Below are 72,089 nucleotides of genomic sequence, written 5' to 3'. Positions count from 1 at the left end.
GAAGCTCATCCTTCTCTTGGTGTAGTTCATTCTTCTCATCCTTCGCCTGAATTAATGTCAAACGAGTTTGACAGAGCGTTGGAATGGTGTCTTGCTGCTCGAATGACTTTCGAGAGCGCAGTTCTTTCCAAACTTCCGGATGAAGTCTTTACGAAGTCACTTGGTGATGTAAGTCTTTCTTCATTATTCTCTCGATTCTGAAAAATTACTTTTTCTGCTCCTCGCTAACTCGGAAGTTGTTTGCAGGAGTCTTGCTGGTAACTTCCACAACCAAGTGGAAGCAATTACTAGACTCAGTAGGCTGAGCAATGAAGTTTCTAGGCTTCGGGAAATCTCTGAAGCTAAAGATGTTGAGATTGCTCGCCTTCGGAATCTAGCTTGGGAGGTGGCAGGAGGAAAAAATTCGATGATTGGTCGTCTTCGGTCGGACTTGGATGATGCCAGGGAGAAGATCCGGCGACTGGAGCGAGCAGTTGGAAAGTCAGGAGCCAAAGGATCTAAAACATTACCTGAAAGGCAAGCTGTCGTTCCTTTGCCCGAATCCCTTCCAACTGATGTTCGCAGAGCCTGCGTCTTCAAGTATTTACACAGTAAGCCCTTTGTTGAAATGCTAAATGCTTATAACTTGCAGGCGTACCGGGATGGTGAGAACGAAGTATGGGAATCAATATTAAGGAAGGATCCTCATTTTGATACGACTCCCTACAAGGTCTTGTTTGCCATCCTGAAGTATTTACCGACCTGGGTCTTCCTCCTCCCGACTGGACCAAGGATAAGATTGATCCTCCACCTTTCGATCTAGATATTATGCAATATCTGGATGATTCTCCTATTTATTCTCCGCTAGAAGAAGTCAATTATGACGAGCTTGTACTGAATGCGAATTTGGTCGAGGACCATTCTTCTCCTGGACAAGCTGGACAAAGAGTATGAAATTGCGGAGGATTTTATGCATACCGAAATATTTTTGTAATCGTCATTTCTTCTCTTCTTTTCCTTGTATCCCCACCAATGGTTGACTCATATGTTTGTTCTAGCAAAGTCGCGTCGATCTTGTATAACTTGTTAACAGTCACCTGTAATGACTTTCTTCTTTGATCAAAGATTGTATCCAGCTCTTGTAATTGTTTTGATACTGGCCTCTTTGGATCTTTTGAAGAAATAAGAAATTACTTTATCTTGAACTTTGCTAGCCACTTGAATCGCCGTTGTATTAGGTCTTAGTTGTCTGAAACAATGCCTTTACTTAAGGATTTCGGAGAAATACAATAAGTCCGAGAAGGAACTCACTCGGGTTTTAAACCGATGCCTTTACTTAAGGATTTCCGGAGAAATACAATAAGTCTGAGAAGGAACTCACTCGGGTTTTAAACCGATGCCTTTACTTAAGGATTTCCGGAGAAATACAATAAGTCTGAGAAGGAACTCACTCGGGTTTTAAACCGATGCCTTTACTTAAGGATTTCCGAAGAAATACAATAAGTCTGAGAAGGAACTCACTCGGGTTTTAAACCGATGCCTTTACTTAAGGATTTCCGGAGAAATACAATAAGTCTGAGAAGGAACTCACTCGGGTTTTAAACCGATGCCTTTACTTAAGGATAATTCAAAAATTCAATAAGTCTCGAAGGAACTCACTCGGGTTTCAAACCGGCGCCTTGCAAAAGGAACTCACTCGGATTTTCATCCGATGCCCCGACTTAAGAAAGTTCAAAAAATTTCCATAAGTGTTGAAGTGTTGAAGGACCCATACGAATTTTCATCCGATGCCTTATAGTTGGATCTTGAACTTGAATGTGGTGTATGATGCCCCCCAATCAAAAGATAGTTTGTTGAAAGCCAAAAATTGCATTCATTGAGTTGAAAATGATTACATCTCGAACAAAATTGAAATCATCCTCAAGGATAAAACTTTTTGAGATGCCTAGCATTCCACGAACGATCCAACTCTTTCTGGGAATCGATGTTCTTCAGCCTGTAAGCTCCTGAACCGACCGGTTTCACAACCATATAAGGTCCTTCCCGGGGAAGGGTCCAACTTTCTCTGGTGACGCGGGTCGGAAGCTAGGGTATTTCTCAACACCAGATCTCCGGCTAAGTACCGACGATTCTTCACTCGAGTATTATAATGAGACGCTATCCTTCTTTGATAATGTTGAGTTCGTGCTATTGCCTTTGCCCGAACTTCATCCAACAAATCAAGACTATGAAGCAGTCCTTGTTCATTTGCTTTTTCCTCGAACTCACGATCCCGTAACGTCCCCGCCATTATCTCCACAGGTGCCAATGCTTCGGATCCATATGCCAACCTGAATGGAGTTTCTCCTGTGGGTGTTCGAACCGTAGTTCTATAAGCCCACAAGACATTATGTAGTTCTTCGACCCAAGAAGCTTTGTCGACTTCGAGTCTTCTCTTTATTCCTTCCAGTAGCGTTCGGTTAGTAACCTCTACCTGGCCATTGCTTTGGGGGTATGCCACCGAGGACATACGATGCTCGATCATATATGTTCCACTGTAATTGCTCAAATTGTGGACAATCGAACCGAGTACCATGGTCATGACAATAATCTTTGGAATCCCAAAGCGATATATGATTGATTCAAGCACAAATTTCTCCACTTTTTCTCTCGTAATTGTCGCCAGCATCGGCTTCTACCCATTTTGTGAAGTAATCAATTGCTACTATCGGATATTCCCGTCCGCCTCGATGCTTTGGTGAATTTGCCCATGATATCAATTCCCCACATTGCAAAGGGAATGGAATTTAGAATTGAAGTCATAGTTTCCGCCGGGCGCTTCGATATCGTAGCATGAATTTGACAGTTACCACATCGACGAACGTAGTCCATAGCAGCCTCTTGGACCTTAGGCCAATATAACCCAAGTCTTAGAATTTTGTGGGCCAGGGCTCGGCCACCCATGTGAGCTCCACAAATTCCTTCATGAACTTCAGCCAAAGCTGATTTTGCTCCTTCGGGGCCTATACATCTCATAAGGGGTCCAAGCATAAGATCTTTTGTATAGTCTCCCATTCCGAATGACAAATCTAGCTGATCAAATCTTGATCAACCTTGCCTCTACTGGATCCTCGGGTAATTTGTCATCCCTTAGATACTCGATTATTGGATCCATCCAAGCAACGTTCGCTTCAATATAAGAAATTTCTTTCTCATGATAACTTGGAAAAATTATCTCTTCAATGTAGACCGAAGGGTCTAGATTCTTTTCCTTGGCATTGGCTAGTCGGGATAGCTCATCTCGCCACTGAATTTTCATTCCTCGAAATCCGAGATATCTTCAAATTCCCAAATTGGTTTTGAAATGCCTGCACTATCTCCCGATATTTTTGCAAGCGTGGTTCTTTAATGCCATACTCCCCCTGGACTTGGTTGACTATAAGCTGAGAGTCACTATAAATAGTAACATCTGCAATAGCTAATGCTTTTGACAACCGAAGTCCTGCTATCGGGGCCTCATATTCGCTTCGTTATTACTTGCATCAAATGCGAATCTCAAAGCTTATCGAATAATAAATCCCTGCTGGACTTTTTAATAGAATTCCAAAGCACCTGCTCCATCTTTATTATTCGAACCATCCACATATACCTCCCAAGTGGTTGGTATAATGGGATCCTCAATGGTGGGCTCCCCTGGTGCAGTAGTTTCTACTACAAAGTCGGCTAATGCCTGAGCCTTAATTGCAGTTCTGGGCTTAAAGCTCACTTGGAACTCGCTGAGCTCAACCGACCAGGACACCATCCTTCCAGACAAATCAGGTTTGTTAAGAATTTTACTAAGAGGAAAAATTGTAAATACCTTAATTGGATGAGCCTGAAAATATGGCCTTAGCTTCTTGGCGGCCATCATGAGAGCCAGAGCCTGCTTTTCAATTTGCGAATATCTCGTCTCCGCATCTAGCAACACGTGGCTTACATAGTAAATCGGCCACTGTCTTTTATCTTTCTCCCGAACAAGTACTGCACTGACCGCCGAAAGGGACGTCGCTAGATATAGCTGTAATATTTCCCCCTTCTGCGTGCGGGACGGGATCGGTGGTTGTCCAAGTGCTTCTTTTAATTCCTCGAAAGCTTTCTGGCACTCCTTAGTCCACTTTGCTTCCTTACTGCCCTTCAGGTCTTTAAGTGCCTTGAAGAAAGGCAAACATTTTTCTCCAGACTTGGAGATAAATCGATTCAAAGCAGCAACTCTCCTTGTCAAACATTGTACATCCCGAACGATTTTGGGAGCCTCCATATCAATCAGAGCTTGTATTTTGGTAGGATTAGCCTCAATTCCCCTCTGTGATACCATGAAACCCAAAATTTGTCCGAGGAAACTCCAAAGGCACATTTTTCTGGGTTTAACTTCATTTGATGTTTCCGCAGTACTGAGAAAACCTCAGTCAAATCTGCAATATGATTTGCCTTTGTAAAGCTTTTTACTAACATGTCGTCAACATAAGCTTCAACATTATTTCCTATAAGCTCTTTGAAAATCTTGTTGACGGCCCTCTGATATGTTGCTCCTGCATTCTTCAGGCCAAAAGGCATGACCTTGTAATAATAGCTCTCACGATCAGTCATGAAAGCCGTATACTTCTCATCCTCCTTATTCATAAGGATCTGATTATACCCTGAGTAGGCATCCATGAAACTTAAAGTTTCATATCCTGCAGTCGCATCTATCAAGAGGTCAATTCGAGGCAACGGGTAGCAATCTTTTGGGCAAGCTTTGTTTAGATCTGTGTAGTCTGTACACATCCTCCACTTCCCATTCGCCTTTTTCACCATCACCACGTTGGCCAACCAAGTTGGGCACTCGATTGGTTCTATGAAACCAGAATTCTTAAGTTTTTCAACTTCGCTTCGAACGGCTTCATACTTTTCAATAGAGAAATTTCTTCTTTTCTGTATCACTGGTTTCGCCTTAGGGTCTATCCGAGTTTGTGCTCTGCAATGGCCCAATCGATCCCAGGCATGTCCTCAGCAGACCATGCGAATACATCCTTATTCCGTTGAAGAAATAACTTCAACTCATCTTTAAACTCTTCCAGCTATTCAGACCCGATATAAGTAATCTTTTTCTCATCTTCGGTACACAGCTGGATTTGCTCCAGTTTCTCCACTGGTTCGGGCCTTTGCATCTCTGTCTCTTCCCAATCATCTCGAACTTCTATGGGGAGGGCAGTAACCTTCCTCGGACCCTCCTTGTCTTTTAAATAGGCAACATAACACCGCCGAGAGATCTTCCGAGTCGGGAGGAGACTTGACCAATTCCCATGTCGGTCGGGAATTTTATCTTCGAGTGTTTTGTCGAAACAATAGCACCTATCTTGGATAAAGATGGTCGCCCGAGAATCATATTATAGGCTGGTAGTTCTCGAACCACCAAAAAATTGATTCGGACAGTTGTTTCCTTAGGAAAACTTCCAATGGATAGATCCAACTGAACCGATCCTTCCGCTACTGCAGATGACCCTACAAAGCCATATAGATGTGTAGATGAAGGTTTCATCAAGTCCTGATCAACCTTCAATTTTTGATACACTTCGTAGGAAATTAGGTCAGCCTGCAGACCTGTATCAATCAATACTCTATGCACTTCCCGCCGTGCAATCTCTACCTTGATGACTATAGCATCATCATGAGGTAAACATACGTCTCTTTCGTCTTCCTCGCTAAAGGTGATAGAATCTTCACCATTCAGCTTCTTCCGCTTCTGCGCCTCTCCGGCTCCAACAAATTTGGATTTTGTTTTCAAACTCTGGAATGATTTGGGCTCTGGTCCCCCGAAGATGGTAAGGATCGGTGACCGAGTAGCAGCTTCAATCACCTCCTTGCCTTTTTTAGACTTCGGGGCCTCCCTTGATCGTTCCGAACTAACCGAACGATCCCTCTTGGAGCAGCCGCACGTGGCCCACGTGGCTCCTCCCTTCTCCCGCTAACAAAACGGACAAGATGTCCCCGAGATATTAATCTCTCAATATATGCCTTCGGATGACGACAGTCATTAGTGTAATGACCATAGTCCTTGTGGAATCGGCAATACTTTTCCCGATCCTGCTGCTCTCCGGGTTTCAAAAGAATTTTAGGCGGCCACTTTAAAATATTTTTTCTTTTGAGGATATTCAAAATATCAGCCCGAGGAGCATTCAATGGAGTGTACTCACTTTTACCGGGGGATCTTTGGCGCCAAGGCTGGGATTTTCCAACCCGATCGCGAACAGTTTTCTTTGGCTTCTGCTTCTGCTCAGGAGCCTTTTGTTCCTTATTGGAGACTTTATTATCTCCTTGGCGCGCATCTAGAATCTCCATGACTTCACCGCTTCGGCATCTCTGTACCAACTCCAGCATAAGTCGGTATATCTTGTAGTAATAACTCCAGGAGTTTCCGATTAGTGAGTCCTGTGAATAGAGCGGTTCTGGCTACTTGTTCATCCAAGTTTTCTATCTCCATCGTCACTTTGTTGAATCTTTTCAGAAACTCTCTGATCGATTCGCTCTTTCCCTGTTTGACAGTAAACAAGGTTTCTTTCGTTTTCTTGACTTGTATCCCACTCTGGAATCGCCCTATGAATTGGCGCTCATCAAAGTTTACGATCCTTCCAGAGGGGAGGTTCGAAAACCACTTCTGTGCTGCTCCAGTTAAAGATGAACCAAAAACCCTGCATAAAATTTCATTAGAATTACCTGAAACTGCCATGGTCTGTTGGTAATTGTCACATCCTCCCAGCCGGTACCCTATCTGGCATACCCGAGAGTGTGATCCACAGCCCGAAGATCAGGTATCGAGTAATCAACCTCCCACATAAACAATAACATAATCATGAACAATAATAATAAAAGTGCGGAAGATAAACCATAGATCCAAATAAGGAAAGAATGAATCATATATAAATCAGAGTACTAGATATAATCAGAGTGTCCAATCAGATAAGTAAAGTGAGGTGAAATCCCACTCTACAACCAGCGGAAAAGTAGTTCTAAAAGAGAATAAGCAAGATAGAATCTAATCCCAATAGCAGGTACAATAGGTAACTAAATTGTTCTCAATCTTATAGACAACATCCCTATAAGTATAAATCTCATAAACGGCACAAGGGCGCTTCCACTCTATGGTCGGACTAAGCATCGTACGGAGCATAACCACTCGCGGGATCCTCAGTGTAATTGTTGTAACCGCAATCACCTTCCCGGAGATATGCCTCTTCTCCTTGCGCTTCTTCATACGGGCCGTCATGATATTCGAACCCGTAGAATAGTCTAACAAACATTGTACAATAAAGGAATGAGTTTCAAAGAAACTCAGGAAGGCAGTTAAATCCATAATAACATAAATGGCAGGATTTCAGAACAAACATAAATGCAATATGGTATGAAACAAACAATGAATGTATGAATCTAACTCTACATATGCTGGTCTCTATTGGCAAACATGCTTTAAGTCATAGCACCGTACTTCTTTAGGAAGGTCTCAATCACTCATCATCAGTTGGTAATGGGTCCGGCATCCCTCGGGACATTCCATGGCTGGGGGTATAGTCACCACTCTCTCACATCACCATTGGTCTAAGTACCGGCGCATGTCAAGGTAAAGCCTAGCCAAATGCAAGTCTTCTACTTAGTTACATCAAGTCAAATCCAGATACGTCCATTCCTCGTCCTTGACGATCCTTTCCGGTATCCTTCACACTAGAGTCCTCATAGTCCCTGACTACGGACTCATCAACCCTATTGGTCATCCACATATGGTAAACGGGAAGCTCTCACGTCCCCTCACGGGTTGGTTACCGGTCTTGAGCGCCCGTGAGCCCAAGTCTATCCATATGCAACCCTCCAATAAATGGCCCCCACAATGTGATTCCTGTCCTCTCACGGGTTGGTTACCGGTCTTGAGCGCCCATGAATCACCATTGCTACCACGGGTCGTTCGGTCTCAATACCCCTCCGATTAGGGTCTGACATAACGAGACATCCTAGCCCAACACTACTAGACAGTCCTAGATATGTCATCCAACAGTTTAGGAAGGTGTCCAGAGGGCATCTCCGGAAACATCCCATAATATTCCCGTAGTAGTCCAAGGACAGAAGTGTCAAAAGGACACCTCTCCTTTCCAAACCATACTTAAGCATACACAAGCATCAATTCATATCATCACATATATGGTAACTTCATATATGGAAAGAAATCAATAAGTACAATTAACTTGTATATAACTGGTAAGTAAATCATACATGAGTTAATTCAATATAAATAAGTAATGCTACTGATATCAAGACAGTACCACAGTAGTATAACATTATAAGAATCTAATCAAAGAAATAACTTAACAAGATTCAAATATAGAAACTAAGATATGCAATTTATGTTGTTAAAGAAGTAACCATCCTTACCTTTTATAACTTGCAAAGGAATCCTAAGAAATCAAGTAAGATCTTGACAAACTTGAGAAGAAGGTCCTAAACAAGTGTATACAACATATTAGGAAAGATCCCTAACAGAAAAGATACCAAAACATCCAAAACAGACCAATTCGGAGTTCTTTGTACTCATTGGTCGATTGGATTGGTCTACGCGCCGCCTCGACCAATCAGTCGACCAATGCAGACGAGAGCCTATAAAATCGAGTTTTGAGATATAAAATCCGAATTTGGTGGTTCAAAAGGGTACTAATCAAGGGGTAAACTACATTAGTAGTATCCTAACATATAGGGGATCTCAAAACACTAATCAAATCAAGTCATCAAGATACAAATTAGGAAACAAAAAGTTACCATAATTAGATCAATCATGGTTCTTGAAGAATTCAAGATAGAAATCAAAGACAAAAACAATAGGAGAATGAATCATTGATTCAGGTATAGGTATCATGAAAGGCATACTTAGATCTTCAAGAAAATAGACCTAAGAGCATAAATCTAAATAAGGAAACAAAACCTACCATATATGTAACTATCATGATTCATGAAGAAAACATGGTATGGTAGAAGAGAAACAACTAGAGATTGATAGATCATGGATCATGAAAAGAAAACACAAGCAATTGACTACTAACATGATCAATATAGTAGATCTAAGGAGATCGGAATTCAAATCAAAAGATAAACAAAGACAAGATCATGATTTGATCAGGATTCCTTCAAAAGCTTGCAATGATCATGGTTAAGATCATTGCATTAGCCATTAATCCTTAGGAAGATCATGAGAGACAAGTCCAGAGATGTTTGCAACAGAGAATGCACCATCTCCTCACTGTCTCAACTCAAAAAGGAAAGAAAAACAGAGATGGAGGAGAAGAAGAGAGTGTAGACATACCTTTGATGCAAAAGGAAGAGTTTTGACGAAGATCCGTCAAGAAAAACACCAAGGATGCAAGGGAGATGACTTGCAGAGGTCTTTGGTTCGTTCCAAAGAGTTAGGAGGCAGAAAATACGAAGTAGACTCGAGATTGGACTTAAATAGAGCAAGCAAGACCTAATTGCCAAAGACAGCACCCATTGGTCGAGTGGATTGGTCGACTGGTCCAATCGACCAATCGATCGACCAATCGGTTCAAAGCAACTCCTAAACGGGGAATTGAAGACCCAGATCAAATCCAATCCTAAAGGGTTTTTGCACACATATCAAGTGACTTACCTAATAGGTAGAAATGCCTTCAAACCATGATAGAGAGCACTCCAAGTCCATCAACTAATCCGATCTTCATCAAGATTCAGTTTCCATAAATAGAACCTCATCATCAACTCTCATGGATTCAAAGCCAGACACCAAGTCCTCCACTGGGATGGTCCAAAGTTGACTTCTTACTTTACTTCGGGTCACTGGACCTACAAATAACAAGGTTTCCGGGTCAAGGTTAGGGCTGGGTTTTACAGTAATAGCCGATGTGAGCTGTTGGATCCCCGGAGCCATCGAATGTTGAGAAAGTAGGCAAACGGAAGTTATGGGGAAACCGATATCCCGCAATTGGCTCAGCAAAAGGAGTCTTCCGAATGACTGAGTAAATATCCTCAGTTATTCTTCCCTTAGCCAACTGCCCTAATTTCTCATTGATGTTGGCCAATTCTTGACCAATCTGGGTCGGGTGATCTTCAGCAATACGATCACGACCTCGATTAACACGATCATCCCGTGCTACTCGATCATCACGAACAGCCCGTCCTTCCCGAGCATTCCTTTCGTCACGAACTGCTCGATCATCATGAATGGTTCTTCTGACAGTGGGTGAGTGAGTTCTTACCCCTGTATCCAACCTTGTGTTTGAATCAGTTGTACTCTCTTGCGGTCTGTCGAACCGATCGTCTCGCCTCGGTTGATCATCGATCCTCCGAAGTCCTCGGTCTCCTTCACGGAAATTCTGATCAACATTCTGGTCTTCAGCCATTCTCTGGTCACGTGGCAATGCACGTCTCCCTGAATCGCGTTGATCAGGCTCTTGTGGTAAAACCACTCGTCTGGTGAGCATACGGAGTGCTTGGCTCACCTCCAAGAGTTGAATCTTTACCTGATCCAATTGATCTTGGATTGTATCAGGAGGAGGATTACGTCCTCCCTGGCCATCATCCACTTCGATAGGATTTTGGCTCTCCGGGAATATCTGGATTATTCACCCGGTGTATCTGAACACCGGAATTGCGTTGTGCAGCGGCTGCTACGGCTGCTGATCTAGTCACCATGGCTTTTCAAGTCTTTCCCACAGACGGTGCCAAATGATGCGTCCAAAATCTGCTCAGCCCTTGGATCTCCACGTGATGTCCTGCAAAACGAAAGCGTCAGATGTGGCCCGACCGCTGGGGTCGGGAGTCCACCTCCGAAGGCTAAGTCAGTTGATGAACTTAATCACAAACGGCTCTGCTAGAAGCGCAGAGCTAAGGAATGAAGAACTGGGAAAGGTGATCTAGATAGCAGATCGCGGATAGTTTAGGTCTATCAGTATGTATCTGAACCTGAGTCTCAGATAGTATTCTTCTTGATCGATTGATCCGTCCCTCACCCTGTATGGTAGTGAGGTTTATATAGAGTGTACCTTCGAATCTCCTTCGTTGGATGCACTTGAGCCTTCTTCGGGTAGTCGTTGGATCTTATCAGTTAGATCCGTTGAGCGATAGACTTCTACTAGTTTGGGCTAGTAGAGGACTCCTGAGGTAACCTTTAGGTTATGCTATAGTTATCCCTTCGATAATGATTATCCGCAGCTGTCAGTTTGAGTCTGCCATCATCAGGGTAATTACCCTAATCCATAAGTAAGATTAGGGCACGCTTGTAGCCGAATAAGCTTTCTTCTTCAGCAAGCCATCTTCAGGATCCGGTTCGCTCGGGAGCGATTCGGTTTTCTCCGTCTCGACCGGGGTCGAGGGTCGGACCAGGTATGAACCCGGTCGGATCATAAACTCTCCATATTAGTGAGTGACTCAAGGGTATGAGGAGGCGAACTCATGACCTTATGTCTCCTTGGCCAATCATATCCATATAATTTATCATTTGGGAAAAGTAAAGCAGTATATATGTGTGAAGATTTATATGACAAACAAAACACAAATATAGAGAAATTTTTTTTTTTTTGTAAGATAGCTAAAATAAGAGACAAAAAGACTAGGGATCTAGACCATGTTAGATGATTAAAAGTAAAGATAGTAAAATACTAGTACGTGATGAAAATTCAATAAAAGATGGGAAGTTTACTCCTCTAGTGTCTAGCGTACTTATCGAACACACTTCAAGTATATGTGATTCAAATGATTATACTATTCACCATGTCATGCGATAGAATCTCTAGAGCATTAATTTGGTAAGTACTAGAGAAAATACATGTTCAAAATCTGTGGACATAGTTAAAGATATGTATAATAGTTCAATGGTTATTTTTGCTAAACATAATAGTTCAATTACAAGTATAATAATGATGGGAGGGGATTAAGGCATTAAATTCCCAATTACAATTGGATTACACAAAGGATGAGTTATAAGCCCATGTTTATTTGCATTTATAATAGATGATTTAACTAAAGACATTAAATATGAGGTTCCTTGGTATAATTTTTTTTTGTTGGTTGATGATTTTGTCTTAATAAATAGATGCATCATACAAGTAGGGATTAATAGCAAGTAAGAATCATGGAGAGCAACTTAAAAATCAAAAGCTTTAAACTAAGTAGAATGATGATGGCACATCCAGTATGTGATTTTAGTCGTGATCAGAAAGATGATTAGGTGGAGATTTCTTTTGGTGCAAGAGCATTCTTTTATATTTAAGGGATGAGGATAGATGAGGTGGTGAAACTTGATGAAAAGATGATTCCATAAAGCGATTATTTTAGATATTTTGGTTGAATCATGAATAAAAAAAAAGTAATATAGATGATGATGTTTACCAAAGAATTATATAGGTAATCAACGTATTTCTTTCAAACTCAAAGAGAGTTCTATAGGACTGCCATATAACCAATCATTATATATGGTGCAATTTCACCATATATGGTGCAAAGTGTTAGGTTGTTAAGACGCATCATATAGATAAACTCATATAACACAAAGATTCTAAGATAGATCCATGCAAAACTAGAAAAGATAAGATAAAGAATGATCATATTAGAGCTAGTTTAGGAGTAGCTTGAATAAATGATAAGCTATCAGAAAGTCGACTAAGATGGCATAACCGCATTAGTGAATGCCTTTAAGTGCCCTTGTATAGAGAAATAATTTAATCTACATTGAAGAAAGTAGAAGAACTAGGGACAAACTTAAAATAACTTTAGAAGAATTGGTGAAAAAAGATAAATATGGATGGTTTATGACTTATATCAAGTATGGCATCAAATAGAGTTGATTGGAAGATTCCATGTAGTTGACCCCATTTAGTTGGGATAAGGCTTGTGTTGTTTTTGTTTTAGCGTATCAATAAGAGTTACTCTCAAATCAATTCTAATATGATTACTATTTATTTATTGTTCATTATTTATCCACTCATATGTCACAATATTCTTAGTTTTATTATATTGAGTTTTATTTATGTTATGCGTATTAATTCATGACATTTTGCACCATACACCACATCATGTCATATGACTATTACAAAAAGGATAATTACTATTGCCTCCCTATAACTATAGCTTAGTTGCCAAAAGAACCTAGAAGATAAATAGTAACTTTATTTAGAAAAATAACCATATAAAATATCAATTTGTATACTTGTATTCTTGTCATTTTTAACTCCAAAAAACTAAGATGAAACCAAGGGAGCTCTAGTACTAGAAGAAGAAAAAAAATGAAGAAAAACAAAAATGAAAAACAAAGAAAGAGAAGAAGATGGCGAGGGTAGAGAGGTGTTTGGGTGTTGTTATCTAACCCTGGGGATGGGGACAAATTTAGAGAGAGGAAGTGGTGATGGAGAGACTGGAGAGTTCAGTGGGGGGAGGCAGAGAGGAAACATCTAGGGGATACAACGAGGGTCATCAATTGTTGGATCAGTAATTGGGTTTGTGGGATTCACAAAGATGCTATTTCCTTAGGCCCTCACATTTGCCATTGGAGGCAAATAGCTGTTTAGGAACTTTTTTTATGTACAATGTGGCTGACAAGTTGTAGCTAATTATAAAGTTCTTCCCACCTCATAGCTTGCATAAAATTTATTGTATTTCAATTTCAGGATACTCAACAGTTTTGGCATTATTATTATTATTTTTTTTGGTCTTCCTCCAAAACAATTGGTGAGTGGCATTCATAATCATCTTTAAGTTTGAATGATTTCAAACCACATAAAAATAACTTAATTAACATTGAGACTTGAGAGAAAGAGGAAAGAAAAAAAAAATATTTGGGGCAAGGTAAAAGAAGAAGACTAGTTTTTTTTCTTTCTTCCAATTTCTCTCTTTATTTTGATTGGAGAAGAAGATCATCAGACTAGGGTTAATTTTTTCTAAGTATTACGAGTAGTAGTGTAATTTAAATATAAAGTATAAATAAGTAATATAGATTCATAAGTTTATTTTGGAATTTTTGAATTAATCAAAGATGCCACAACATCACTTAATTAATGGAGCATAACAGTAGGGGGCATTAACAATTACAAGTAAAGTCTATGGTTGGATTAGTAATTTAAAAAAATATATGAAATAAGATAGTAATTAAGCTATAGTATAGACAACAATTATTTGTCCTTAAAAAAAATTATTTTCAGTATCAAAAGAGCATTTGATCACAAAACTTTCGATGGACCTCAACTTTTTTTTTTTTTTGTGAATTTTGATGGACCACTTCATCCATCTGATTTGAACTTTTAGTGAAATATCATCTTATGTGTCAACTTCTTTGTTTATAATTGAACTTGGGTAACTAAAAGATTACTTCGTATAATCACTTTCTCATTTTTTTTTTCACCTTCTGATTATCATCCATTCCTATGTAACTAAATTGTTAAACGTAATACTCTAATTTCTTTGTTTTTATCTACAAGCATTTTACTCTAAGATGATTTTATTAACTAAAACTTGCCGTTAATCCCTTTTTCTTATTCACTAAAGCAACAATTTCAGGAAAATAAGATCCGGTCACTATCTATATATAGATTCTTGGGTAAAACACTATTGCTCCACATTTACGTATATTATATTATCATTTATTTGGAATTTGAATGTTTTGTACGATGGAATACTTCCACAACTATTCAAGATTTACAACAATGGCCGCCTTCTAACTCCAAACAGATTGGTTGAATTGGGTATTAGTAAATGACCCATTGTCTTCTTTTGGTGAAGCAAACGAAGACGAGTTTGCTTGTCCATCCTCTTCTTCTTTGGATATGGGAATGCGGCAACAACCACTTATTTTTTTCATTGTTCATTTTCAAGAAGGTGGTGGTCGGACATTCTTCACCTTATAGATTTCAATTTCAGCCAAGTAGTACATGGCGAGAAGAGCTTTATTGTGCAACATGCAACTTCAATGGAAAATCCTGGATGAGTAAAGTTCAGCAATGCAGTTTCAATTGTCTAGTGTATTGAGTTTGGTTTGAGCACAATAATAGGCTGATGCTTGGCATGGTAGAGGTAGAGAATTTGGAGCTCCAATGCATTGTGAATGACACTCAAACTTAGGGAAGGCAACTTCGGCTGATCTTTCTTCCATTAATGGAGAATCAAATCTGATCTCAAGATTGTCATTCCAAAGGCTTTGTCTTGGAGTCACCCATCGCCAAGGTGGATGTCTGTGAATTGCAATGGTTCCATTAGAGTCTTTAGGAGGCTATGGTTGTGAAATCCCTTAGAATCCTAACCGGATAAGCCTTCATTTCATGTCCATAAACCTGTAGTGCTAGTAGAAAACAATTATGGGCCATCCCAATTGAGCCATGAGTTTGGAAGTTAAACCCATTGGACATGGATAATGAAGAAGATGACCTGGCCGTAAATGTTTTGGAAGGAGAGAGAAAGCTAGCCTAGATGGTTAAAAAAGCGAATGGCTTGAACGAAAATCAAGATAGAAGCCTCCAATGCCAAGGCAAATATGTTGTAATTTTCATAGTTTTTTTGATCCACTAAGTCCAAGGCCATATTTTGAGGGGAGTTTTGTCTGGGAGACAACCTTTAGGGGTCTCCCTTCACGGTGGGAGTGTTTTGTAAACCAAACGGATTTGGATGAAGTTTTAAATTGTGTCGAAACGTTGGGATGAGTCTCTCGAAGGCAATTGGTCACGAGGAGGGGGCGGGGGCGCGCATGGCCACTTGCACCCGGCCACACCAAAGCGCAATGGTTAGTTGACTGACCACCCCCTACCTAGGAAAGTGTATTTTCAAGATTTTGGGTTTTGAACCCCTATTTTATAACTCTTTTGCCTCTTGCACGAATTGTTTATCTAAGAGCTCAAGTAGAGTGGGAAGCTTGGTTTTGGGTGAAATTCTTGAGGATTTGGGTGAGCCGAAGCTCAAATCACAAGGATAAAGACGTAAAGGTAAGAAAACCCATTCTCTTCATGCCATAAATTTATTAGTGTATTTACTATCGTGGATGCCATTAATGGTGTAGTTGATGAAATTGGTTGTTGATTTATGATTCTTACCATGTCTCCCAACCCTATTGAGTGGTGACTTATATTGTTTCTCCCATTTTTGTTTGAATCGCATCTTAGAGATGCCCGTGGCAATTCTTTGTTAACCAATTTGAGGATTTAGGTTTGGAGACTTTGTTGGGTATTCGAGACATAAACATTGTTCTATTGAAGCTCCAAAGCCCCCAAAACTAAGAGTTTCGAAATGAGCAAGAGGAAGAACCAATTGTTCACAACCCAAGGGGCGGTCAACAAGTCCTGGAGAGCCCAACCGACCAACCCTCCCCGGATCTAATCGAGAGGTATTGTCCGATTAATTCCAAATTGTAATTCAATTCTGATGCATGATTTTGATAAGTCTTGGGGTCATAATTTGGCTTATTATATGTGGATGATTATAGGGTTGAAGGAGGTATAGTCCGAGTTAGTTGGTGCCATAGGATGCAACATTTCCTAGATAGATAAGGATATTGGACCGAGTTGGTTGGTGTCATAGGATGGATATCCGAACTTAGGATGATATGATGACGTAGATGACCTCTTGCATTGGGCTAGGAAGTTCCTTAACACATGCGAAATGTCATGCCAATGGTTGTGATGAGAGAATGCAGCCTTATTCCTTAGTCATGGTTATGACGTAGTGACCTCTTGCATTGGGCTAGGAAGTTCCCTAACACATGCCAAATGTCATGCCAATGGTTGTGATGAGAGAATGCAGCCTTATTCCCTAGTCATGGTCGTTGATTGAACTGTTATCCCCATAACTTAGTTGTGATGCCCAATTCGATTGGTGTAATTGGAGTCTGTGTGAAACTTCCCAAAGGAGGTTGTGCTATGTCTCAATGCATCTACTTAGATAGAGACTAGCATGCTTAGACTCATTAGAGCATACTCACATTTACATGATGTCTTTACATTTCAATTGCATTCCATAGCATTATACATGTGTTAAATGCTTCGTATATGATATTACTGACTTCACTAAGTTCGTTGGTACTCATCCTATATGGGAACTCTTTCTTTAGATTCAATGATAGGTTATGAGGACACCATATTCTTAAAGAGTTTGTCACCAGCAGAGTCCTATGAGGGACTAGAAGGAGAGGATGCTAAGGCACAAGGAGATACATGCCCTTGCACGCATTGCTCCTATGGAGTCCAACCATTATGTGAGCTTGGCTAATTTAGTTGGGGACATGGTTGCCTTGATTGGGACCATCTACATTTTTTATTTGCTTGTTGGACTATACCAAATTAAACACACTTAAAACATCTATTGATGATGTGAAACCCAGCCCTAACATGACCCTGACCTTGACCCGGTAATCCGGTTGTTTTTAAGTCCGAAGACCCGGAGTAAAGGAAGAAGCCAACTATGGGCCATCTCAGTAGAAGGCATGGTGTTTGACTCTGAACCCATGGATGTTGATGATGGAGTTCCATACTTGGATGTTTGTGCAGATTTGGATAGGAAGATGCACCTGTCTGAAGATGAGATTAGTTGAAGGACTTGAAGTGTTATCTGACTTGGTTTAAAGGTATTTCTACACACTAGATATGTCACTTGATATGTGTGCAAAAGCCCATAAGGTTTAGAGCCCATTTGATCCTTCAATTCCCTGATTGTTCCTTGCTGTCTGCCTTGGTCGACTGGGCCAGTCGACCAAGAACTCGACCAAAGGATTGTTAAATCCAAGAAAATGCAATTTTAGGGTTTTTCACTTATATTTAAACCCTACTTCGTGTTTCTTTGTTACGGCTACCTCCTAAACACTTTTTAAACTTGAGAAGACCTCTCCGAAACTCTCTCTGGTGATTCGAACGATTCCTCTGCAGATCTGAAGCTTTGATCTGCCAATTCAAGGTTAGTATCTCTTCTGAATTTTTAATTATTCTTTCTTCGATCTTATTCTCGATTGAGATTAGAAAGAAGATGCTGCATCCTTGCAACCATCCCTTCGTGATCTCCTTCGTTTCTTTGAGATATATGGTCATCGTCATGATCTTAACCCTAGCCTGATTTTTTTCTTGAAACCCTGACCTTGTATGATCTTTCTGGAAACCTTTGGTAATCTCCCATGCAAGGGAAACCTCATGGGCAATGTTTCTATTAATCTAAACTAGATTTTCTATGATTTCTTGTTATTTTCTTGATAGCAATCATTCCCTTTCATTCCGTGATCATAACCTTTTCATGAGAGCCATAAAGGTTGAAACCCTAGTTTCTTGGATCAAATCAAGAACCCATAGTTTGACCATGACTTGATGATTTTATCTTCCTAAATGATTCTAATACATCCTAGGAAGTTCCCCTTCGAATTTCGGATCAATCCAACTTCAAACGAAAAAGTTATGACCAGATCTGTCTTTACATTCCCGTACTGACTTCCTTGGTCGACTGCTTGGCCGACTGGGTCAGTAGACCAAGCACTCGACCAATGATGTCAGTAGCTTCATTTTTCGCCCGATTTGATTCGTTTGCTCTCTGATCTTTTAGGTATTTTTCCTAATGTTGTATCTATGATTGTTAGGAGTTTATTTGCTAAGTTTGGAGTTGCTCTCTTTGATCTATGGATTATCTTCGGTGATAATCAAGGTAAGGACAGTTATTTCATAATAACATAGATCACATACTCTCTGGTTTCTACTTTATGAAGCTCTGAGTTTATATACTGTTCTTGTATCTTATACTTCTAATATACTACTGTAAGTACAGTAGTACTTGTTTATGTATTCTTTTCCATTATTCAAGTATATGAAATTTTTATTACTGCTTGATCGGATTATGCTTTAACATTCTCTTTTATATGATGAATTGTTGGTTGTGTATGTCTTGACTGATTTGAGAATGTGTTTGATTAAGTATGGTTTGGGATTGGGAAGTGTCCTTTTGACGCTTCTGTCCTTAAACATCGGAGGGAATAGTATGGGATGTTCTCCGAAGATGCCCATCGATGCTTTCCTGAATCATTGGTTGTCATACCTAGGGCTGTCTAGCAGTGTTTGGCTAGAATGTCCCCGTTATATCAGACTCGAATCGGAAGGGTGTTGAGACCGAACGACCCGTGGTAGCAATGTGATTCATGGGCGCTCAAGACCGGTAACAAACCTGTGAGAGGACGGGAATCATATTATGGGGGCCATTTATTTGAGGGTTGCATATGGCTAGACTTGGGCTCATGGGCGCTCAAGACCGGTAACCATCTTTGTTGGATTGACGAAGTCCACTATTTTGATGATGTCATCTATAGGATAGAAAACTCTTAAGTTTAGTTTGTCTTTCTTATTTTCTTTTGTTTCAGTTGTAATTCCTTTTAGACTTACATACTACGTTCCGCTATATCTGTGGAGTGAGTTTCCGCCTCTCTTTACTTCTTTTGATATCTTCGGATATCTGGTATCATTTTCCGCACTCTAATTATATTGTTTATTCATTTCTTGATTTTAAATCTTTTGTTTATAATATTTAAACCTTGATTATTTCTTGTTTATGATTATGTTATTGTATATGTGGGAGGATGATTTCCTCGATACTTGATCTTCGGGGCTGTGGATCACACTCCCGGGTATGCCAGTTAGGGTATCGGCTGGGGGGATGTGACTGATGACGCTTTGAGATTACTAATGAACGAACTTTACTTTGACTTTAAGTTCGACATTAACTCTGAATTTATTTGGGACAACTGTAACAACACTATATTTGATACCTTCTAATTCCTTGTTATTTTGATTATGCTATTTTGTATGTAGTGGTTATGGATTGGTTATAAACCAAGATCTTGTAGTTATGAATCACATCCATGGGAATTCGAGTAAGTCTAATACTAGCTGGGTGGGGTGTGACAATGGTACAAGAAATGTGCAATAATTTTTGCAATTGTGGGTGTGTTTAGGGAGGGAATATCTTGGTTATGGAGTTACACAACATTAAAACAATGGCTTGTGGAGGCTATGGAGTGGGCTGTGGGCATGGTCTAGGTTCAATCGAATTGGTTCATAGTTGTGGGAATGATTTGTTGGAAATACCACATTCCATGATATGCAGCGGATTCAGTTCATGAAATATGGGATCTCAAGCAGTCAATTGATCAATGCGCTTTTCATCATCATGCACACCAACTAAATGCAAGGGCAAATTATTTGGTTGGGTATTGTCATATTGTGTTGAGGTACATGGGACTATGGGAGAGGTCATCTTCCAGCCTGATCTATCCTGGAGGATCTCACTCGGACTTTCGAGAATGACGCCTCTAGGAAGTTGCATCGTTGCATGTGTTTTAGAATGTAGATATCTTCTTTCTTTCAATAATGCAAGCTATCTTCTTCCAATAAAAATATGTATTCAAGATTTAGAAAAAAAAAAAAAAAAAAAATTTGAGTACAAATCATAACAAACAGAAAGAGAAATAAAAAAGACCAAATTGATCAGAAATTGAAAATTTTCAACCAAAATAAAAAAGAAAAAAATAAATTGAAATTGGAATCTAATAAAAGAGTCTTTTAAGCAACTCTTTACATCAAATAAATACAAAGAATTCAACCTTTAGTCAATTCTTTTTTCATGTATATTTATATCCAAGTGTTGGACCATGAGCTTGATGTCATAAATGACTAAGAGGTTAAGCGAAACGAGCTGGCATTTGTGATATGGATGGAGTTTTTTTTGGAGCCGCCACCCCACTAGGAGGTGGGGGGACCAATTCCAACCAACCATGAAGCATCAACCCCACATCCAGAAGGTGAGGTCTATGTATTGTACACCCTTAATGTTCGAAAGAGATCGATCCCCACGTTCCTCAGAGAGAGCTGGTCATCCCTATACAGATGAATGTGGAGGAAGAGATTGGTGGGTATTATTTGGTGTTGAAAAAACTCATAAATCATGTGAAGGGAATCAACCGGCAATTAAGAGGACTCATAAAGGAGAAGAGGTGCAAGTTGGCAAGTTGATGTATAAAGGAATATGGATAAAGCAAAGAGTGTGTAAAGTGTGACCTAAGGATTGGGAGAAATGAGAGAGACACAAGTGAGATGTGAACACAGATCGAAGGCAACAAAGAGAGAAGGTGAGGTCTATGTATTGTACACCCTTAATGTTCGAAAGAGATCGATCCCCACGTTCCTCAGAGAGAGCTGGTCATCCCTATACAGATGAATGTGGAGGAAGAGATTGGTGGGTATTATTTGGTGTTGAAAAAACTCATAAATCATGTGAAGGGAATCAACCGGCAATTAAGAGGACTCATAAAGGAGAAGAGGTGCAAGTTGGCAAGTTGATGTATAAAGGAATATGGATAAAGCAAAGAGTGTGTAAAGTGTGACCTAAGGATTGGGAGAAATGAGAGAGACACAAGTGAGATGTGAACACAGATCGAAGGCAACAAAGAGAGAAGGTGAGGTCTATGTATTGTACACCCTTAATGTTCGAAAGAGATCGATCCCCACGTTCCTCAGAGAGAGCTGGTCATCCCTATACAGATGAATGTGGAGGAAGAGATTGGTGGGTATTATTTGGTGTTGAAAAAACTCATAAATCATGTGAAGGGAATCAACCGGCAATTAAGAGGACTCATAAAGGAGAAGAGGTGCAAGTTGGCAAGTTGATGTATAAAGGAATATGGATAAAGCAAAGAGTGTGTAAAGTGTGACCTAAGGATTGGGAGAAATGAGAGAGACACAAGTGAGATGTGAACACAGATCGAAGGCAACAAAGAGAGAAGGTGAGGTCTATGTATTGTACACCCTTAATGTTCGAAAGAGATCGATCCCCACGTTCCTCAGAGAGAGCTGGTCATCCCTATACAGATGAATGTGGAGGAAGAGATTGGTGGGTATTATTTGGTGTTGAAAAAACTCATAAATCATGTGAAGGGAATCAACCGGCAATTAAGAGGACTCATAAAGGAGAAGAGGTGCAAGTTGGCAAGTTGATGTATAAAGGAATATGGATAAAGCAAAGAGTGTGTAAAGTGTGACCTAAGGATTGGGAGAAATGAGAGAGACACAAGTGAGATGTGAACACAGATCGAAGGCAACAAAGAGAGATTTTAGAAGGAGAGGGAAATCAAATTAAGGGGTTGGTTCATCGATCGGTTGGTTATTTGTCACAGAATCTTAATTTGCCACCCTTTTCCTTTTATTTTTCTCCATTTGATCTGTTTATTGCTTCTTTGTTGCCAGAAAAGTAGTGGTCACAAGCAGCCAACACAAACATAAAAGGAAACAGGGTGACATTTATGTAATGGGCCACTCTCTCCCTGCACTTATTTCTTTCATTCCTTAATTGCTAATAGGTGGATGCCACTGTTCCGTGTCTCTCTCTCTCTCGGAAGTGAGAACCGAGAGTCCTTGACACCCATTATTTCTATTTAGCCAATAACTTCAGAAGGTGGCGGTTGTGCCTTTTGTTTTTGACCCACCAATCTAAGTTATACCAGTTGGATAATTTGGGAGGTCAGGTAAGTTGGAGTCTTAGGTAGAGGATTGTGCTCGCCTTATACGTTTTAGATTCATTTTTTATCCACCTTTTCAATATTAAGAGGTAAGTTTTTTCTTTTTTTAAATATACGATGAAAGGATGTGAGAAAAACACAATATTCCATCCCTATGGATAGAAAATCCAAACTCAACTCAGGTTGGCCTATGATCATAAATTTAATGCTTATTGACACTAAAATGAATCAAATGGTGTGGGATCAACAAACATGGGTTTATTGTAAATATAATTTTTATTTTTACATTAAGGATTTTAGAAATTCTCACATTTACAAAATGAGCCCCTCACCTACCCGACTGACCCCTTTTCTTGTTTCACCTTAGCTGGAGCATATCTCGGGTTCGGAATCAACGATTATCCAAATGAAACAACTTGGAGAATAATTGGGAAATAGATAGATGGGTGGATAATCTCGTATCCATGACAAATCCAACCTAAATCAGGGGTGAATTTTGTTTATTCCTTCAATTAATTTCTTCAGATCGGTTTCAATCTTTTTGTTGCGAGTTCAGCAAGATGTGATAATTTGTCATTAAATTGATTTTTTCTATAGTACAAGGGAGGTAGATGCAAAATCTCAATTTTTAAAACAAAATAACATAGGTCAAACCTCTAGGGTACAGATGAAAATTACCCTTCATCATTTTTGATTATAAGTTACAACTAATTCAAATTCCAGATCACAATCAAGGCTAGGGCCATAACCAGGGTTGATTTAACCTAACCGAGTCACCGTATTTGGGTTTGGTGCTTTCAGCCCTAAATTAGAAAACGCAAACTGAAACCGGTCTGGACCCAGCCGACGGTTGCTGTCGCTCCCCCCGCTCTATTTGGTTGTCTCTGGTTCTCTTCTCTGTCTCTGGGCTCCGCCTTCTTAGTTTTAAGGTCTTCGGGTGGCGTGTTCCCTGGCGAGCTCAACTGCCGAGAGCACAAACAATGGCAGATTCTTATTCTGTTAACAGCCCAAGAAGGATTCTGAGTCTATCAAAGGAGAGGGCAACGGTATCTTTTTCAGATACTGACGACAAGGCTTCTGGATTCGCAGTATCTGAGGAACATGGCCCAAAGCCTTCTGAGGTTTATGGTTTTGTAGGGTCCATTTCAACTGTTGTCACTACAGGTATCTGCTACCTTCTAATGCTTTTGGACTCTTTTCCTATACATTTTGTAAGTTTTCTTAATTGTAGAAGGAAATTTCGTTCCAGGGATGCTAAGTTTTATTGGTGGATTCTTAGAATTTTAATGAAAGCCCAAAATGTATTTCTGTTTTAGAAAATTTTATTGATTCAAGTCCTTATTTCTTCTGTTCCCAATTGAGTCCTTCGCTCGTCAAGTAACCATTTGGATGTCAGGAAGATGTTGTTAGGGATTTTATTTTATTTTTTGTTGGAAAATTTTGATTTGTTTCAGAAATATTAGTTGGGCATGAGCGTCCAACCTGTATTTCCGACTATGCACTGACACAAGGTAAACCCTTGGCACTCCTCGAGGAGAAAATGCTTATACCTTGGTATTTAAACAGTAGGTGGTGCTCATTGAATGTTTTCTTGTATCCTTTATTTCATTGATGCATTTGAAATGTGGTGGCATTCAAACTTATTGATTGTGAGCTCTCTACTAATTCAGATAAAAGGAATTGGAAGAACTAGGAGAAGACCTAAGATAACCTTAAGAGAATTGGTGAGAGACAGGATATGGATATCTTAGGCCTTGTATCTATGCCTCAAATAGAGCTGATTGGAAGGCGTTGATCCATGTAGCCAAACCCATTTAGTCGGGAATTTTTTTTTTGGCGTAAGCTCTCTAATAGGTTTCCTGCCAGTGGAACTGTGGAAGCTTCAAGTTTTGGAAAACTTAGACATTTGGGGGGTAGATGACTAAAGACTGTGATGGTCTATGAAACTTATATTCGGCTGAAGAGGTTAATAAAAAGGGCGTACCCAGTGCCGAAGCTCCCATACTGTGGGGTCTGGGGAAGGGACTTTCTAGGCAGCCTTACCCCTGCTTTTTTTGCAGAGAGGCTGATTCGAACCCGCGACCTCCAGCGCACAATGGAGAGACTCCACCATTGTGCCAGGCCCGCCCTTCTCGGCTGAAGAGGTTAATGATCTAAGTAAGATAAGTTTTATTTGGAATACTGGAGTATAATGAAGCATAATTTTTTTTAGTTTTATTCTCCCTTTTTTCTTTTGGGAGTGGGGGAATGTACAGTTTCAAGCAACTTTACATAAAAACAAAGAGAAGCGATGTGTGAATCAATGATGAAAGGGTTCATATCTCTAAAAGATGAAGTTGACTGCTGCATTAAGTTGTTGCAGTATCCAACAAACTATCTATTTGCGTGCCAACCAGCTACCAAACTTTGAGCTCTGTCTTGGTCTAGAAATGACAGATATCATCTTTGAACTGGCATGGGTTCAACCATTTCATTATCACCTGACTTCACCCTTATGGAAGCCTATATTCACCTTCCCATGTATAACCCTAACCATAGTGTAATGAAGGATAATGTGATCTGCCAAATTTATAGAGAGATTAGCAGAAGAGTTTGAACTGTTGTGCAATACTAGGGAAAAGAAAAGAAAAAAAAATTCTCTTGATGTATAAATTGCATTCAGATTTTCAATTATATTTATTAGTAATAGTCTAGCAGGTAATGAATTGTAATTCAATCACATGTAAAATAGAACTATGAATATATAGGTAGAAAAAGGCTGAATCAAATTCTGTGATCAAAGTCTTGTTTGTTTAATTGATTTAAGGGAAAATTGCAGGGAAACTCCAAAATAACGAGCGAAAATCACAGACATCCCAGAAATGTATCAAATTGGCAGACACCCCAAAATGTCTTTTAATTGGCACAATGGTATACTCTGTTAGCAGATTTCATTAAGTCATGGTTAGATAATAATTCTTAATTCCTAAATTGCCCTTAATGTCGTGATTTTACAGTATTACCATGAACCACCGCATATCCTTGTCTTGTGATCAGTGGACTCCATTTTTCAATATCTTTATCTGTATCTCTTCCTGTAATTTTCCATATTTGTTCCTACAATTATTTGATCTTCCTCCATTTTTCAATATCTCGATCTGTATCTCTTCCTGTAATTTTCCATATTCGTTCCTACAATTATTTGATCTTCCTTTTTGGATGGGTAAAAAGCTTGAGAGGCTTCCGTAGAACCCCATGCCCAACTTGAACGAAGGACCCAGTTTACACCGGGAGAAAAGAAGAAACCTTGTGTTCCATTCGTCTGTTCATTTGCACATTTGACATATGCAGAGGATCGGAACAGAGCAGAAGAAGAAAAGGGGATGAACATAGGTTCCTTTTGTTTTGTATGCAAGTTTCAGGTGATGAAAGAAGAAAAATGTAACTGGAAAAGAAAAACAATGGAAGTTCAGGGCATTGACACAATAAAGGCTGGCATTGACAGCGACAATGGCAAGTGCAGCGGAGCCTCGGGGCAGAAGGTTTCAAAGTAGGTTCATCCTGACATCGGTATCTCCAGCAAAGCCATGGGAATCAGTTTCATCAATGATATCTTCAAGAAGCTTGCTCAGGAGGCTTCAAGGCTTGCCCACTATAACAAGAAACCTACCATCACCTTTTGGGATACCGATCCAGACCTCTGTTAGACTTGTTCTTCCTGGTGAATTGGTGAAACACAAGGAACCGAAGCTGTCACCAAATTCACTAGTTCTTAGAAATTGGGTTGTTTTCCCCCTCACTTTCTGATTCTGTGTAGATTAGATACAATTTTATTTCAGGGACAGAGGTGATTCCTTTAAGATTTTGTGAATTTCAATTGTTGTTTGATTAGGGTTTCTTTGAGGTGGTTTTCTCCTCTCCACAAGAACAGATCTTATGCTGTAAATCTTTGTCTTTTATTGAAATTTCTGGAACATTCAAGTTCATGTTCGTTGTGTTGCTAAAAATTAGCATTACATGCTTTTCTTACTCTGGTATTTTTATGAGTTTTCAAATCATTCGTTGTTCTTTAATCATTTATATGAAGTTATTATAGTTCATCCATGTTGAATCTGGAAGAAAAAAAAAAAAAAAAAAAAAGGAAGAGATGGAAGAGGAGAAATGAGGAAGAGAGATAGTAGATTTTGATGGGGGAAGAAAAAGGATAAAGAATATATTGCTTTTTTTTTTTTTTTTTTTGGATTGGTTAAACAATATATTGGTGTTTCTAAGTTATAATATATAGAATAGGGTAAAATCATAATTTTAATTTTTGGTAAAGAAATATACTAAGGATATGTTTGTCTTTTACTCTAAATCAATTTAACATTCTATCAGAAAAGAGGATGGTTGCCAATTTAAGAGACATTTTGGGGTGTCTCTGACAATTTGATATATTTTTGGGGTGTCCATGATTTTCACTATTTATTTCGGGGTGTTTCTGAAATTTCCCCTTGATTTAATCTATTTGACTCAAAATTGACTTAATTTGGTTTGTGTTTAACGAATAAAAGATTTGACCCCATGTTTCATAGTTGAAATTTCCCCTTGATTTAATCTATTTGACTCAAAATTGACTTAATTTGGTTTGTGTTTAACGAATAAAAGATTTGACCCCATGTTTCATAGTTGACAAATTTCACATAAGTTTAAAACTGAAGAGTTAGTAAATAGAATACATTGAAATGAAAGAAAATATATATAAAACAGATTGTATAAATTAAGTTCCACCCCAAGAAAAGCTAATGTAAATTTAAGTTCAAGGATGACTTGGCCTCAAATAATGCTAAACTGAAAAATAGCTTAAAAGGCTAAAATAATCAGTTTAGGGTCTGTACAAAGCCAATCCTCAGAAATTTGACCAGTCAGGGTTTAAGTGAAGCTAGTAAGGTAGTAAACAACTGTTGTATGTTTTGTTTGATTCTAACAGTTAGATCATTGATGCAGGGGTGGAGTAAAAATAGAAACTCAAGGTCTGTTTGTGGAATAAGGTGAAGGCTGGATAGAATGATGGCCTGAATGGTGGGGAATGAGAGATGCAACAGAAAAAAGGACAACTCAATCAATTAAATTTTCAATTACACACCTGGTTCGATTGAAGGAGCAGCAATAGGCTTCTAACAAGAGAAAGAAGGAGGATAGGTGGATTTAGCTCACCACAGAAAGGCTCCTTCAGCTCTAGGTTTTTAGCTCTTACCAGCAAGGTCCTCACCCTTCTTATCATTCAAGCAAAGAGACAAGAGAAATACACAAAGCAAAGCTTCATTAATCAATTTCATAAAATCTGTGTGCTGAGAATAGCCTAATTACATACTTATAGAGTACTGACTTGCTTTTCAAGTTACATGAAATATAGAAACTACTAAATTTTGCTTTAGAAACTTACTGAAATAAAAAATTAGAAACTAGGCTTTATCAATCAGCCACATGCTTGAATACTAAAACAAAAACCAACTTTTAGAGTGCTAATACTTGCTTTCCAAATCACACGGAATATAGAAACTACTAAATTTTGCTTTAGAAACTTACTGAAATAAAAAATTAGAAACTAGGCTTTATCAATCAGCCACATGCTTGAATTCTAAAACAGAAACTAACTTTTAGAAACTTAGGGAACAACTAAAATAGAAACTAAATAAAATCTAGTAAAATCTTTAGTCTTCCAAAGCTGCAGATGCAAGTGGGACCCATGAATCTTCTAATAATGTTATCATTAAAATCCAAAGAGAAGGTGTGACAGTGTTCACTTGAATAGTGTTTTGGCACTTGTAGAAGCCCAGCTATGCAACTGATTGCCCCTATGGCCCAATGGGTTGGTTCAAAAGTGAAACATCCCCATTCTTCTTAACTCTTCTGTTATACTTTCTTGCCAAACAGCTTGGCATCTACATCAAAAGCGCATTGCTTTGGTTTAAGGTGTACTTGGGCGCTACTTATTATGCCAAAGTGATGCTTTATCAACCAAACTGGATGCTTTGGCCAAAAACAAAAGTGTGCCATTGCTTTGCCCTCAGAAAACTGCTTTGTCGCATCATCCAGGTGATGCTTTGACAACTGTTGTTCATATTAACTGAAAAACCATATTCTTTTGCATTTTGCAGGCATCATTCCTGCTAATAGTCTGATCCATGATGACGTGCCATTTATGATATGTCTACCATGGATAAAAGCTCCCTAGAAAGTCAATTTCTTCTCATAACACCAGTTTCAATCTTTCATTGGTTAACGTTTCTAAAATATTTTATATCTTGAGCTCGTTCCACATTGCATAATTAAGAGGTGGAAGTAGTGTTTGGCCCCTGATTCCTATTTACTGTTAAGGGAAATGCCCTAACCCTGAGTACACTTCTAGGAGCTTGTCCTTGGTGCAACTCTAACATTGAAAGCAAGTGAAACCTGTTTGGCTTTGGCTTCTGTTCTTAATTCTTGTGTGTCAACTGATATCTCATCCTTGGTAAAGTCCTCCTGTGTGGAAGTCTTAGGAGTACAATCTAAATGAAAACAGCACTTGACAATTTCTGCCAAAAAAAATAAGTTCTACCTTGTGCATGGGATTATTTGCCATCTATTTGATAAAAAATTGATCATTCCTTTGCCCCAGTGGTGAAATTTTTTTTAATCAACCAGCTTTTAAGTCTAGTTGTCTGCCAATTCAGATTTTGATCAACCTTTGAAAGTGTGGCCTTGGGTCTTTCCTCCCCAAATGTTTTAGATGAAAATCCTATACTAAAGAGTGAAAAGAGAGGGGGAGACTTGGCTGTATGAAAATGAAGTCCATTTGAAAACTTTGAACCTTCCTCTGAAACAGAAAGGAAAATTTTCTATATCCTTGTTCCACACATATATTTGACCTTCAAGACCTACCTGATCCAGGTCCTACAACTGGTGGGCTTTCGTTTTTTGTGGTGCATGCTACTGATGCTTTATTATATTTTAGGCCTTCTGTTCAAATAGTGGCTTTATTTTCTAGAGTGTTTTTAACTTATTTGACCTAGTGCTTAGAGTTGTGATGGTTACATTCTTACTTGATACTGATGTATTATTCTTTATGACCAGTTCTTTTCTTGGGATGGGCATATATTCCTGAACCATGGCTACATTCTGTAGGAATCACATACCATCCTAGCAGGTCTGTGAGCTTAGAACTTGTCATCTCTTTACACAATCTTATGCTTTGTTTTAGCTTTTGAGATTCTGGTGTTAAAATTTCTCCTCTCACTGCAATATCCCTAACTCGAGGAAGACCAACCAAATACTTAATTATGTCCATGTGGAATTACTTCATAGGTGGAATAAGGTACCTTGACTCTAGTAAGGGGATTAGAGGCTGACATGTGGCTCTTTGGATCCCAAGTCATTTTCAAATTTAGTGGTTTGTCTTTTGGGAGTTGTACTGATCCAAGATAAGCTTTGTCAGAACCTTAGGTGGTCTGGTCATGTCCAATGGACACCTATCGATGCACTAGTGAGGAAGAGTGGTCATATTCAGTTTGCTGGAGCTAAAAGAGGGAAGGACAGGCCTAGAATGATTAGTGGAGAAGTTAGAAAGTATATGCATGTAATAATCCTAGTATGACTATGTACAGTTTTTTGGAGGACAAGGTTCACTGTAGCCGACCCTTCGTAAGGAGATGTTCTAGGGATAATGCATTGACTATTATTTTGGCTTATTCCTTTACATATTTTATTTCTTTTACTTTTGCTTCTCTTATTTCTTTTATAGGGCAGGCCTTGGCATAACAGTTGGTGGACCACAGTTGTAGCCCCAAGGTCAAGGCATAAAAAGCAGCCTCCCTAGTAAAAATTGTTGTGGTAAGACTGTATAGGAAAACCCCCCCCCCACACTTTGCTTGTGTAGAAGCCTTTGGCACCGGGTTCGCCCTTAACTTTATAGGATCCATGTAGGCAATCCCATTAAGTTGGGATAAGGTTGTTGTTGTTGTTGCTTTCTCGTACTTGTGGGAATTGACAGTTTGAGCCCGGATCTTGTTACTGAACCATAGACAGTATCCAACACTAATCTGGAAACAGATATAACAAAAGAGAATCCACATGAGAGGAGAAGAAAGAAAGAACTAAAGAAAAGATGGTAGGTTAAGAAAAGATATTGATAACATCCAGAATTATCCTTTTTGGCCTCTCAGCCATGCAATTACAAGTAGTCCGCTGACCAATCACACACAAGCTCTCCAACCATAACTGTAATCACATATATGCCGATGTGGTAGTATTCTGTATTTTACTTCTGAATACTCCCCATCAAGCTGGAGCTTATATATAAGCCATGCTAGTTTGGAACAATCGGAGAAAAGTATTTTGAAACAAGGCTTTTGGTAAACACATCACCAGATTAATTTGTAGAGCTGACAAAAGGAGTAAATCATTTTATGCATCAGAACATGTTTCAACATTTTTCATACTCATGAATAACTGCCGTGTTTCATCCACTTGAAAGGTGTCTTACAAGCAGATAACTCTATAAATTGTAGTGATTTTCAAAAAAAAAAACATCCAGAGGTTTATACTAAGAATCTAAGCTTTTACATGAGAAACTGGTGGAGGGGTGGTTAGGAAAAGAGGAAAGCTTGGAGGAATTCAGAGTTATAGGAGAGAAAAGAATGTCACTATAAGGACAAAAAGATGGGGGGAGGAGGGAAGAACAGTGCACACACTACACAGCCATAAGCTCACAGACAATAACTCAAAATTCATTTAACTCTACTTCATTCCTTGGTTACACATCTATATATAAGCCAAAGAATAAAGACTAACTAAAATAGAAACTCAATAAAACCCAAGTTGGAAATTGCCCTAATAGCTACGCAGAATAAAAGATTACATATTTTCCCCAAATAAAATTACTTAGAAGTATCCTACTGTTTTGATGTTGTACATTTACCTCCCTCTTTGAAAAAGGAATCCTTGATCTTCTCTATCCAGCTCAGTGGCCATAATAGATCCTTGAAATTCTACTGCAAAACCCCTCTTGAAGGAGGAAAGGTCCTTTGAAGTTTAAACAAATGAAACCCACTGGGCAATGAGAATAGAATAGTCTTATGAACAGATAGGTCTAAGAACTGCCTTCCCACTGGTGAACAGGTCCTCAAGGAAAAAGGGAGTAGATGGTGGGGATGCAGAGACGTAGAGGTTGGTAGGGATGAGCTAGTAAAGTAGAAGTGGGACCGTTTGGGCTGTAGTAAGGGATAGGCTTTGGAAGAACAAGGATTGGGGATGGTTGTGCAGGTATGAGGGTGTGGGATGGGGTTTGCAGGTGGAAGGGTGAGTTTGGGGGAGGAGGGAGGGGGCAAGGGGAGCATGATCAGATCGGGGTTGCAAGAGAGATGAATGCAGGAGAGGATGAAGTGTTGCAGGTGGGGGTGGTTGGTGGAGTTGGTGTTGACACTGGTAGTGGAGTGGGCTTCAAAGCAGAAATGGAGTTGAAGGTGGGGTCACGATTGGGTGGTGAGGGCTAAGGTTGAAAATGTATTCATTTAGTAGCTGAAGTACCCTAAATTTCAACTTTTAAACTTTGTGTACATAAATGTTACTTTCTCAAACATTGGGTACCTCAAATTCTAAAATCTTCTTCAGTATAAGAAATGCACATTGCAATTGATTGCGTTTTGTAAATTACAGAATATCATTACTATATATTAATAATACGATTGGCTATGATGTATGGCACAAAATGTTTTTTTTTTTGGATGAATGAAATAATCATTAACCAAAAGCCGCGACCAAGGGAAAGAGAATGTACGAAGAGGAAGAAACAATAGGGAAAGGGAGGGGGGAAAGCAATCACGACCTACTGCTCGGCAATGAGGGAGAACCTAATACCCAGGAGACAACAATAGTTCTGTTCCTTGGGGAACCCTCAATTGGGGGTGGGGAAATAACTATAGACTAGAAGATAGATCAGCAAATAGCTTTCCAACTCGCGTCCAAGGATCTAGCTTTGGATGTCCGTCTTCTCAAATTATGCTCCCACCATAGGGTGAGAGGTCAACATGTTGAAAACCAATTTGCCTGTCATGTCACAAATGGAGGAACTTGCAAAATGTCGCAAAAAATAGACCCAATCCCGAGAGAAACCAAAGGAGCGTCTGTAGCGATGCCAAATGGAGGGAATGGCTATCACCCACATAAGCGAGAGAAGGGATAAAGGAAGATGAGGTGGTTTATATCTTTGGGGTTGTTCTAGAAAAGGACAAAATTGGGGCCAACACTAAGGGTTGTATGGCAATGTTTCACTTTCTATGCCCATTTGTCATTTCTGGTTGTTTCTGGGGGCTGTTTATGAAACAAAAAAGGAAACGGAAAATTGTATGGTACGCATAACATGGTTGTCTTTTTTTTTTTTTTTTAAATATTAAAACCAAATAAAAAGGTTAAACACGTTCATTCAAACTTAAACCTAGAATTGTTCACAATGAAAAGTATTGCATACACAATTGTTCACAATAAAAGTATAAATCCAAGAATAGAATGTATGTTTCAAGGGATTAGAGGCAATATCGTTGTTGTTGCCAACTGATTGACAATCTTCTTCTTTAGTTCTTCCATTTGTCTTGCTTCAGTTTGACAGTTGCTACTCTTAGGGGGAGGTACATAAGGTTCTAGACTTCTTCAGGCATCCAATTTGGTTCTCTAAACGATCTTTGTCCATCTTAAGTTTCTTGTAGCAATGATCTACGTGTCCAACTAGGATTTCCCAAACAAGTTCCTGTCCGTGAGTTTGCTATTTTGTATTGACTTTGGGACACATGGCACTTCTTGTTGAGCCATCAATGGAACCAAACTCATAAGATCCCCCAATATCTCTTCCTCTTCATCGGTTAAATGTTGTACATGTGCACTAGATGCTCCACCATAAAACACGCATACCCTATTAAGATCACAAACACTTGCATTCACCTAAACAAAGAAACACCACATCCATTACAATAATAAAAAATAAAAAAATTACTATTACAATTTACCTTAACACCACAACCAAATTAACAAAGAAAAACTAAAACAGTTGCATTCACCTAAAACATTCATAACTAAGCATCCATACAATCCTCCAAGGAAATCAAGAAAAATCCATAAAAGTATCATCTACTAACCAATCAAAACCCATAAATAAACATCCATACATGAATCTAAAAAACCAAGTTAAATAGTTCAAAACATATCATAATCTGGGTGGTTGGGGAGGTAGGTCCAACATGTCAAGAATAGCCTACCTCCTACGTCAGTCAGTATCCTCGCACATGCCCTTGGTATACTTGGGCCTATCAACTTGAAAGTCTGGATCCAGCACCTCCATCGCCTTAGCAATAGTAAACACGGTGCCAGAAGCATCAGTAGAGACAGTAGAATACTTATCTTCCCTTGCCCTACACATATCTGAGAAGGACTGAAGTGAACTGGAGAAATCTTTGCTCTTTCTCTTTCTTCTCTTTGTATTTGGAGTCTTGTTGCCTCTCGGTAGGAGGGACGGGATCAGTGGGTGGCGGAATAGGATTGGTAGGAGTCACCTCACGATCTGGTTCAGACATGATGTCCATGGCATCTCCCCCTGAGTTAGACTCATCAACTAACCCAGCACCATCCCTGCCCAAGTTAACTGCCTCTATACACTCCAAGGCAGTATTTGCAGTTGCCCCTCCTTTGCCAGTGGCATATGTACCTCCAAAATGATGCACAACTCGGGCCACTGTGGAAGGCCATGCTTCCAAAGTGCAGGAATGAGCATAGGGGATAGTAATGGAAGCACTGGCATGCTTTATCCTTTCCTGAGTCTGGAGAGAGCACCATATCAAAGTTTATTGCATAGGGTGGCAGGTATGGCGGTTTCACTGGCATGCAGCAGCACACATCTTCATCCATTTCCTATGCTTTTGAGTATGAGTCCTGCTCTGAGTCACGGACTGGATCATCCTTGGTGGATGACCTCATCTCCTGCCCAGCTCACATTGTGCATGATGGCTACACTATCCAATGAGAGTGGCTTAACGATTGGTTTTCATAGTGGAGTGATCTTTATTAGGATAGGTACCTTCTGTGCAGTTATGGACGACTTCTTCTGGCACGCTATGCTGTAGGCATTTGTCTTACAGTGAGAGGGAAATGCATCTGTACCATGTCCATGGGTGGGCTCATGTCTCACATGTCATAGGTTATAGATGTTAGCTATTAGGATGTCCCAAGGGGGTCAACGACTCAACATGATGTACTCGTGTACCACCACATGTACCATGTATTGTTAGGAGTTGAGACTAGGATCTTATCATCTATCACCCCACTTTATCTTTTACTTTGACTCTTGCATAACTAAGACTATTATTTCCTCATTCATGGTGCATAATTTATTTGTTTTATTTCTGTTTTCTGTCCTCTAATACTAAAACAAGGTGTAGTATAGACAATAATTGACAAGAAGTACAACTGAGGGTGCAAATTCACACCACCATATTATGTGACTTTTTGTTGTGAGATGAAGATTTACGTATGCTTATATAAGTTGCAATGAAGTTTCTTTGAAGTTTCAGACCTTGATATGGTCATTACCTGCCAAAATGTCCATCCAAAACTGTGTGACAAAAATTTCAATGTTTTCTTGAAATTTTGCTCATCTTCTATTTCTTTCATATATGAGGGGCTTAATTTTTTTTTTTCTTTCCTATTTATATAATTAAAATAATACTCCAATTTTCTGAGAGGTGCAAACATGTGAATTGTGCCTGATTAAATTGTTTGTTTATGGTTACTCTTTTAGGTATTGGGCATTGGCAGTGCCAGTTTACCTTATGGTTACAGTAGCATTAGCGGTGGTACTTTACATTGGTCTGAACTTCATGGCAACAAGCCCTCCAACTTCCTTGAACACAATATTTGGTAAGGCTAATGCATGCTTTTGCTATATCACTTCTCTCCTTACAAGGATGTTCTCATCTATGTGTAATTTATTTTTTATTGTTATTATTTTCTAAGGTTGTCCAAGTTGGTTTTCCATGGCAACGGGTATATATAGTGTGAAGGATTTTTATGTGGAAACAATGTTCAGTGAAGTGCAGACTTTTCTGAATTTGCTAAAAGCTTGAAAATTAATCCTTATGATAGAGTTGCTCTACTTTTGTCCATACCTTCAATCCTTATGGTTAAGTAAAAGCTAGATGACAAGCTCATTACTGTGTGATGTTACCTTCTTTTTTCCCCACTTCCCTTTCATTTTTCGGTGGGGGTTGTTACCAGGTGGCTTTCCTTCCTATTTTACATGACTACGCTGTGATTGATTTCTAGTTTCACCGAAGGGTGTATAAATAATGATTTTGTTATTAAAAATGATGAGTACAAAAAAGTGGGTAGGAGTTTGGGACAAGCCTAGTCATGTAATGAGCCATCTACTGGCCCAGTTTTGTATGAACAGAACCAAAACATATACTAGCTCTGGCTGGTTGAAATTAAGCAAGTCTAGGTTTCCCGTATGCCGTTTTAACTGCATGTGCTTTATATGCAATGTGATTAATCAATATACATTCAGTCGAAGCTCCATTTGATGCAGTCTTGATAATCAGTGACAGAGAAAAGCATCTCTGTTTCTATTTATGCCGTGTTTCTTTTGAGGATTTTTCTCTCTTTTAGGGTTGTGGGGAGGGGGAGGGAAGCACTGTGGTTTGAGAAAGGCTGGAAGGACCAGCTAGTGATGTTATCGTGATTTGGACAAAATAGAGAAAACTTTGCTTATAGATTGAAAAAGTAATAGGAGCTTTTATATAGGGAGATAGAGAGAAACAGGGGAAGCTAGCCAGCATTTTGAAATCCTATGTCAGGCAACAAAATGTTTGTTCTTGATTTTGTGGGCTAAAATCTGTGATTTAAATGTCATTGGAGATGAAAAATGCATATGTTCATAGAGAAGTTAGCCAAAAAAACTTATTGGTCACCATCATATATGGTCAGAGAAAAAAGATTGATCACTGTTATTTAATGGAGGTGACTATTGTATAATTTCACTTCAAGAACATCCAGTGGTTTGGTGATGGTCGGGCATGAGATTTTGTTTTTCCGCTATGTAAAGCAAATCAAGTTTATAAAATTCAACACTCTAATGACCCAATTGAATAATAGAAAGATAAGATTTGAAGATTGGACGCAAAACAAAAATCATATTTCCATGAACGTACCGAAAGAGAGAAGATGTAGTCAAACAATGATGATAACTAATTAATACTACCACACATGCAAATGATGTTATGAAACTGATAGGAAACAAGGAGCTTGGGAAGGTAAGAAACAAAATTTGAAGAGTTGAAATGAGTTGCTTTGCTTTAACTGTCTGATGTGAGCCCTCACTGATGCAGCAAAAATCTTCTAAAGTCTAAGATATCGAATAATTTTTTTTATTCTTCCCTGAGACTGAATAATTACTTGACTTAATCATAGCCTAACAGTAAACACAGTGTAATAGACAACAAATGGGAAAACAACCCTTCCCATTTGAAATAGTCACCTGGTCTCAAATATATGTCTTCATTAGCTTTAACATATTACTCAGAATAAAAAGGTCCATACGTAACTTTGAAGAAAGCTACCTTGAAAGACAGAGTGGGTTTAGATCTCAGACCGAGCTGCCACAGAAACACTCTTAAGGACAAAAGAAAGAATTAGACTCAAATTCTACCTTTCACAAACACTCTTGAGGCCAAAAGAAAGAATTAGACTCAAATTCTACCTTTCACCAATGTTTTATATGGAAGTCTGTTGTACTCCTCAATATCCAGCAGCAAGAAGTTGTCATTTGCTGCCACCTCCTTTCTAGTCTTTAACATCTTTGACCGATTACTGCTTCTCCCAATCACAAATCTGAAAGCCAAAACAGTGACTTCTTCCAAAATGTAAGCCATTGGAACAATCGAAAAGAGTGAAGTTGACAAAGCAATTTCATTAACTAATCCAAATGTAGTAGATATTTTATCAATAATAGAAATTCCAAATTTCAGCATTTTTCTTATAAATTGTAATCATGTTCCACCTACCAAAGAACAAGCACATGGTCAATCCGGATTTTGGATCAACAATTCAAAGTTTAAAGAACCAATATTCAGTAATTATCACACTCGTAGTGTGAAACAAATCTACTGGATCCTCAAAGTTCTAATTTTTCCAATTCGAAAAGCATAGAAATTTAGAATTTATAAAATCAGAAACATAAGACACATAAAGCAAAATGCTAACTATAGGTGAAGGCCTTGGCGATCAGAAGGCATCCAAGTCTCTTCCATTAGAGGCAGTTGCTTTTTCTGTTTTTGCTCTGAAACAACCTTTGTTATTTCTTCAGGAACAAGCGACTTAGTAATCTACTCATTATATAATTCCAAGAAAGTGGTCTTGACACTGTATTCTGCATGTTGACTCTTCAATGTATCAAAAATCTGTTTAACATCTCTAGGAGTGACCCCTGCTTCAGGAGGCAGCTGTCCATTCAGACCACTCTACAATAACATGTAAACATGCCATTGAGACCAATGACACTTTAAGAACCGTGACCATGCTTGATATACTTGTAATGGAGCAAATCTATCCAATACAGAGGGAGATGTATCTCGACACATACATTATGTAAATAGATAAATTAGACCAAGCTTTGCATGTGTTCACCATTGATCTTCTGCATTTACCTTTTTCATGTAATTTTTTATTTTTTGTTACCCAATTAAGGATATTTATGTAATAGTGTTCTTTCCACTTTATTATAAATAGAGGGCTTGGGATCAAACTGATCTACACAAGCCATTAATTGACTTTCTCAACATGGCATCAAAGCCAAAAGCCGATTAGAAAAAAAAGAGAAGAAAAAATGAGAAAAGAAGAAGAAAATTCAATTCTTTCTCTCTCTCCCAACCCACCACCATCGCTGCTCTTTGGATCCACCACTGCAACCTGCAAAGATTGGATAACCATTGCCACCACCAGGAAAAAAAGGTTTCCCACCATTGTCGCCTTCACCTGACCCATCGCCTCCATAACCAGAATCCTCTACAAAAAAAAATTTCCGCCATTGCTGCCCTCCACCAGAACCCTCGACCAAAACCTGTTTTCTTCTATTGAAGCCTCGAAAATCCTTTTTTTAGGAAGCCTTGATCCACTATCATCAAGTTTTTCATATTTCTTCCTCCTTTCTCCATCAAGATTTGGTGTTGTAGAAAACTTGAGAAGAAGAACAACAACAACAACCCAACAGAACTGAGAAACCAGTAGGTCAAATTCTGTAAAGGCAAGACTCTTTCGAAACCTACCATCACCATCGGTTCTGCACCCGTTCCTTCCCAGCAGCCATCGAAGCACCTTCTCCCTTTACAGTAGCCAATCACTAACACCTTCTCCCTTTACCATCTGCTACCCCATTGAACCCAACTTATATCTACCAAAGCATTAAAACCATTGAACCCTTGAACTAGATGAACCATTGAATCACTTCCAAAACCATTGAACCTATATGGACCAGACCAAGGGTCTATTTGTAAATTCACATATATTAAGGGATCTCTTTTGAAAATTCACATATATCTAGGGGTCTCTTTTGTGAATTCACATATATCTAAGGGTCTATTTGTGATTTCCCTTATATCCAGGGGAAATTTATATATATATCTAGGGTCTATTTGTGATTTCCCATATATCCAAGGGTCTCTTTTGAGGAAGAAAAAAAATAATGGTCTTACTTACCCTATGAACCCTATGACTCCCTAGATTTGTTTGGGTGGTCCGACTATTCCATTCTGTGATGTTTCAGTTGTTTTGAAAGGGTAAAGACTGAAGAATTGCAAACAAATATATATATATTTTTTGGGGCATGGTAACCACCGATGGTACTACTGCCTCCACTAGCTTCGAATGTTACCCAACTCTTCCTCCTCTTTCGATAACATTTGATGGAACAAATTATTTGATATGGTCTAGATCTACCTACCTGATTATTGTTGGAAGAGGACTTGTTGGACACATTATGGGCCCTACTATCAAGCCTACCACCACAAGTGTTTGGCTAAGAAAGTCCTTCAATCTAGTAATTAAAATTTCAAAATATTCAATAAAAAACAGGTAAAGAAATATAAAACGATAGAAAACTTAAAGTATTTCAAAGAAAAAGATGGATAAGAAAATATTTGCCACGAAAGAGGAGTACATGCTTTTATTAATAGTATGATATATATTAATGATGATTGAAGGAGGTAGTGAAATGGAGGTGACACCTCCCCTCCCACCACCTCCCATCTCTCCGATATATTCCATCTAGAAGTGGACGTGTTGATTAAAGAGAGTGGCTGGTGATGAATAATCAAGGTTTAAATTTAACAATATAGATATTAAGGTTGAAACCTAAAATAACTAACATTATATGGGATCTAATAATGGATATGATATTAGCTAGAAATTAATAAACAAAGGCATAGGACCAACATGATAAATAGGAGTAGGGGGTGGAAGAGAGAATTTTGAAAGGAATTGCAGTTGTTGGAGAGGAGAGTAAAGAGAAGGAAAGAGGAAGGCTAAAGTTGATTCCTAAACTCATGTATGATCCTAATTCCTAAACACATCTTCTCCAATCTTGACTCAAGTCTTAAACAATAAGATTGTAAGGATATGTTGGTGAATTAATTATAACCCATGTAGGATTATAGAGGAAAAAAGGTAGATTAATTTATAAGGTTCATCATGGAAAGAACACTAAAATTATGGTAGGCCAAAGGCCATGCATGCTAAATCATGTATCGACAACCTGTATAAGAAAGCCTCAGAAATCTTGGGTCAAAAACCCTAAACAGCAGGGGCGTAGACTCTGAATGCGATTTTGCTGAATCGATCATATACACACAGACCTTATACTTTTAAGCTTTTTAGTATGCTTGATCCAATACCTTTGTGAATATGAATCCAATGGAGTTTGGACGTAGAATTTAACTAGAAAGGCTTAACGAAAGGGCCAGACCTTACCTAGACTTTGAAATTGGGGAAAATCCTGAGTGAAGGATTGACCCGAAGGTAAGATTCTGCCTAGATGTGAGACCTACACTAATAGGGTCCTCTCATTAAACCAAGTACTGATTTGATTGAGAATAGATACAATCGATGGCCGATAATTATACTTGAGTGAAAAAATACTTGAGACTTTTATGATCTGTATAAACCTCACTCTTCTCCCCATACAAATAGTGTCTCCAACTCTTTAAAGCAAATACGACTGTAGCTAATCCCAAGTTGTGTGTAGGATAGTTCTTTTCATACTCCTTTAGTTGTCAAGAGGCTTACACTACTACTTTGCTTCTTTGCATGAGAACACATCCTAATCCTTGTTTAGATGCATCATAATATACCACCATTCCTCCAATGCCATCTGGAAATGTTAGCGCTGGAGTAGTTATCAACCTTTGCTTTAATTCCTGAAACTCTTTTCACAATCCTCTGTGCATTCAAACTTTACATCTTTTCTTGTGAGTCTAATCAATGAGGTTGCTATGTAGGAGAAATTCTTGGTGAACCTTTTGTAGTATTAGCTTTAGCAAGGATTGTATCCATTTAAAATTTAATTATATTCCATCCATTGTACTTTCATTTCAAACCCTTCATCATCAGGGTAGTGATGAGTGTAGAAATGCCGATATCTATGTTCATAGTATTCATCATACACTTCCTCCAAAGTGGATCATCACACATCTACAACATCCTTCACTCCATCGCCACTGGGTACATATCAGTATCATCATCATCATGAACATGCTTAATAAATCACAATATATCCATAATATGATTTTATTGAGACACATGGAAACATGCCATGCTGTGCATGCCCTAATTGCATCAATTCTACGCAGTACATGCAATATATGCATGCACACACAACCACAGGAAACAATGCATAGGATCCATTATGCATTAGATTCCTACATTCCCACTCACCGGTTATTTGCTAGTTCGTAATTCTTGCGTGATTCTCCTCTATCTGAGAGCAATTCTCGATCAAATCAGTACCTAGTTTAATGAGTGGACACTGTCAGTGTAGGTTTCACATTTAGGCAGGATCTTACACTCAAGTGAATCCTTCACTCATCGGGATTTTCCCAATTTGTGAGTCTAGGCAATGTCTAGTCCTGTTGTTAAGCCTTTCCATGTTCAAACTACATACGATTGGTATTCACAGAGGTATAAGGTCAAGTATATTAAGAGGCCTATGAGTGTAGGGTCTGTGTGTATGATCATAAGCAGAATTGCACACTCAGAGCCTACACTCCTTACTGCTTAGGGTTTTTATCTGAAAATGTTCAGGCTCTCTTCTACATATTACTATCATGTGGTTTAGCTTGTTTAGGCTCTATTCCATCATAATTTCAATTGCTGTCTTTAGGATGAATTCCATATCTAGTTTCTCTTCTTTACATTAACATATGTAATTGCTACATAATGTCAACCCGTAATCCTGTTTGCAGAAGCTTATGGTTTATTATCTCAATTAGAAATGAGAAGATGGAAGTATCCTTACCTGATTTAGGATCCCTTGTAATTCTTCTCTCTTTTTCCTTCTCTACTTTGTCTCCTTAATGAACTCTTTTTCTGATGTAAGTCCAATACTGGGGTTAGGGTTTCTTGAAGAGATTCCCAATAATTAAGGATCCATACAGAACCTTCCAGCAAATGACGCAAAAATTGTTTGGGATGCCTAAGGGTTGCTTTGAAATAGATGGGAGTTGGATGGAAACACTTTGGAAAAACAGATGGGATCTATGAGATGATAGGGGAAAAACCTAATTAGAAACAATTTCCCATGGGAATGTACCAACATAAAGAGGAAGGGAAAATATTATTCGTAGTATTGGTAGAAAAGAAACTAATTAATTTTGGATCCATATGGGTATGGGTTGAAAGTGGAAAATTAAGGAAAATTTTGAAGGGAAAACTGAAGATTTTGGGCAACTTCTTGAATCTTTTCTTTCTTTTCCCTTTTGCCTTCCCTCTTCTTTTTTTTTTTTTTCCCCCTCCTGCTACCGCTACCGTTGCCACAAGTTAGAGAGAGAGAGAGGAGAGGGAAAGAAGGGGCAAGGGGCAGCAGGGTAGGCGAGAGGTGGGGGAAGGACCAGGAAGGGTCATAGGGGCCTGAGGGTGGGGTTTAAGGACTGTTGGGGGTAGGGGGGCTGCTGTTAGTGGTGCGACAGCAGGGGTTGGGGGATTATGGGCTTGAACAGATGTGGGAGGGGCTGGGGAAGGGGTTCGATGGGTAGGAAAGGGATGGGGTTCTACTGTATATACTTGTAGGCTGCTGTAGTTCTTGAAGAAGGGGATAAAGACTTGAAGAAGATGCAGATACTGGAATTTGTTAATGGCTGCTGGAACTGGAGATTAGATGCTGATGATGATAAAGAATACTTCAAAAATTCACCATGGCCCTCCCAAAAAGAACCATGACACTGTCTCATAAATACTTTTAATTTTTTTTCAATCAGACTTAAGCATTACAAATAAACAATAGGCTTATTTACAGCCTACTAAAATACTCTTAACACTAAGTGGGATTCCTTAACAAACTAGGATCCCTCCACATAATTTGGACTCTTTAATTGGAATCTGAAAAAGACACATGCTGAAAATAAAACTTCAAATTATCCCAAATTCTAAGAAACACATCCTGAATTGTATTTTAATTAAAAATCTAATGGATCATGTTCTGGAGTTTAAAATACCAAGGAATCAATAAGTAACTCAAAACAAACTCTAGTCAAATGAAACTCCTAAAAGATGCGAACTTTCTTGTAAAAGAGTGTTATCTTATCCTCAACTTAACCAACTCAAACGCAACTCAAATTAAGTAGTAAAACATTAAACTCTAGGAATAAATCTGAAAATAATTCCAGCAGTAAATGAGGGCTGAAAATGCCCTAAATACTCCTACTAAGGATTTGGCCAGATCACGGAGGCTTCTTGGAGCCATATAGGGTGGGTTTCGGCCAGAGTCAAACTCATGGTCACATCATTTTTAGTCCAAAAACTCTCTTCTCCTCCTTTACCTATTTATAATGTTGGTCCTATGCTTTTATTTATTAATTTCTTCCCAATATCATGTCCCTTATAATATCTCATAAATTGTTAGTTAATTTAGGTTTCAACCCTAATCTGTATTATTTTATTCAAATCTTGATTGTTCATCACCACCCACTTTCTTTGACCTACACCTCCACCTCTATGTGGAACATATTGGAGAGATGAGAGGTGGTGGGAGGTGAGGTGTCTCACCTCCATGCCACCTCCTCCTTCAATCATCATTACATTTCCACTTGATAATATTATGTAATGGTTGGGGTGCATGTATGTACAACATGTTTAATTGCCACCTATATGATGTACGATATGTGCTTTTTATATATTTATTTTTATTATGTATGTATTCATATGTCTATATCTATCGGGGTTGTGTTCCCTTTGTTTTCTTGCATGGGACCTTCACAAGAGTCCAACTATTGGTCATTTCCCCGTTTTGGTTTAGCCTAAGTCCATCGGGTATGGAATCTATGAGTGTTACTAAGGTTCAATAAAAAATTTGAACTTTGGGGTTATTATTATTATGCTCTTGCTTAATTATTATGTTTTGGGGTAGTTCAAGGTGTCAATACCCTTCTATGAGCGAGCTAGGGTATCATTGTTAGTATTGGGCCCGTTATCCATACTAATACAACCATTTTTAACGTGGACTGCTGTAAGCCTTTGATCCATTCTTGGATCATCTAGTAGAACTGTCTGAGTAGGTTTCCTATATTTATTCTTTTAGGTGTTATTTTGACTTTGAACGCTTACCCAGACATCTAAACCCAAAATGTTTGGGAGAAGTTGATGTTAGAATTGATCTCATCCCCTATTTGAATTATATGTAGCTTGACCATCAAGCCACATGTAATATTGTCAGCCTCCAAGCCTGCACAAATCTGATGGCTGTTCTGTGTGTAAAAGCATTATGTTTAGCTCCCATATGCTATGTACATCAGATTATGAGATTTTAGAGCTCCTATCAAGGATACCAAGGAGTTAAGTTTAGTAAATTTGGCAATTTAGCAGGTCTTCAGTCGAATTAAATTAAGTTATTTATAGCCTAGGGAATAAGCCTACATGCATTACGTCTATGCTTAGATATTGCAGATGTGGGATTATAGTGGACTGGGCACACTTCCACCCCCTCAATTTCCATATTTTGTTGTGTATAGTGTAGGGTATGGTAGATGAAAATTCCTAAAAGAACACCAGCTGTAACTGGTTCGAATTTAATTTTCATTGTTGTTTTGCAGATGAATACAGTAGATCACCTTCAAGCTTTGAGCCTTCTGTGAATGAAGATGAGCGTCCAATTGAACCAATATTTGATTTATGCATCAGTCAAGTAAATGATCTCATGTTCAATTCTGCAGATTGATAAGCTGCAATTTGATGTTACATTTCTGATATCTGTTCTTACTCTTCTTACTCTCCTCCGGCCACTTTGGGGGGGGGGGGGGGGGGGGGGGGAAGATAACGATCACATAAAAGCATTGGTGACAGCAGCACATGATTTTTGGTTGGATAGACTTCTTGAGATGTGCAAACAAACATAATCAAGTGCATAATTTTGTGATTATGATTGGATCATTTATCTGTCTGTCACCATGAGAGTGTTTTAGTTCATCAGATGAAAATGGATGTGTTTATGGTAGGGAAGGCAGAAAGAATGTAGGGAGCAATGGATCTTAGCGACTGAAACGGCAGATATTATACTATGTCATCTTTATATTTATGGCTGAAAGAAGGGCATATATTACATTTGTAACCCATGGAAGAATGAAGTGATCAAGCATGGTACATAATGAAGTCATTAGCATAATACGAAGTGGTCCAATAGATCTGTAGCCGGCCAAGTCATGCTTATGCTGTTGTTCAAGTACTTACCTTTTGAATATATGGTTAAGAATTCAAGTTCAGAAAACAGCTTCCCCTGTTTTTGCATCCAGATGGCCCTTCCCTAGACATTGTGAAACAGGGTTACAAGTATGCACATCTTTCTCTCCTTAGACCTGGCTAAACAGGAAGCCTTGTTCTTGAAGTGTGTGTTTCTTTTTTCCTTTAAAGATTTGAAGCAAGTTTGAGTGTACTTCTGGTCATTTCTAGTAATGGAACTTCTAATTTTGAAATTGAGATTCATAGGGTCAAGCGTAAATGTGGAGAACTCCTCCTGGGTTGTTTACCATGTAAGGAGAATATGGGAGGCATCCTATGGTTGGGTTGTGTAGCATATCTTCGTGTTCTTATTGTTGTTCTTATCTATGATTGTGATTGGTCCTAGGTCTGATCTTAATCTTAACCTGAGCAGAGCAAATCTGATATGAAAAGTATCCCAGCTAAGTTGGGAATGAGATTAACAATTAGACAATAAAACTTGTAAAATCTTATTTGTTATTAAGTAACACACACAAAAAAAAGTGTTTTAAGTATTATCACCTGAAGCAATTTAATTGGAATTCTGATCGTAGGAGGTCCTAGCTTAAGAGTAATAATTTATTACCTTCAACTTTTGGCCTTTAAAATCTACTCAAGTTTGATTGAAATTTTGATTTTAAAATGCTCAGTTTAATTGGATTTTAAGTTCTATTTAGAAAAACACCAGAGTATCGCATTTTCAAGTAAGTCAACAATTGTTTATCTATCTTTTTTTTGGCCCAAATTTTTATTTATTTGAAATGGTTAATAAAATGTAGCATGTAACCAATGACTCATTTTGTTTTTAGAGACAATAAATTATTTATTTTATTAAGTAAATACTAAATATAAAAAATAAAAACAACAAAACTCCTATTCTATAAGTTAGACCATAATTTTATGTAAATCCTCTGTTGTGCACAGCAGTGCACTCTTTATATCAAATAAAAGGTTGAGATTAAAAGTTTAATTTTAAATTTGAAAAGTCCAAACTAGCCCTCTAGTTCCTTTATTTTCTCGGCCTTTTATTTGGTATATATATGCATTGTTGTGCACAGCAAATGATGTTACTCTATACTTTATCTTAACAATAATCATATTAGTTGTATCGTGTGTGATAAAAGATATGTGTATAAAATCTTTTTCTTTCCATTTTGAGACCTAATTTCAAGTAAGACTACCACTACTTAATAAATTATTTTAGAATTATCAAAGGAAGCTTTGGTGCTAATCTAATCTAGTTCTATTGGAATTCACATTTTGAGAGAAATTATATTAGCAAAGAATCAATCAAAATGATAACCTATTGTACCTTGTGTGGTAAAAGGTATCATATACATATTAATACTAACTTAACAACTATTATAGAAGTATATGACTCATGATAGTTATATTTCAACTTCTATGAATACCCATAAGCATTCATTAAAAAAAATAATCCAATAATGTTTTTGATGAGGAAAGAATAAATAAGCTTAAACCAACCTGGTTCGAGCCCAGTCCGACCTGATTGGAATCAAACCAGTTCGGTTTGAGCGACCAGATCGGAATCAAACCAGTTCGGTTTGAGCCTAGTCCGACCAGCTCGGATCGCGATAAACCGACCAAGTCAAGGTCAGTCGAATAAGTACAAAGGCTGAATAACGAGGTAAATCTGAATAAGATTCTAGCCAAAGAAACAGTATTCAGTCACGACTCAACTACTCGTGTTTGAGTAGGACTCAATGACTAAGAGTCAGATCACAACCTAACTAGGGTTTGAGTCTCACTCAAACTCGTACATAGAAAATCTATAAAAAGGTAAAGGAGCACAAGAGAAAGGTACGCTGAATAGAATTATCACTATTCATATTATTATTGTTCATTACTTTCTTGCCTTCCTTAGTCGGATTTCTAACTAGATCGTCGGAGGTGAAAACTCGACCTCCACGATCGCGCTCATCTTTGCAGGTTCAACCGGCTGAAGGGACGAACAGGATTGTGCAGCAACAGTTTTATATGTGAGTGGACTCAAATACAATCTTCTCATTGTAAGTCAAATATGTAATGGTGGGTATAAAGTCCTTTTCACTAAAGAAGGATGTGAAATCAAGAAGTCAAAGAATGGCAAAACAGTGGCTCAAGGAACTAGGACTACAGGAAACTTAAATGTCCTATCAAATGCTAGTGAAGACAGGTGCATGGTGAGTCAAGAGGATAAAACCTTGTTATGGCACAGGAGGCTGAGGCATATAAATTTCAAGAATCTTGCCAAGCTCAGTAAGAGGGAAATTGTGAGAGATCTTCCAAAGATTAAGAGGCCTACAAATCATGTATGTGATACATACATACATACATACATATATATATATATATATATATATATATATATATATACATACATATATATATATATATATATATATATATATATATATATATATATATATATATATATATATATATATATATATATATATATATATATATATTAGGCAAATCAGAATGGAACAGTAAAAACATAACCAAACCAACCATCAGGCCTCAAGCCCCAGTAAACTGAATAACCCATTGAGGAAGCAATGATGATCAACAAAAAAGCTACTAGCTTGTAGAGGTTTCTCTGAGGAGTAATTCCTCTAACATTGTCATTCTCCCTAACCAATTAACCATTCTAATGGAAAAGGAGACTATTCGCTACTTTGGTTATTGTTGTAATTTTAATAGTTTTATTTGAAAATTTCAAAGTTTCATTTATTAAGAAGTTTGTGTCTTGACCCCTCCAAAAAAAAGGTTTGTGTCTTTTGCTAATAGACATCTAAATAACCATTAGGTACCTCTAAAAATGCATTATTCTATATTAGATTGTTTGCTTTTGCAAATAATCCAGCTATTAGAAGGAACTTAGTTTAGTTACTTGAACAAATTAAGAAAAAACATATCAAATTGAACTAATCTAAACAAAGTGACTTCAACTAATTAAAATATCAAGTTTAGTTAGATCCATTAGGGCTCTTTCACGTAGAAATATATATATATATATATATATATATATATATATATATATATATATATATATATATATATATATATAAAGGTTATGATTCGTATAAAATTTAAAGCATCACTGGTAATTAAAAAAAAAATTCAAATTGTAGAATAGATATATTATCAATTTTATAATTCAAACCCTACCTAGGGAGAGTATGAGATTATTTAAAGGGATGCAACCAATTTTTTTTCTAAGAGTTTCATGTTAAGGTTGCGTATATATATATATATATATATATATATATATATATAAAGGTTATGATTCGTATAAAATTTAAAGCATCACTGGTAATTAAAAAAAAAAATTCAAATTGTAGAATAGATATATTACCAATTTTATAATTCAAACCCTACCTAGGGAGAGTATGAGATTATTTAAAGGGATGCAACCAATTTTTTCTAAGAGTTTCATGTTAAGGTTGCGTGTCATACATCAAAGCAAAATTGACATGACTACATATATATAATCATATTACCTCCGTAATGATAATATGGTCATTTAAAAACTAATATCTGGCAGGCCATGGCCTTACATAAGAGATAATTTTAGGGATAATTATTGTTGTCCCCTTGTACTATAACTTAATTGCTATTTTATTCCTTATATTTTTAAATTACTAATCTAACTTTAAACTTCACTTGTAATTATTGTCGTCCAGACTGTTAAACTCCATCAATTAAACGATGATGTGACAATTTTATTTATTTAAAAATTACAAAATAATCCTAAGGTTTTATTCTACTTATTTATACTTTATACTAAATTATATTATTATCTTAGTAATTAGGAAAAAATTAACCCTACTTGGGTAGCTTTTTTTTTTTTTTTTTTAATCTTTTTTTATATTTACTTTTCAATTTGGTGTTAGCTTTTTAGTTTTTGTTATTCATTTTTCAATTCCATGTTATCATTTTATATTTTCATTTATTTACTATCTAATTTGACGTTATCAATTTTAGGAAGTTTCTTCTCTTAGCAGAAAAATAATAATTTAGGTAATTTTTTTTTTAAAAATCAAAATAATAAGAATACAATTTTAAATTGGTACTTGATATGGTTTTTTTTTTTTAAATTAGGATAGTATTGTAGTTTGACTTTAAATTAGAAGGATAAAATAGACATTAAACATTTAGCTGTAGCGGTTTCTTAATGCCGTTAGAATTGAGGGGGACAACAGTAATTTCTTAAAAAGTATGGTCCTTTTAATAATTAAACTATAGTACAAAATGACAACACTAATTATCCAATAATTTTATATTTTAAACCCTAACTAAAGAGAGTGTAAGATTATTTAATTCTAAGAGTTTCAATTTTAAGAAAAACCTCTTATACAACTTCTGTTTGCAATCAATTACTTTTAGAATCCGATCCTGTGTGGATTCATACCTACACTATTAGGTCAATCGATCGGCTTTAAATAATCTCTTCTTTGAAATTAGAAAATAACATATTATGAATCAAATTCTAACGGCAATTCTTGATATCGGTGTGAAGAGTCTTTGAGTATATATATATAGAGAGAGGATAGGAGAAAACCTAGAAATTCAAAGCGTATAACGAAGGGAAGGAAAAGAAACGATCGAGCAGAAAAGTGAGAACCGCTCTAGGTAATCTGATATACGCCTCTCTCTTCACCTTTTCTTCTTTCCGTAGAGAAATATATGTTCTAGTTTCTATTTCTTCTTGATAGTTCCTGTTTCTTCATGCAGCTTTTTCTTACATCCGTTATGTATAGCCTCTGAAATTTTTCTGAAGTTGTTCTGATTTGTGTATTGTTTAAAAGGAAGAAAAGAAGTTTATTCAGTTTCGCAGCATGGCTTCATCCAATAAGCGGTTGAAGATGGACACCACTAATGATCGTGGAGTCAAGAATATCATAGATGAACTTCCGGAGGATATTAGGGTGACAATTGCAAACAAATTAGACGTGGAGAACTTTGTTCGCTTTAGTGTGGTTTGCAAGTCCTGGCATCTAACAGCAATGACTTCTAAGAAAATATTGTCATTGCACCAGCGATCTCAGTTGCCGTGGTTAATGTTTTATCCATCTTTTGGTAATATTCCTATGTTTTTCATGCTGAATTTCAAAATATTGAGGCTAAAATTTCCTAAAATCGTCTATGGCTCTCAATGTGTTGGTTCTAATGGAGGATGGCTGATAATGGTGCATAAGGAGGGACCAATTTTTCTTCTGAATCCATTGACCCAAGTTGTAATTCGACTTCCACGGCTAAATACCCTTCCCATTAACGATAAAGTTGACATTATTTGCGATCTCTGCAAAAAAAACTTCATTAATAAGGCTATATTGTTACCTACTCCTGCTCTTGCTGCAAATAATTCTGACTTGGATACCAAGAATTTCATGTATTCAGTAGCAGCTAAGAAGGATAATTGTGTGGTAATTGCTCTTTATTCTGACATTGCATTAGCCTTCTGTACTCCATTGGACAAACGGTGGACTGCTTTGGGATCATACTATAAAGACATTATTCTTTATAATGGGAAATTGTATGCCATTACTGATCGATGTGATCTTAGACTTGTGGAGTTGGCTCCTCGTCCGAAAACAACGAGCTGTAACATTTCTCCTCCAATTGCTTTGGATATCAGCCGTGGTTTAAGATATGAGCGAAACCTTGATCAAAGATACAAGCGAAAGACATATTATTTGGTAGAAAGTTTTGGTGACTTGTTGTTGGTCGCAAGAAGTTGTCAAGATAGACAATATTATCTAAGTCTCACATTCAAGATATTCAAATTAGATTTAAAAAATCTGAGATGGATCCAGGTGGAGGACTTAGGTGATCGTATGATATTTATTGGTAAGAGTACTTTGTCATCTGCATCAACACGTGACTATCCTCAATTTAGAGAAAATTGTATATATTTTACATATAATGAAGATTTCGGTTCGTTTGAACCAAAGGTAGATCAAACAGTAATGGGTACTAGTGTCTTTCACTTAAAAGATAACCACATTGAACCTTTTTTACCAAGTGTTCTGAATGCTTCTCTATATCCAGCTGTTTGGTTCACACCAAGTTCTTGTTAGAGGGGTAGAGGAGGAAGAGGAGGGGTTTAGTCCTGCTATTGAGACAAATACATGGAGTATCTAATTTATGTATTCAAGTGGTTTTTCTATTTTTTATGTTCTTTATGCTTAGGTTGTTACCTTGTTAACTTTTTCTATTATGGAGTATCAAGTGGCTTTGAAAGTTTTGTCTTCAGTTCTATGGTTGAATTGGGGGCTTGTTTTGTATGACAGTGAATTTGCTTATATACTTTTTCTTCTCAAAAGAAATTCATTCATATGCTTAACCAAAATATATCATTATTTAGGTGCAAATCTACATTAATTGAAAGAAAAAAAGAATAAAAATAATATTATGTCCTTATCCATAGTCTACAGTAATCCAACCAAATGATTTTTTCAGGTATGAGAGGAGAGAGTAAATCTTCAGCCATCTTCAATTCGCGAACAAAATCGTGGCATATTAGAAGCGGCAAAAGAACTAAACAAAGAAGGAATAAGGCGGTGTTTGCCCTTTCTCTTCTTCTTCTCTCAGTCTTGTGTGAGGATAAAATAGAGGAAAAAAAGTAGAGAGAATAAATAAGAATGAAAAGATGAGAGATTAAGTAGGAAAATTTTTGGGAATTATAAGTTACTTTACAATTGGGATTTAACTTTTCTTTCCTTAAAAATAGAGCTTAAATGGTATTTCTTAGATAATCATTGAGAATGAAATTTATATTCATTATCTTTACATTCAAAGATTATTTTCAGTATTGGGTGCCAAACAGTGATATTTATGACGGGGAGCACAGACCCACGGCATTACACAACCACAAATTATGTAAGACCTACAAGTAAAAAATAATAAATATTTTAAAAAAATAAACCACATCATCCTAACCCTAGGGGCCCCTTGTAATTCGTGGTCAACAGCCGTTAAGCGAGCATAGAGTTGGAGGAGACAATCCGGACTCGTATTTCACACGTGGAATGAGAAAAACAAGGAAATTTACTTTAATTTTTAAATAATGGGTGTTGGGGGGGGGGGGGGGCATGGGCCCTCTTGGCTTCCATGTAGCTCTGCCTCTGAGATGCTGCATGCTACCCATGCAAAACCTAAAATTAACGTAATTGCATATATGGTGTCTCAGGGTGGGCATATGATCATATTGTATCCATAAGGATGTATAAGGATGTATGGTCATTTAAAAACTGAAATCTACTGACCATGGCTTCATGGAATTGGTGATTTTAATTCAAACCCTGACTAGAGAGGGTTCGGTTCATTTTATTTTATTATTTTTTTAAAGAAAAAAATAAGAAGAAAAAAGAAATGAAAAGAGGAAAACACTAGAGAGGATATGAGATTATTTGAAGGGTTGCGGCTGAGAGGTACGTCTGTTAAAGAAAAAACCTTCAATGCAAATTCTGTTTGGAGTCAATTACCTTTAGAAATCCAATGATCCTTAAGCAATTAGATCAATCAATCGGCTGTAAATAATTTAATTTGGTTAAATTAGATAATGATATATTGAATCAAGCGCGTTAAGCTTAGGTGTGTGTATATAGTTGAGGAGGGAAAACCTAGAAAGTAAAAACTGAAACTGTCCAACGAAGGGAAGGGAAGGAAAAGGAAGGATCGTACGAGAGAGTGAGAACTCTAGGTAATCTGATGTACGTTTGTCTCTCTTTTCTTTTTCTTTCTTTAATGTCTTATTTGCTTTTACCACCGGGGGTGGTTGTCCCAAGCTCACTCCCAAGTGGTTTGGTAAACCTCTTGTCCCAGATTCGAATCCCCTTTGCTCATCTATTTCTTGCATTGGACAGTTGTGTGCTTTTTGGCCTGGCATGAGTGCTACCGCCTTCTGTGGACTATACTAGGCCTCCGGTGGGGCTTTGTTGATGGGGCAAGTGTTTGTGCTAGTAGTGCACAGGGCTAATGCTTGCATAGTCGCACTCGATAAAAAGTCCGAACATTGCGTAGCGGGTGGTGCTAGGTAGCTGTAGCACCACCCGCTACTGCATCCCCTCTTTTTTGTTTACCCAAAAAAAAAAAGTCTTAATTGTTTTTCAATTTGTCTATTGACTTCCTTCATAAGCTGTTGAAGATGGACATCATTGTTGATCATGGCATTAAAAATATCATAGATGCATTTCCAACAGCAAACAAATTAAAGGCGGAGGATTTTCTTCACTTTAGTGTAGTTTGTAAGTGATGCGTCCAAAATCTGCTCAGCACTTAGATCTCCTTGTGAGGACTTGCAAAACGAAAGCGTCAGATGTGGCCTGACCGCTAGGGTCGGGAGTCCACCTCTGAAGGCTAAGTCAGTTGATGAACTTAATCACAAACGGCTTTGCTAGAAGCACAGAGCTAAGGAATGAAAAATTGGGAAAGTGATCTAGATCGTAAGCCCCTGATAGTTTACGTCTACCAGTGTGTATGTGGATTTGAGTCCTTCTCAACTCGTAGGCAAGTAAGGTTTATATAGAGTGTACCTTCGAATCTCCTTCGTTGGATGCACTCGAGCCTTCTTCGGGTAGTCGTTGGATCTTAACAGTTAGATCTGTTGAGCGATAGACTTCTACTAGTTTGAACTAGTAGAGGACTCCTGAGATAACCTCCAGGTTATTCGATGATTATCCCTTCAATGATGATAAGCAACATCCGCCAAGTTGTGCTTGCCGTCATTAGGGTAGTTAACCTAATCCATAAGTCGGATTAGGGCGTGCCTGTAGCTGATTTAGTTTTCTTCCTCAACAAGCTATCTTCTGGATCCGGTTCGCTCGGAAGCGAGTCGATTCCCTCCGTCTCGACCGGGGTAGAGGGTCAAACCGAGTATGAACAGGTTCGATCATATTTACTCCGTATCACGAGCCCCCCAGACCAAGCGTTCGGTCGATCCCGAGGGCTTGGTTTTTAACTGGGTTCTTCGTCAGGCAATAGTCTCTGCGTATCCCACTAAATGTCATATCACATTTAATGCGGTGGTCACTTTTCCTCGAGCGTTGTGAGGGCAATGCCACGAGTCTCTTTGCAGTCGATCTATCATGGCTCACGTAACCTAAGCGACGGTTTCTGAACGCCTGTTTTGGATTCGTGAGTTCAAACTTTCAAAACATCTTCCAATCTCGACCGTTGATGCTGAATCAATCTCGATCGTTAAGATCCCCGAACACTCGTGCGGGTGCTTAAAAGCGGTTCGTTGTCTTCGTAGGTTTCATTCTTCTTGTCTGGAATTTGAACCTTCGTCGTCTGCTTCGCGCCTTCTCCTCTCGAGCCTTTGCTTCACTGAATCAGTAAGTTTACTGATCCTTTTGCAAAGTTTAAACTTCCTGTCTCCAGTCTTTTTTTTTGTACCTTACTGAAACTAGTAAGGAGGATAATAGGGTTTCTTCTTCCCTGGTACCCAGTGTTAGTAATAGTAGTGGTAACGAAGCGTGGTAACGAAGCTTTTGCTTCCCTTCCTTCCGAGCAGTTAGATAGTGATAACAAAACCCTAACGTCCTCTTGGCGCGAATTTGCTAAAGTTTTCCAAAAAAGTTTAGAAAGAAAAGCCGAAACTTCTTCCGCCCCTCCTGAGTCTGGATCTTCCAAGAGTCCTAGGGTGACTGTCGAGTCTTCTAGGCAGTCAAAACAAACCTCCAGGTCTAATGGCGGACCTGGCTCTGTTCCCTCCGCTTACAGGGAGGAAACCCTCCTTTCGGCAATCCAGGGTTTTGATTTTCCTTCTTCTTATCATATTAGGGCTCCTCATTTTGATGAGAGGGTTGACTCGACCCTTTCGGGCGAGTTTTCCCTGTACATAGATGTACTGGAAAGTGGGGTTCGCTTTCCTTTTTTCAATCCTTTGTTTTCATCCATTCTCAATCACTGGGACATTTGCCCTGGAATGCTCCTTCCCAATAGCTGGTGTCTCATCGTCGGCTTCTTGGGTTTGTGTTTTGAACTTGGCGTTACGCCATCTCTTTCTCTTTTTGTGCACTTTCATCTTCTTTCTATCTCCCATCCTCCCGGCTGGGTTTTTCTCTCCAAACGCAATAAGGCTGAACTTGATTGGAGGGGCAGCATTCTTGCCAAAGGAACTTGCCCTTCCAATCACAAAGGATGGCGCAAACGATACTTTTTTTGTCGAGTGCCTCAATCAGATCTCAACTTCTCGACCATCTGGAAACAGTGTACTTCTTATTCTGAAAGTAACCGGGGCCTTCCCTTATCCAAAGAAGACGAGGCGGCCGTCAGGAAGATCAAATCAATTCCATGGTATCAGGAGATATATGGTTTTGAGGTGGAGTATAACTCCATCCTTCAGTACTGGGGCTTGGCTCATTGTGAGCTTCTAACCATCATCCTTCAAATTTACTAAAGTGATATGTCTTTTCGAAATTATGATTCTTGTTCTTCCTTGTAGTGCCTCCAAGAATGAACCCTGAGAACCTGCGGGTGAAGGCCGCTAGGGCCGTTGTGACAGCTAAGCAACGGTCGCCCGAGCCTTAACTTGCTGATCAAGAAGCTTCTGTTCCCTCTCCCGACCCTTCTTATAAGGGTATCAGGAATATCAGGCATGTTGTTGACGCTTCGGATAAAGGGAAAAAACCGATGGTGGAGAGGTCAAATGTCTCCTCCTCCGCTCGAACCAAAAGGAAGCATGATATAGTTGATGCTTCCTCCCATAAAAAATCCAAAATATCCGAAGATTGTGAGGAGGTCTTCACCCCTTAGTGGACCTTAAAGCTGACTGATAGGGTGACACAAGACCCTGAGAAAGCTGTAGAATGGAGCTCCCTCAGTCTTATACCTTTTGATCGTCAGGAATTTGAAGCCCTGGACGATGATGCCCTTGTTAGTCAGTCCACCAGGTACCGGTCTTCCTGCTTGTTCATTTTTTCATAATTTCTTATGACTTCTTCTGATAATCTCCTCTTCCCCAGGAATGCCGTGTTGAGTTTTTATTAGCACATGGAAGCATTGAGCTGGGTTGGCCGCAATGGCTCCTTGCTGCAGACCTGTGAAGAGAATTTGGCCAAGGCCAATTTTGAGATAGACCGGCTGACAGCAGCTGCTAAGGAGCTGCAGAGAAAACATGACGAGGAAATGAACTTCCTAAAGGAGGCCCTCGACTCTTCAACGGCTCGCGCTGTTGCTGCCGAGCGCAAGGCTAAGAAGCAGAAAGCAGCTGTCACATTGTTTGGTGACAGACTTGAGTTTAAGTGCGCAGAGAACGAAGAATACTTGAAGCTGGCGATTCCTAGCAAGCCCGAGCATATCAAGCCAGAGCTTCGAAAGGATTGTGTTCGGAAGTACCTGAACAGCGTACCTTTCTCCAAACTGCTGGGTGCCTTCAACATCCAAGCTTACCGCTTGGGGCAAAATGAAGTCTGGGAAAAAAATTCTTGAATCCATCCCTTCCTTTGATACAACTCCCTTTCGTGAGGTGTGTCACAGAGAGGTCTTCGGGAAGTTAAACATGGATCTCCCTGACTGGGCTCAGGAAGAGGATGATCCTTTTCCAGCCGACCCAAAATATGAGGAATATCTTGCTGACGAATCGCCACTCCCAGAAGAAAAGTCTCAGGCTGTCGCTGATAATGTTCATCCTGAAGAAGGCTCTTCACAAGACCCTGAGAATGATGACCCTGAGAAAGGCTCTCCTGTACAGGACTTTTCAGGCAACAATGAGGAAGAAGCTTAGGGAGTTACTTTTTTGTTTTGTATAGATTATCCTCCCCCTTAATGAATAGATACTTCTTCCATGTTTGCCTCAATATTGCTTCGTCTCCTATCGAAAGCTTGTCTTGAAATTCAAAATATAAATGATAAAACTTATCACTTAAATTCATATACCTCGACGAATGATAATCTTGTAAAGATATCATGAAGAGATGTTTTGGAAAGATGCCTTAGCCTTTATTCTTCCTTACTCCTTCATTTATTGCAAAGTCCACACGTTCCCCTTCTGCTACCTGCAAAGTCCAAATGTTTTCTTGCCTTGGTATACCATTCACTGTTTTCAATGAATTGGTAATACATCCATTATCCAAATGGCGGTGCGACGGTTGGAGGTATTCTCATATTAGGTGCTCGTTTCCACGTGGCCTCCTTTTGGCCGTTGATCTTGCTTGTTGAGGATTTCGAAGCGTTTTTTCGATCTGGGCCGTTGGTTGCCTTTGGCTCTCAACCGTCGTCTTAATACCTGAGGCTTATTTAAAGCCTTCGAGGGTACTCTCCATCTATCATGCTATCTGCAAGTTAGATTTGCAAAAGCGACATTCCGTCCTCCTGCTTGCTTCCGTATTCCTCGTACTCCAACAATAACTCTATCAGCCTTCGAACAAGTGAGCTTTTTTCTATCACCAATCTCTTCTCCTTTCCCCCTGAGTAAACTTCACAGTAGTAATACTTGGGGTTTATTTAATGGGTATTCTGAGTAATTCATATCTGACAGAGAACTAGGGTTTTCCTTCGTTTCTTGTGTTGTTGGGTTTTTTGTACTGATACGGCTCTTTCTGTGTACACAATGGCTCCCAGAATCGATCCGAACTTTATCAGAACAAAATCTTGTAAGAAAATCGTTCCAGCATCGGCGGCGGTTGGGGCTAGTGAGGTGGTTTCATCTGGTAAATCCTCTAAGCGTAAGGCGGCTGCTGTTGGTGAATCTTCAAGTCAGATTCCCATAACTTCTACTGATGTCACCCATACGCCTCTTCTGCCTGAAGTGATCGCTCGTTCTTCCCAGGAAGATCTTAATCACTCCGTTGTTGATGGCGCTGCTGATGGCCCTGCTGCAGAGACCGTTCGTGCATCCCCGAAGGAGACCCTTCGGGTATCTGAGGCAACTATGTTGGCATCTGATGAAGGTGCGGTCCCAGCAGGTGCTGCTTCTATTTCCAACTCTAATGCTTGTTTGGCATCCTCTGCCTCTCCTTTGGAGCTGGAGGATTTTGCCACTAGGAAGCGTCGTCGGTTGGCAAGTGATGCAGCTCATCCTTCTCTTGATGTAGCTCATCCTTCTCATCCTTCACCTGAATTAGTGTCTAACGAGTTTGACAAAGCGTTGGAATGGTGCACTGCTGCTCGAATGCCTTCTGAGAGCGCAGTTCTTTCCAAACTTCCAGACGAGGTCTTTTTGAAGTCAATGGTGATGTAAGTCTTTCTTCATTATCTTTTGATTCTGAAGGTTACTCTTCTGCTCCTATTTAACTCGGAAGTTGTTTGCAGGAGTCTTACTGGTAACTTCCACAACCAAGTGGAAGCAGCCTCTAGGCTCAGTAGGCTGAGCAATGAAGTTTCCAGGCTTCGGGAAATCTCTGAAGCTAAAGACGCTGAGATTGCTCGCCTTAGGAAATTAGCTTGGGAGGTTGCAGGAGAAAAGAATTCGGTGATCGAGCGTCTTCGGTCAGACTTGGATGATGCCAAGGAGAAGATCCGGCAACTAGAGCGAGAAGTTGGAAAGTCAGGAGCCAAAGGATCTGAAGCGTTACCTCAAAGGCAAGCTGTCATTCCTTTGCCCGAATCCCTTCCTACTGACGTTTGCAGAGCCTGCATCTTCAAGTATTTACACAGTTTGTCCTTTGTTGATATGTTGAATGCTTATAACTTGTAGGCGTACCGGGACGGTGAGAACGAAGTATGGGAATCGATACTAAGGAAAGATCCTCATTTTGATACGACTCCCTACAGTGCTGTTTGCCATCCTGAAGTGTTTACCAACCTGGGTCTTCCTTCTCCTGACTGGATCAAAAATAAGACTGATCCTCCGCCTTCTGATCCGGATATTATGCATTACCTGGAAGATTCTCCTGTTTATTCTCCCCTGGAAGGATTCAATTATGAAGAGCTCGCCTTGAATGCAAGTTTGGTCGAGGACCATACTTCTTCTGGACAAGCTGGACAAAGAGTATGAAATTGCAGAGGATTTTATACATACTGAAATGTTTTTTGTAATCCTCATTTCTCCTCTTCTTTTTCTTGAATCCATACCGCTGCTTGACTCATGTGTTTGTTCTAGCAAAGCTGTGTTGATCCTGTATGACTTCTTAATTATCATCGATAATGACTTTCTTTTTTGACCGAAGATTGTATCCAACTCTTGTAATCTCATGTTTGATGTAAAGATTGGCCTCTTTCGGTCTTTTGAAGAAATAAGAAATTAACTTCATCCTGAACTTTGCTAGTCACTTGAATCGCTGTTGCACTAGGTGTTAGTTGTTTAGAACAATGCCTTTACTTAAAGATTTCTGGAGAAATTCAATAAGTCTTTGAAGGAACTCACTCGGGTTTTAAACCGATGCCTTTACTTAAGGATTTCCGGAGAAATACAATAAGTCTGAGAAGGAACTCACTTGGGTTTTAAACCGATGCTTTTACTTAAGGATTTCCGGAGAAATACAATAAGTCTGAGAAGGAACTCACTCGGGTTTTAAACCGATGCCTTGTAGAAGGAACTCACTCGGGTGTTAAACTGATGCCTTTACTTAAGGATATTTCGAAAATTCAATAAGTCTCGAAGGAACTTACTCGGGTTTCAAACCGACGCCTTGTGGAAGGAACTCACTCGGATTTTCATCCAATGCCTTGACTTAAGAAATTCCGAAAAAATTCCATAAGTGTTGAAGGACCCACACGGATTTTCATCCGATGCCTTATAGTCGGATCTTGTTATTGAATGTGGTGTATGATGCCCCCCAATCAAAAGATAATTTGTTGAAAGCCAATAATTGCATTGATTGAGTTGAAAATGGTTACATCACGAACAAAATTGAAATCATCATCAAGGATAAATTTTTTTGAGATGCCTGGCATTCCACGAACGATCCAACTCTTTCTGGTTGTTGATGTTCTTCACTGTAAGCTCTGAACCGACTGGTTTTACAACCATATAAGGTCCTTCCCAGGAAGGGTCCAATTTTCTTTGGTGGCGTGGGTCTGAAGCTAAGGTGTTTCTCAACACCAAATCTCCTGCTAAGTACCAACGATTCTTTACTCGGGTATTATAATGTGACGCTATCCTTCTTTGATAATGTTGAGTTCGTGCTATTGCCTTTGCCCGAACTTCGTCCAACAAATCAAGACTATCAAGCAGTCCTTGCTCGTTCGCTTTTTCCTCGAACTCTCTGTCCCGTAATGTCCCCACCATTATCTCCACAGGTGCCAACGCTTCGGACCCATATGCTAACCTGAATGGAGTTTCTCCTGTGGGTGTTCGAACCGTAGTTCGATAAGCCCATAGTACATTATGAAGTTCTTCGACCCATAAGGCCTTGTCAGCTTCAAGTCTTCTCTTTATCCCTTCAAGCAGCGTTCGGTTAGTAACTTCTACCTGTCCATTGCTTTGGGGGTATGCCACTGAGGACATACGATGCTCGATCATGTAAGTTCCACAAAATTGCTCAAATTGTGGACAGTCGAACTAAGTGCCATGGTCAGTGACGATAATCTTTGGAATCCCAAATCGATATATGATTGACACAAGCACGAATTTCTCCACTTTTTTCTCAGTGATTGTTGCTAGGGCACTGGCTTCAACCCATTTTGTGAAGTAATCAATTGCTACTATCAGATATTCCCGTCCGCCTGATGCCTTGGTGAATTTGCCCATGATATCAATTCCCCACATCGCAAAGCGGATGGGATCTAGAATTGAAGTCATGGTTTCCGTTGGGCGCTTTGATACTGTAGCATGAATTTGACAATTGCTACATCGACGAACATACTCCATAGCATCCTCTTGGATCTTAGGCCAGTATAAACCAAGTCTTAGAATTTTGTGTGCCAGGGCTCGTCCACCCATGTGAGCCCCACAAATTCCTTCATGAACTTTAGCCAAAGCTGATTTTGCTCCTTCGGGACCTAAACATCTCAGAAGGGGTCCAGAATAGGATCTTTTGCATAGTCTCCCATTCTGTATGACAAATCTTGCTGATCGTATCTTGATCAATCTTGCCTCTTTCGGATCCTCAGGTAGTTTGTCATCTCTCAGATATTCGACTATCGGATCCATCCAGCAACGCTCTGCTTCAATATAGGAAATTTCTTTCTCATGATAACTTGGAAATGTTATCTCTTCAATGTAGACCAAAGGGTCTAGATTTTTTTTCTTTGGCATTGGCTAATCGGGATAGCTCATCTGCCACTGTATTTTCAGTCCTCGGAATCTGAGATATCTTCAAATTCCGAAATTGCTTTTGAAATGCTTGCACAATCTCTTGATATTTCTGCAAGCGAGGTTCTTTAATACCATACTCCCCCTGGACTTGGTTGACTATAAGTTGAGAGTCGCTGTAAATAGTAACATCTGCAATGGACAATGCTTTTGACAACCGAAGTCCAGCTATCAGTGCTTCATATTCTGCTTCGTTATTACTAGCTTCGAATGCAAATCTCAAAGCATATCGAATGATAAATTCTGCTGGACTTTTCAATAGAATTCCAGCTCCTGCTCCATCCTTATTACTCGAGCCATCCACATATACTTCCCAAATGGTTGGTATAATGGGATCTTCAATAGTGGTCTCCACTGTTGCAGTAGTTTCTACTACAAAATCAGCTAATGCTTGAGCTTTGATTGCCGTTCTGGGCTTAAAGCTCACTTGGAACTCACTGAGTTCGACTGACTAGGCTACCATCCTTCCAAACAAATCAGGTTTATTAAGAACTTTACTAAGAGGGAAAGTTGTAAATACCTCTATTGGATGAGCCTGAAAGTATGGCCTTAGCTTCCTGGCGGCTATCATGAGAGCCAAAGCCTGCTTCTCAATCTGCGAATATCGTGTCTCCGCATCAAGTAATACGTGACTCACATAGTAAATTGGCCACTATTTTTTATCTTTCTCATGAACAAGTACTGCACTGATCGCTGAAAGGGACGCCGCTAGATATAGCTGTAAGATTTCCCCCTTCTCTGGTCGGGACAAAAGTGGTGGTTGTCCTAGTGCCTCTTTTAACTCCTCGAAAGCTCTCTGGCACTCTTCAGTCCACTTCACTTCCTTGTTGCCCCTCAAATCTTTGAGTGCCTTGAAGAATGGTAAACACTTCTCCCCAGACTTTGAGATGAAACGATTCAAAGCGGCAATTCTCCCCCTTAAACACTGCACATCACGAACAATTTTGGGAGCCTCCATGTCAATCAGAGCTTGTATTTTGGCAGGATTAGGCTCAATACCCCTTTGTGACACCATGAAGCCCAAAAATTTGCCTGAAGAAACTCCAAAGGCGCACTTTTCTGGATTCAGCTTCATTTGATACTTTCGCAGTACTGAAAATACCTTAGTTAAATCTGCAATATGATTTGCTCTTGTAAAGCTCTTTACTAGCATGTCGTCAACATAAGCTTCAACATTCTTCCCAATTAAGTCCTTGAAAATCTTGTTGACAGCCCTATGATATGTAGCTCCTGCATTTTTCAGGCCAAATGGCATGACTTTGTAATAGTAGCTTTCACGATCAGTCATGAAAGCCGTGAACTTCTCATCTTCCTTATTCATAAGGATCTGATTATACCCTGAGTAGGCATCCATGAAACTTAGAGTTTCATATCCTGCAGTTGCATCTAACAAGAGATCAATCCGAGGCAACGGATAGCAATCTTTAGGGCAAGCCTTGTTGAGGTCTGTATAGTTTGTACACATCCTCCACTTCCCATTCGCCTTCTTGGCCATTACCACGTTGGCCAACCAAGTTGGGCATTCAATTGATTCTATGAAACCATAGTTCTTCATTTTTTCAACTTCGCCCTGAACGGCCTCGTATTTTTCAATGGAGAAATTTCTCCTTTTCTGGATAACTGGTTTCACCTTGGGATCTATCCAGAGCTTAAGCTCTGTGACGGCTCGATTAATTCCTGGCATGTCTTCGGCAGACCATGCGAATACATCACTATTTTGTTGAAGAAAAAACTTCAACTTATCTTTGAATTCCTCCAGCTGCTCAGACCCGATATAAGTAATCTTTTTCTCATCCTTGGTACACAGTTGGATTTGCTCCAGCTTTTCCACTGGCTCGGGCCTTTGCATTTCTGCTTCTTCCCGATCATCTCGAACTTTTATAGGTAGGGTAGTCACCTTCCTCGGGCCTTCCTTGTCTTTTAAATAGGCAACGTAACATTGCCGAGAGATCCTCTGGTCAGAGGAAACTTGACCAATTCCCATGTCAGTCGGGAATTTTATCTTCAGGTGTTTCGTCGAAACAATAGCACCTATCTTGGACAATGATGGTCGTCCGAGGATAACATTATAAGCTGGAAGTTCCCGAACCACCAAAAAATTGATTCAGACGGTCGCCTCCTTGGGAAAACTTCCAATAGATAAGTCCAATTGGACAGATCCTTCCGCTACTACAGATGATCCGGCAAAGCCATATAAATGCGTGGATGATGGCTCCATCAAGTCCTCATCCACCCTCAGCTTTTGATACACTTCATAAGAAATTATGTCAGCTGCAGACCCTGTATCAACTAAAACTCTATGCACTTCTCGGCGCACGCAATCTCTACCTTGATGACTATGGCATCATCGTGAGGTAGACAAATGCCTCTTTCATCCTCCTAGCCAAAGGTGATAGAATCTTCACCATTTGGCCTCTTTCGCTTCTGCGTCTCTCCGGTTCCGACAAATTTAGATTTTGTCTTTAACCTTCGGAGTGACTCGGGCTCTGGACCTCCGAAAATTGTAAGGATCGGTGATCGAGTAGCATCAATCACCTCCTTGCCTTTCTTAGACTTCGGAGCCTCCTTTGATCGTTCTGAACCAACCGAACAATCCCTTTTAGGGGCAGCCTTGCGTGGCTCACGTGGCTCCTCCCTTCTTCTGCTAACAAAATTGGACAAATGTCCCTCAGATATTAATCTCTCAATATCTGCTTTTAGATGACGACAATCATTAGTATAATGACCATAATCCTTGTGGAATCGGCAATATTTTTCTCGATCCTGCTGCTCTCTAGGCTTCAAAGGAATTTTGGGTGGCCACTTCAGAATATTTCGCCTTTTGGTGATATTCAGAATATCAGCCCGAGGAGCATTCAATGGAGTATACTCACTTTTACCGGGAGATCTCTGCCGCCAGGCCTGAGGTTTTCCAACCCGGTCACGAACATTCTTCTTTAGCTTCTGCTTTTGCTCAGGAGCCTTCTGTTCCTTAGTGGAGGCTTTGTTGTCTCCCTGGCGCGCATCTAAGATTTCCATGACTTCAGCTTGCTTCTGGCATCTTTGTACCAACTCTACATAAGTTGCAGGCATATCCTGTAGTAATAACTCCAGGAGTCTTCGGTTAGTGAGTCCAATGAATAGAGCAGTTTTAGCTACTTGCTCATCCAAATTCTCTATCTCCATCGTTACTCTGTTGAATCTTTTCAGATACTCTCTGATCGATTCGCTCTTTCCTTGTCTGATGGTAAACAAGGTTTCTTCCGTTTTCTTGACCTGGATTCCACTCTGGAACCGCCCTATGAATTTGCGCGCCAACTCATCAAAGTTTACAATCCTTCCAGATGGGAGGTTCGAAAACCACTTTTGTGCTGCTCCGGTTAAAGATAAACCAAAAACCCTGCAGAGAATTTCATCAGAATTACCTGCAACTACCATGGTTTGTTGATAATAGCCGATGTGGGCCGTAGGATCTCCGGAGCCATTGAATGTAGAAAAAGTAGGCAAACGGAAGTTGTGGGGAAATTGATATCCCGCAATTGGCTCGGCAAAGGGGGTCTTCCGAATAACTGAATAAATATCCTTGGTTATCCTTCCCCTAGCCAACTGCCCTAGTTTTTGATTGATGTTGGCCAATTCCTGACCAATATGAGTCAAGTGATCTTCAGCATTATGATCACGACCTCGAACAACACGATCTTCCCGAGCTATCCGATCATCAAGAACGGCCCGTCCGTCACGAACATTCCGCTCATCGTGAACTGCTCGATCATCACAAACGGTTCGTCTAACAGTCGGCGAGTGAGTCCTCACTCCTGTATCCAACCTTGTATTTGAGTCGGTTGTACTTTCCTGTGGTCTGTCAAACCGATCGTCCCACCTAGGTTGATCGTCAATTCTCCTAGGCCTTCGGTCACCTTCATGAAAGTTCTGACCGATATTCCGATCCTAAGTCAATCTTTGATCACGTGGCAATACACGCCTCCCTGAATCGCGATGATCAGGTTTTTGTGGTAATACCACTCGTCTGGTTAGCACACGGAGTGCTTGACTCACCTCCAAGAGTTGAATCTTTACCTGATTCAGTTGATCTTGGAATGTCTCTGGAGGATCATGTCCTCCCTGACCACCATCTACCTCAAGAGGTGGTAGACTTCTCTGGGAATATCTGGGTTATTCTCCCCAGGAATTTGAACACCAGTATCACGTTGTGCAACGGCTACTGCGGCTGCTGCCGATCTAGTCACCATGGCTTTACAAGTCTTTCCCACAGACGGCGCCAAATGATGCGTCCAAAATCTGCTCAGCCCTTAGATCTCCTTGTGAAGACCTGCAAAACGAAAGTGTCAGATGTGGCCCGACCGCTGGGGTCGGGAGTCCACCTCCGAAGGCTAAGTCAGTTGATGAACTTAATCACAAACGGCTATGCTAGAAGCACAGAGCTAAGGAATGAAAAACTGGGAAAGTGATCTAGATCGTAAGCCCCTGATAGTTTACGTCTACCAGTGTGTATGTGGATCTGAGTCCTTCTCACCTTGTAGGCAAGTAAGGTTTATATAGAGTGTACCTTCGAATCTCCTTCGTTGGATGCACTAGAGCCTTCTTCGGGTAGTCGTTGGATCTTAACAGTTAGATCCGTTGAGCGATAGACTTCTACTAGTTTGAACTAGTAGAGGACTCCTGAGATAACCTCCAGGTTATTCGATGATTATCCCTTCAATGATGATAAGCGACAGCCGCCAAGTTGTGCCTGCCGTCATTAGGGTAATTAACCTAATCCATAAGTCGGATTAGGGCGTGCCTGTAGCTGATTTAGTTTTCTTCCTCAGCAAGCTATCTTCTGGATCCGGTTCGCTCGGAAGCGAGTTGATTCCCTCCGTCTCAACAGGGGTCGAGGGTCAAACCGAGTATGAACCAGGTTCGATCATATTTCCTCCGTATCATTAAGTCTAGCATTCAACAACAATGACTGCTAAGAAAATATTTTCATTACACCAGTGACTCCAGTTGCCGTGGTTGATGTTTTTTTCATTCCTTATTCAAAGTTTTTCAAGATTTTGAAGTTGATCGTATGCCCGCTTCTCCACCTGCTCAAGTGCCCCCTCCTGTTTTTCAAGAGCTAGTGATCTGTTTTGATACTCCGGTTGTGGATACGGTATTGGAAGTTGACATCGATGAAGATTCTTCTGAATTTTTTTTTGTTAATTTGGAACTGGACCTTTCAGAAGTCATTGGGTTGGTGAGGGTTCCTCTTTGGAGGATTCTTTCTTCTCGTCTGATAGTTCAGTGATGTCGCCTTTTGGTAATGGCATCATTCTTCCAATTCCTTTGAATCCTGCCTTCGTCTTGTCTGTTCATCTCTTTCTCCCTCTCCTTAACCGTTATCATTCTCTCTTTTCTGGGATGTGGTTTTCATTCCATTCTGTTGCATCTGTTTGCGTTTTCATGGACATAGCGGCTTTTCATGCTTATCTCCAAGGTGTGCAGGATCTATTTCACTCAAACCAGGTCTGCCCTCTTTATTTCTCCTCTCCTTATATCAGTATATTATTGTTGGTATGTTTTCTGTTCATTTTCTCGTGGTAGCTCCTTATTTTCTTTTCTATGTTCTCTTTGGTGAATTGTTAAGTTAATGCTTGTTTCAGTTCTCCTTCGCTGCTTGTTTATCTTTTTCTTGGCTAGCTGTTTTTCATTTGGTGGGTTATTAATAAGGGGGAAGGTGTGAGGAAAGGTTATGGAATGTTTTATGTGAGTGTTTAGGCAGCCGTTGTAACCATTTTATCTGTATTTTCTTGTTGAAAATTGTATATTGTCCTATTAGATTAGTGGGTTCTTATTAGAAACATTTTTTGTATATATTGTCTCTTCATTATGAAAGCTTAGTGAAGGATAAGTTGAAAGGGAATAATGTGTATCTTTTACACAAGACATTGGATTCTAAAATGAGTCTGCTTTCAATTATCTCTCCCAGTAGCAATGATATGTTGCAGATTAAACATAAGTTGCTAAGTATGATTTGTTCATTGGTAATTGGGGCATCATATCTTTCTTTGTTCTAGTGAGATTATCTCACATTTTCTTGGCTAAGGTCCTCCCCACCATTTTCCCTCACCCCTAAGTCATCCCCCACCCACACAAACACACCCAGAAAAATAGAGGGAAAAAATAAAGGCAGAGTAATGTTTTACTATTCGCCTGTAAAGGTTTTGAAATAATTTAGTCTTCCGTCTTAGTTGATTCAAGTGGATAAAAATTTGGCTTTTAAATTTATATCATCTCATCTTCTTTTTTATATAAAAAATGGATGAACCATAAACCATCTATATTTTATCCCGTCATTAGTTTGTTATTCGAATTCAAATTCCTTCAATGACCACATTTCTAATGACAATAACTTCTACATGGTTTTGGGAAATTGTGACTTTCTTTTTCACCACACTACATGGTTTTTGAAAATTTGGTGCTTCAAAGCCTAAGCAATACAAATTGATAGTATATTTTCTGAATATATCTCAAGGTTTAGGACCCATTGATTCAACGTTGTTACATAACGCTGTTCATCGTTTTCCCCTTCCCTAAAAAAAAAAATGATATCAATCAAAACGTTAAAAAAACTTATGACTTTCATGAGTTTGTTTTATAAGATTAAATATTTTCTAAATATATCTCAAGGTTTAAGACCCATTGATTCAAAGTTGTTACATAACGCTGTTCATCGTTTCCCCCTTCCCTAAAAAAAAATGATATCCATCAAAACGTTAAAAAAATTTATGACTTTCATGAGTTTGTTTTATAAGCTAATATATTTTCTGAATATATCTCAAGGTTTAGGACCCATTGATTCAACGTTGTTACATAACGTTGTTCATCGTTTCCCCCTTCCCTAAAAAAAAAATGATACCATCAAAACGTTAAAAAAACTTATGACTTTCATGAATTTGTTTTATAAGATGATATATTTTCTGAATATATCTCAAGGTTTAGGACTCATTGATTCAATGTTGTTACATAACGCTGTTTTTTATTGAACACTGGTTCTGGAGAAAATTAATATTTGATGTCAATTAGATGTAAGATTCCAAAAGTTTTATTATAGTCATTTATTCTTAGAATCTTTTGCATTAAAATTAATTAATCTATCGTGTGTCACAGAAAAGCTGTTTATTGATGATGTGTGGTAAAAAACATTAGTTCTGGAGAAAATTAATATTTATGCCAATTAGATGTAAGATTCCAATAAAAAGATTTCTGTTATGTCCTTAGTCATGGGAATGAAAAAATAGATAAACAAACCCATGAACACACTTAATCCACTGAAAATGAAGAATATTGATCCTCCCAAAGCGCACATCAAGGATAAGGATGCTTGAGTCATGACTCCAGTTATCAAGAAATTTGCACATCCAGTGACAATCACTCCCACTGATTTTGCTTTTTTAGGGAATCTCATACTTAACCAGCCATAAGGTCTGGATGATGATGAAAAACTTACTAGTTCACTGAGCTTTAAATTGTGTAACATGAACCCAGTTGCAACCTAAATTTTGTAAAGAAAGTCAGTATTTGCAATTAATATATTATATACATCAGATATTGATTTGGGGTTGGGGAGGACGTATGTGCTATGGAACAATAGTTTTACTATGGAGAAAAGTCTTAAGGTACATTTAGAACCACTTAGCATAGTATAGTAAGTAGTCAATATCAAATATAGAAATTGAAATACTGATCACCCCAATGAAAATAGTGAAAAAAAGAAAAATGTACACAATAAGTTGCCCACCAGGCAAGATCTGTTGACTTGTGTTGCCTATGCTGGGCTAGTATCCACAGTTATTAAATATTGCACTGGCTAGACTAATAGTTGGTCTTAGACTAGGTTTTAAGTTTGAAATGTTTAAGGTACAAGTCTTGCTTTATTTAAACTTGTCATAACATATCTATGGAGATCAAAGGAGGTGGAATCTGAATGAGATCCATAGAGATCAAAGGAGTTGTCCTGCATTGTTTAAACCTGTCTTGGCAACTCAAGTCGAAGTGGAAGAGAACCTGTCTGGGCATTTTATTCTTCCTTTTATTCTTCCTCCTTCCCTCAATGATCAAGTACTCTTTCTGAATTTCAATAACTCAAATTCTTATTTGAAATTTATGAGTTTTTTTTTTTTTTTTTTTTTTTCAAAAAATTTAGTAGTGTGTGTCTATCCAAGACGTTCCTTAAATCTTTGAAGAGTTTTTTATTGTACAGAAGACTTCCATCCAGAAGTTTTCATAGATCAGACCGGTTGAGCAAGATTCTTTTAAGAATTCCTATTGTTCCCCTGTTTTCCAGGTCAATGGCATCAATTTGATTGTTGAATTGATTTATGGCTTCTTTTAATTTCCTACTACTGATATTTGTATCTTGTGATCAAAATGTGTTTGTGAACAAAATTATTTTCCTGAGTTTTTTTTTTATGATCTTTGGTTTGATTGTTATACCCTCTTTAGTGCAACTAGCATCCTAGATTTACCCATCAGATTGATCTGTAATTTTCAGCAAAGCACTTGGTGTAGATCTTGAATGGATTTGGTCAAGTCTGATCATCTATTTCTCCATGATCTGGACTTCATTTTATAAGAAAAGATACTGTTTTGAATCTTTTGACCATCAAAATTTAATATTACATAAGGTGATTTCAGATACATATTGAAGATGTTTCAAACACCGGAATCAAGAACCATCCCTCTTATTCTATTTCCTAGTTTCCCTCCCCACTAATCACTTCAGCATGTTACCTGGTGTTCCTTACTGTTTCATGATTCATTAGTACAATCCACCTCTCATTCCATGAGAAATTAAAACATTTTACTTGGTACTTTACCTCTACCTTGCACCAATTAGTTTGGTCTAGCTCAAGTCCATTTAACTAAGTTCTTACACTAGTGGGTGATAGGCCCCTGGCTTAAGTCTACACAGCAGAAGAACCGAAACAAGGGCAGTGGTGCAACCAATGGATGAAATTAGTTGTTCAGTCAGTTACATGGTCTTACCGGAGTAAGTTAAGGAGTTAGTTGATCGTGATGTTTTTTGTTTGGGGAAAGAGAGAGAAGGGGTATCGAAGAATTGTATTGGGTTTGGGCAAGGAAACTTGCAGGAGAGTACTAACCTCTTATTGGGTGGTGTAAATTGTAATGTGGTTTCTGTTAACACTATTGTCTGTATTTGCTGTTGTGTTCTATTCTGGACTGAACTAATACTCTTAGAGTCTAATTGAAATTGAACCATAGTAGGAGAAGACGTCGCTATAATTGGGTTCCTAACAGTAGGTCACCTTACTTGATTGAGGGCTTTTATTTGAAAGTAGTTATTGCCTTACAAAAAATAATGAAAGGGGTCCTACTCCATGATTATGAGAATTGAAAAGAAAAAACACTTGTCTTCTTCAATGGAGATGCAGTCTTGTAGTGAAGCAAGCTGCATCCCTAGGTGGTGATTCCTACGTTGTCTTGTGGTGAAGCCCTCTGCAAGTGTGGGTGGTGGGGCCTGTTCATATCATTTCTCCCTCTCTTTCTTCTAGTTTCACTTTATCTGCTCTATCTTCTATTTTTCAGTCAAACTTCCCAATGCACATGGGGTACCGTAGGATCCAGACTTGGAATGGGCTGAAATTCTACCCGTTGGTCTGAAATGAGATGTACACATTGCTTTGCAGAGATCAATGTCATTTTTTCACGTTTCGGGGGCATTTTGGACATTTTCAGTTTTCAATGGCATTTTCGTAATCTGTTTCAGGATTCTTGGCACCCTATAAATCCATGTTTTTGTGCTTCTTTTGAAAGCAGCTGAATATTGTTCCTATTCTTAGACACTTTTGAGAGATAGTTTCTCTTTTATCAATCCAAGTTTTTGTTTATCTTGTTTCTTTGTTGTTTGGCATCACTTCCAGCAGTGTATATCGAATTGTTTCTCTAAGTTTTACTTGGTTCAGTATCCTCTTACTGCATCTTGTTTCTCTAAGGGTATTTACATATATAGATGCAGATACATCATATAAGGGCACTATTCAATAGTTATTGTCATAGTCCCTAATAATAATACAAAAACCAATCATTTTCTTTAACTGCATAGTTTGTCTAGTCATCGGTGTTCTGCCTTAAAAGGAGAGAAGGGAATTGAATTAAAATGATAGCAATGATTGTAGGGTTACCAGGATGCAAATTTCTAAGTCTTCAGATCAGGAAGTTTGCGTTGTTAGCTACAGCACTAAAGGAAGGTTTTTGGATGGCTGGTAAGAGAAAAATATTCAAATTCAACTGGAAAAGGTGGTCTCAAATGTTGATTGGATTAGGACAAGTAGTCGTGGTTCCTAGAACCTACCCAACCATAGCCATTTTATTTGGTTCTTACTATGTATTTTTTGTAAACTTCTTAACCCA

The 72,089-nt window shown here is 38.8% G+C and overlaps 2 protein-coding genes across 4 annotated transcripts; both read left to right on the top strand.

Annotated features, from left to right (window-relative positions):
* Positions 1 to 23,126: 23,126 nt before the first annotated feature.
* LOC149024043 (Phosphatidylinositol N-acetylglucosaminyltransferase, GPI19/PIG-P subunit) lies at positions 23,127 to 45,017 on the top strand. 3 transcript variants are annotated; one of them, XM_089144425.1, is made up of 5 exons: positions 23,127 to 23,659; positions 28,430 to 28,552; positions 29,570 to 29,642; positions 30,237 to 30,325; positions 35,277 to 35,363. In XM_089144425.1, the coding sequence occupies exons 1-4, from the start codon at positions 23,476 to 23,478 to the stop codon at positions 30,274 to 30,276; spliced, it is 420 nt and encodes a 139-aa protein (XP_089000551.1). In that variant the 5' UTR covers positions 23,127 to 23,475; the 3' UTR covers positions 30,277 to 30,325; positions 35,277 to 35,363. The 3 variants fall into 3 exon arrangements, with proteins under 3 accessions (XP_089000551.1, XP_089000549.1, XP_089000550.1); XM_089144423.1 differs by lacking the exon at positions 30,237 to 30,325 and adding an exon at positions 44,827 to 45,017 and having other exon boundaries at positions 23,130 to 23,659; positions 35,277 to 35,395; XM_089144424.1 differs by lacking the exons at positions 28,430 to 28,552; positions 30,237 to 30,325 and adding an exon at positions 44,827 to 45,017 and having other exon boundaries at positions 23,237 to 23,659; positions 35,277 to 35,395.
* Positions 45,018 to 50,331: 5,314 nt separating this feature from the next.
* On the top strand, positions 50,332 to 51,637 carry LOC149024042 (F-box protein At1g10110-like). The gene is made up of 3 exons (XM_089143399.1): positions 50,332 to 51,192; positions 51,310 to 51,447; positions 51,545 to 51,637. The coding sequence occupies exons 1-3, from the start codon at positions 50,332 to 50,334 to the stop codon at positions 51,635 to 51,637; spliced, it is 1,092 nt and encodes a 363-aa protein (XP_088999525.1).
* The last annotated feature ends 20,452 nt before the right edge of the window (positions 51,638 to 72,089 follow it).

The sequence above is a fragment of the Hakea prostrata genome, chromosome 2 (assembly GCF_041222555.1).
Source record: "Hakea prostrata isolate BN-2017 chromosome 2, UWA_Hpros_2, whole genome shotgun sequence".
NCBI classification, from domain to species: domain Eukaryota; kingdom Viridiplantae; phylum Streptophyta; class Magnoliopsida; order Proteales; family Proteaceae; genus Hakea; species Hakea prostrata.
The sequence above is the reverse complement of the archived record's forward strand: the minus strand, read 5'-3'. Positions and strand labels throughout refer to the sequence as shown.

What these genes read in the sequence shown, in the direction of transcription:
- LOC149024043 (XM_089144423.1), top strand. Translation starts at nt 23,476, where the DNA reads ATGGCAGATTCTTATTCTGTTAACAGCCCAAGAAGGATTCTGAGTCTA. An exon ending in ATCACATACCATCCTAGCAG is followed by an intron (nt 29,643 to 35,276) that starts GTCTGTGAGCTT and finishes TTACTCTTTTAG; the next exon opens with GTATTGGGCATTGGCAGTGC. An exon ending in TTCCTTGAACACAATATTTG is followed by an intron (nt 35,396 to 44,826) that starts GTAAGGCTAATG and finishes GTTGTTTTGCAG; the next exon opens with ATGAATACAGTAGATCACCT.
- LOC149024042 (XM_089143399.1), top strand. Translation starts at nt 50,332, where the DNA reads ATGGCTTCATCCAATAAGCGGTTGAAGATGGACACCACTAATGATCGT. An exon ending in AGCGAAAGACATATTATTTG is followed by an intron (nt 51,193 to 51,309) that starts GTAGAAAGTTTT and finishes AGATGGATCCAG; the next exon opens with GTGGAGGACTTAGGTGATCG. An exon ending in TCGGTTCGTTTGAACCAAAG is followed by an intron (nt 51,448 to 51,544) that starts GTAGATCAAACA and finishes CTCTATATCCAG; the next exon opens with CTGTTTGGTTCACACCAAGT.